The sequence below is a fragment of the Mustela nivalis genome, assembly GCF_964662115.1.
Source record: "Mustela nivalis genome assembly, chromosome: 19".
Classification (NCBI taxonomy): domain Eukaryota; kingdom Metazoa; phylum Chordata; class Mammalia; order Carnivora; family Mustelidae; genus Mustela; species Mustela nivalis.
In genome coordinates, this window is record NC_139038.1 from 477,597 (window position 1) to 546,449 (window position 68,853).

At 56.9% G+C, this 68,853-nt stretch overlaps 3 protein-coding genes and 1 long non-coding RNA gene across 15 annotated transcripts in view; 2 read left to right on the plus strand and 2 right to left on the minus strand.

Annotated features, from left to right (window-relative positions):
• Positions 1 to 12,756: 12,756 nt before the first annotated feature.
• On the minus strand, positions 12,757 to 18,629 carry COX19 (cytochrome c oxidase assembly factor COX19). Its single transcript, XM_082714076.1, has 3 exons — positions 18,416 to 18,629; positions 17,895 to 18,010; positions 12,757 to 13,030 (listed from the first exon to the last, which is right to left on the minus strand). The coding sequence occupies exons 1-3, from the start codon at positions 18,495 to 18,497 to the stop codon at positions 12,950 to 12,952; spliced, it is 279 nt and encodes a 92-aa protein (XP_082570202.1). The 5' UTR covers positions 18,498 to 18,629; the 3' UTR covers positions 12,757 to 12,949.
• A 6,696-nt stretch (positions 18,630 to 25,325) lies between these two features.
• Positions 25,326 to 31,332, plus strand: CYP2W1 (cytochrome P450 family 2 subfamily W member 1). Of its 6 annotated transcripts, none has more exons than XM_082713021.1 (9): positions 25,326 to 25,540; positions 26,960 to 27,122; positions 27,432 to 27,581; positions 27,653 to 27,810; positions 29,007 to 29,180; positions 29,532 to 29,670; positions 29,768 to 29,952; positions 30,154 to 30,295; positions 30,591 to 30,879. In XM_082713021.1, exons 1-9 carry the CDS (start codon positions 25,364 to 25,366, stop codon positions 30,803 to 30,805), a joined length of 1,503 nt encoding a protein of 500 aa, XP_082569147.1. In that variant the 5' UTR covers positions 25,326 to 25,363; the 3' UTR covers positions 30,806 to 30,879. The 6 variants fall into 6 exon arrangements, with proteins under 6 accessions (XP_082569147.1, XP_082569146.1, XP_082569144.1 ...); XM_082713017.1 differs by lacking the exon at positions 25,326 to 25,540 and adding an exon at positions 25,886 to 26,818; XM_082713020.1 differs by lacking the exon at positions 30,154 to 30,295 and having other exon boundaries at positions 30,591 to 31,332.
• A 4,467-nt stretch (positions 31,333 to 35,799) lies between these two features.
• CHLSN (cholesin) overlaps positions 35,800 to 68,853 on the minus strand; it is a 123,225-nt gene continuing 90,171 nt past the window's right edge. For 3 of the 5 annotated variants that reach the window (XM_082713996.1, XM_082713997.1, XM_082713998.1), the window contains exons 3-5: positions 44,149 to 44,348; positions 41,244 to 41,325; positions 35,800 to 36,535 (exon numbers count right to left, since the gene is read on the minus strand). In XM_082713996.1, the coding sequence (XP_082570122.1) occupies positions 36,353 to 36,535; positions 41,244 to 41,325; positions 44,149 to 44,348 (465 nt within the window). In that variant the 3' untranslated portion in view covers positions 35,800 to 36,352. Of the gene's footprint in view, positions 36,536 to 41,243; positions 41,326 to 44,148; positions 44,349 to 58,331; positions 58,491 to 58,651; positions 58,756 to 68,853 lie in introns of those variants that run through there. The other 2 variants (XM_082713999.1, XM_082714000.1) reach the window with 2 other exon arrangements.
• The window catches only part of LOC309854641, a 12,213-nt gene continuing 847 nt past the window's right edge, over positions 57,488 to 68,853 (plus strand). The window contains exons 1-3 of one of the 3 annotated variants that reach the window (XR_014306325.1): positions 57,488 to 57,871; positions 61,650 to 61,704; positions 66,953 to 67,385. This is a non-coding gene — a long non-coding RNA (uncharacterized lncRNA). Of the gene's footprint in view, positions 57,872 to 61,649; positions 61,705 to 62,168; positions 62,543 to 66,952; positions 67,386 to 68,853 lie in introns of those variants that run through there. The other 2 variants (XR_014306326.1, XR_014306324.1) reach the window with 2 other exon arrangements.

Sequence of the window (68,853 nt, forward strand, 5' to 3'; positions counted from 1 at the left end):
GGGAAGTGCTGGAGGGTCTCAAAGCCAGACACAGTTCAGGGGGGCTGACCCCTGTGCCGAGGGTGTGGGGAGTAGGGAGAGCAACTCTATGTCTGCCCTTGGGGATCCATGGGAAGGTCTGAGAAAGGCAGGCCTGAGACCGACGACCCCAGGGAGACAGCTGTGCTCATCTGCGTGTGGAGGATATGCACGTGGGGAAAGGTGGACTCAGGACTCTGTGGCCCATGGGAGGCCCTGGGGATGGTGGCATCACCAAAGCTCACGGACCATCAGGGGGATCGTGGGCACAGAAGCAGAGGGCTGGAGACAGGGACTGGAGCCCCCAGAGTGTGGAGGGACTGAGCTGGGGAAAGGAGCCCAAGTGACCCGGCCACAGGGAGGGCCATGCAGAAGGCAGGGGAGAGCTCTCAGGAAAGGTGTGAGGCAGGACAGTGGGGAAGCTGTGGAGTAGACAGCAGGTGGAGAGGAGCAAGCTCAGACAAGGAAGCAGCAAGAAGCCTGGGTACTTCCGGTGTCCACTGTCCCCAAGAAGTGGCCCCTTTCCTTGGACACCAGAAGCCCCGAGAGGTGCTGGCCACCAGCCGCCTGTGTCTGCTAACCCTTCTTCTGCCCAGACACCTACTGTCTCCGGATTCTGGAGGAAATTCTGTAAAGCAGGTGGGGTTGGCACACCTGCCCAGGACAGGGGAGGGGACACACCCAGGCTGAGGGAGGTGGCCAGCATGAAGGCCAATCCCAGCCATCCCTGGCCCCACCTGGCCCCAGGCACACAGGAGGAACTGGGCAAGTGTATGTGGTCTTTGGTTGACATGGCACCATCTTTCTGGGCACCTGGGCCCTTCCTTCTCCAGGACCAGGTGGTAGCCTCAGCCCTTCAAAACTATTCACTGAGCACCTGCTCCATGCACAGCCCTCAGCAGTTTGGAGAGGCCGGCCAGCCAGCAGGGCAGGAAACAGGAACCCCCGGCTGCCAGCACAGACATGTCTACACCATGCTAGCATCCACCTGGCACACCTGGTACAGGCCCTGCAGGTATAGGCCCTCTTAGCCTTGACCCTGGCATGATAGGCGGGTAGACCCCAGTCTCTGTCCCCCTGCAGACACAGCACCTCGGAGCTCAGAGGCTGGGCAGCCAGCAGCTCCCAGACTGGCACCGGGAGAGCTGTGAGCAGAGCAGGAACCAGGACCAGGCCGGGAACCCTCCCAGGGCCTTACACCACCCACCTCTGGCCCTCTCCAGGCATGGCGGCCACATCCTAGTGCCTTCACCCTCTGTCCTCCATGGGCCTGCTCCATGCCAGACCCCTGGGGGACCCTTGCTTCAGCGGTGGGCCTGAGGGTCAGCTGTGGGGAAAGCCCCCAATAGAACCCCCAGGATGGGGAGGCCCAGGGACTTATGCATGATGCCCAGTGAGCCAGTCCCCGAGGGTGGAGGCTGCAAGCAGACCACTGAATGTACACAGCCACATGCCTGACCACGAGGGACAGCTTCCTGGTGTGGCTGGGGACAGTTCCTATTCTGAAGCCCGCCTTGCCCCAAGCAACTCCTGCAGCCCCACCCTCAGGAGAAAGGCTCACTGGTTTCCTTACCCAGAGAAACACAAAAAAAACAGAAGAAAGATGACCTGAGCGGCTTGGAACTTCTCGCAGGAGAAGGGCTGAGATGCGGGGCACCCTGCTGCCCTACAGCCAGAGGCGTAGTGGTCACAGCCCCGCAAGGCTGGGGGAGCAGGTCCCGGCCACTGATGCTCTCCACGTCCCTGTTGGGAATGGCACTGGCCCAGAAACCCCCTTGGAAGCTGGAGGGTCCACAGGGGAGCCCCTCAGATGATGTGGGGTGGGAACTGTGGTTTGCTTCACCAGCGTTGGGGCAACTGAACACATGTTTTGCTTGGTCTTTCAAAGAGCAATGGCATAAGGAAGGGGCAGAGGGGCAGGAGGCTCTCCGGCCAGGAGAGTGCTGGCAAGGGTGTGGGCCCCGCGCTGTGCCCAAGGCCTCTCTGGCAGCCACCCCGATAGGGCCAGGGCAGGCCCAGCATGCAAGGTCCTCTGGGGCTGGTGGCCTCATGCAGCCATTTCAGCACGCAGTGTGGGGAGAAGGGTGAGACCCACTAGAGGCCACAGGGCTTGCTCACGTCCCCCGACGCTGTCCCCCTCCAGCAACAACACTCAACAGTGCATCTTAAGTTCCTGTGCAAAGTGATGCAAAAGAACTCCACAAATCCACTTAGAACGCTTACAAGTCAATAATAAACCAGGCAAGTGACCGAGCGAAGCCACAAGAAAGGGATCTGAGCAGACATTTCTCAAAGGAAGACTACGAAGGCCAGGGTGCACGGGAGACGGTCGGTACCACCAGCACTCGGAGAGCTGCAAATTGAACCGCTACCGTCCGACTCCCCCTGAAACACACATGCGCGCACGCACACATGCACACATTTCACACGCATGCATATACATGCTCACACGTACGCACGTGGACAGCTGCAGCTCGGTACCAGGAAAAAGAGCGGCGGGGTTGTGGGGCCTTGAACTCTCATCCTCTGGGGATAGGGGATGGAAAACGCACAGCCGCTGTGTGAACATTCCGCTGGGTCCCCCGGCAGCTCAACACAGTGTTCCCAAGTGATCTGGAAAGTGCCCCATCAGGTACAGACCCCACCAAAATGCAAACACACTGACACAGTAACTTGCATGTGGATGTTCACATTGTTCACAGCAGCCAAAGGTGGACGCAGTCCCAGTGTCGCCCACACAGCAGAGCAGCCCTGAGCCACAGAGAAGCAAGGCACCAACACACACCACAGTCTGGTGATCCCTGAAAGGTGATCCTCAGGGCGCCTGGGAGGCTCAGTCAGTTGAGCATCTGACCCCTGGTTTCAGTTCAGGTTATGACCTCAGGGTTGTGGGATCGGGCCCCACTTCCGGCTCCACGCTGAGCATAGGGTCTCCTTGATAATAGTCTCTCTCCCTTTCCCTCTGCCCCTCTCCTGGCTCGTGCACCCTCTCTAAATAAATAGATGCTTTAAAAAACACTCAATACTCAGTGAAATAAACCGGTCACAAAAGGACACATGTATGATTCTACTTATGTGACACCTATCTATAGCTCTCAAACATGAAGGGGTTTTCTCTTGTGTTCCAGTGAGAACAGAACGGCTCTCCATGTTTCTTGTGTCTGACATTGTGGCCCCTGCGCTGAGTGGGCTGAATGAAGGGGTCCTGCCTCCCACCCCTCAGCAGCCCCACACAAGACTAATATCACACCCCTTAGAGGATGGGGAGACTGAGGTGGGAGGCACGGGGTCATGCACCTTAAAGGCTTCTCTCCAGGACCAGATCACAGGCCTAAGGACAGGGTCGAGCACAAGGGATATCCAACAAGAAGCCTTGCAGCCTCACGAAGCACAGGAAGGAAGGTGTGAAAGTACGTCACAGTTTATCAGTGCCACACACTGAGCCCATCTGCCATGAACAGAGTCTATGAACCTATATACATCATGACAGGCCTCAGACCAGGCATTTGAGAGAGGACTTGCATTTCTCAAAGGAGGTCCCTGGCCTATCCCCCATCCGTCCATCCATTCTTCCATCTACCCATCCACTCATCTGTACACTGGATCTATCATCCATCTATCATCTATCTCTAACATCTATTCATCCATGCACCCACCTATCCAACCATTACCTATCATCCATCCATCGTCCATCTTCAGTCTATCATCTACCTATCCATCCACCTATCCCGCCATTATCTATCTGCCCATCCACTCACCTATTCATCTACCCATCCATTCACCCACCCTCCCATTATCTATCCATCCGTCATCTATATACTATCCATCCATCCACCCGTCCACCTATTCATCTATCCCTCTACCCATCCGTCCACCTACCCATACATTATCCATCCATCATCTATCATCCATCTTTCCATTGTCTATCCATTATTTAGTTATCTACCCATCCATCCACCCACCTATCCATTATTTATCCATCCATCATTTATTCATCCATCTACCTTCTATCCATTCATCCACCCACCTATCCATTCATCCACCCACCTATCCATTATCAATCAACCCATCCATCCACCCACCCACCCATCCATCCATCCTCTACCCATCCATCCACCCATCCATCCATCATCTAACCACCCAACCATCTATTCATCCACCCATCCATCGATCGTCTATCTACCCATCATCAATCTATCATCTATCCATCCACCCACCTATCCATCATCTACTTATCCATTACCTATCTACCCATAATCAATCATCTACCCATCCATCATCTATTTATCCACCCATCTATCCTCTCCCCATTCATTCATCTATCCATCCATCTATCCACCCACCCTTCTATCTAACTCCTATCATTCACCCATCTATCCAACTACCAAGTCATCATCTGTCTTTCATCTACCCACCCATTCCTTCAAATCTACCTATCCATCCATCCATCGCCTATCCATCATCTACCTATCCACCCATGCATCAGTATCTACCCATCATCTACCCATCATCTATCTACCCATCATCTATTTGTCCATCCTTCTATCCTCTAGCCACCCACCCATCCACCTATCCATCCACTATCTATCCATCCATCATTTATCATCTATCTGCCTATCCATTCATCCATCCATCTATCTATTCAGCCAACATCTATCCATCCTTCTGTCATCCATCCATGTCTTCCCTCCTACAAGGTAATCTATAATGTGATTGACATTGCTCCCACTTTCCACTGAGATGTGGGATCTATATTTTCACCTTAAATCTCAGTGGGGGTTGAGGCGCCGGGGTGGCTCAGTCAGGTGAGCTTCCAACTCTTGGTCTGGGCTCAGGTCATGACCTCAGGGCTGTAAGATGGACCCCCATGGCAGGCTCCATGCTCAGCATGGAGTCTGCTTGAGATTCTTCCCCCCCCGCCCCGCTTCTCCCTCTGCTCCTCCCTCAGGTGCTCACTCTCTCTTTCTCCCCCTCCCTCTCTAAATAAATATTTTTTAAAGATTTTATTTATTTGACAGATCACAAATAGGCAGAAAGAGAGGGGGAAGTAGGCTCCCTGCTGAGCAGAGAGCCCCATGTGGGGCTTGATCCCAGGACCCTGGGATCATGATCTGAGCTGAAGGCAGAGGCTTAACCCACTGAGTCACCCAGGTGCCTCAATGAATAAAATCTTTAAAAAGTCTCAGTGGGGGTTGTGATTGCTCCAACCAGTGAAGGACGGCTGCAGACTTCTTAGGCTGGATCATAAAAGGATGTGACTTACATTTGGTGCACACTCTGTGTTGCTCTCTTTCTACCCCGATCCCTAGGTCTCTCCTTGGGAGCCTGAGCTGCCAGGTACGAAGCCTGGCTCCCAGCCACCCCACTGCAGAGACCATGCAGAGAGAGCTCAGAGAGACGGTGTTGCCCCTTCCCATCCCTGATGACCTCCCTCATGTCCCAAGCTGAGGCCTCACAGCTCAAGTCCCAGCCATGCCCATGCAGTGAGTACCCTCAGATGCAGCAACCAGTCCCATATAATGCTGCAGTTTGAAGCTAAGTTTGGGGTGGCCTGCAGCCCAGAAAAGGCTAACTGGCACAGCGGTGGGAGAGAGGGAGAGACAGAGAGGAGCCTGGAGGAGCAGGGCCCACAAGGCTACGTACTTTGGCACCCCACAGCCCTGGGCAGACACCCACATCTAAGCACTCGGTCCCAGGGGCCGGGAGGCTCCTTGTTCATAGTGACCCTCTTGTCACCAGTGGCATCTTCTCTTGGGAGGGGGGGGCGGCTCCTGCCACCCCCAGATCTCATTTCTACCCCTTGTAGCCTCTACCCTTAGGCACAGTTTGTGGGTGCAGGCAGTGAACCCCTTGCCACCCATCACTGACTCCCTGTGGTGCCAGGCCCACAGCACACACCAGCTCTGTGCTGCCCTGACACAAACGGGGAAGTTGGCACAGGGGCGGTGGCAGCAGCTGAAGCCCCCCTTATTTCTAAGCCCCCAACCCCCCAGCCTGGCCACTAAGTCAGGAAGACCTGGGGCCTGAGAGATACCCAGCCCTGGTCCTATCTGCAGTTCCTGGAGAACCTGGCAGAGTCCCCTCTAGGGAACCCTTGTCAAGCACTGCGGTGCCAGCACTGTCCAGCAGGGGCCGCCATGCCACCATATTCAGTCACGGAGATGCCACTGACCATTGCAAGTTAATGGGAAGGGAGAGTTGGCTTCCTCAGAGTGGTTGGCCCTCACCCCTGTCCCAAACTACTGGGCTTTTGTAATAAGGGTGGGGGGACATAGCCCCCGGACCCCACGGACCAACCCTAAAAGCCCCAAAGTGGAAACCACACTAGCACCTTCAGAAAAGTCCATCCCTCAGCTCCAGGACATGCCTGGAGAAAAGATGCTCCCCTGGGGGTGTCCCCCACACCTGTCCAGGACCCGTTGTCCTTCCAACACTACCTGCCCACCACGAACCTCCTGGATCCCACACCTACAGTCCCCACTTCCATCCCTAGGTCTTGCTCCACCCCCAGCGCCCAAGAGAACCGTTTCCCCTTGCACCTTGGGGTACAGAGAAGCCGAGTGTCCCCCAGGCAGGGCTCTCCTCTGCTATTCAGCAGAACAGCAGGTAAAACCTACACCAGTAACGCAGCAGAGTCTAGGCCTGGGAGCTCCTGCTCCCCCATGTCATGGCCAGGGAAGCCCACCCTGCCGGAACACAATGGTTAGGGTGCCAGGGTCAGCTCTGCAGGCACATCCCCTGCCTCGCACTCCCTGTGCAACCGGGTAACTTCCTCTCCTACCTCCTTCCCCTCCAATGACCTAGGCTGGATCTGGCTTGCTGTTCAGCGCTCCCGTGTCAGCGTTCGCCATGGGCACTGTGGTCTAGACACCCTCTGTCCGCCCAGGACTCCAAGTGCAGCTATAGCGGGGGGTGGGGGCTGCAGGCATGCGTCCCTCCTCTTGCTCCCCACCCTCTTAATGTGGGATCCCCAAGGGGACTCACTTGGAGTTCCTCAGAGCTCAGCGGCCTCTAACCCCAAACTCAGGTGAGGGAACAGAGGCCCACCCTAAGCGAAGAAGGTGCAGGATGTGTACAAAGGCTTTGAAACGGTCATATGACTCTGGGATTTCATCGGAATGTGGGGAAGAGGCCGGCCCAAACCTCGAGACAGCCCAGAATTGGGGGGCAGCCTCACAAACAAGGTGCTCTCCCGCTCTCACCCCTGCACCTCCTCCCGGCCAGGGCTCAGCGGTAAATCCACAGCTTTCCGGAGATTCTGTTGGCTACCTTCTGAGTTGAAGAAGATAAAGGGAAAATGATTAGAAACCGAGCAGACAGTGGGGCGCCTGCCTGACTCAGTCAGTGGAGCGTGCAACTCTCGATCTCAGGGTCGTGAGTTCAAACCCCACACTGGGGGTGGAGTTTACTTAAAAATCTAGAGATGTTTGCACAACTCTGTGAACTGTACTCTTTCCAAAGTGAATTTATGGCATGTGAATTATATCCCAATAAAAAGTCTAAAAAAAAGAAACTGGGCGCCTGGGTGGCTCCGTTGTTAAGCGTCTGCCTTTCGCTCAGGTCATGATTCTGGGGTCCTGGGATCCAGCCCCATATGAGGCTCCATGCTCAGCGGGGAGCCTGCTTCTCCCTGTGCCCCTCCCCCCAGCTCATGCTCCCTCTTTTCTCAAATAAATAGTATCTTTAAAAAAAGAGCTAATAAGCATGCACAAGCACTATTTCAGAGATAGGTCATTCTCCCGGTTTCTCCTGGTCTCGCAGATACCCTCAGCCCTGCTGGTGTGGCCTCGGGCTGTGTCCACACACCCAACTGCTCCCACGAAGACAGGCGCCTCCCACCCCCTCCCTGTGGGCTGCTCCCGGAGGGGACACAGGCCTGGCCTGGAAGAATCAGGGGAGTCCACCAGGAGGAGGAGGGAAGGCTCCACAGGAAGTGAGTAAGTAAGGGCCCGAGCCATTCCAGCAGGGCTCCTAAGAAGTGGCTGGGCACGGCTCCCCGGCCCCCAGCCCACCCTGGGACTGGATGCCCCTGGTGACGAGCAGTCAGAGCCAGGAGGCCGGAGGCCAGGCTGTGATCCTATCCCTCTAGTCTGTCTCTAGCCTGGGTCGCATCTGAGTCTGTCTCTAGCCTGGGTCGCATCTGAATCTGCATGGCCTCTCTGCAGACGGAGCTGCTGTTGGGTTCCAGGCCAGAACGGATGGCCAGCCAGGCACCAACCATGACCTGCTCATCCTCTGCGCATAGGCCACTGTGAATCTGATTCCACTCCTGCCAACTGGAGGCTGGTAATTTTACTCACGTCCACACAGTCATTTCTATGGCCTGATAAAAAGTTCTCTGACGTCTCTTGCAATAATAAAATCTCTGCTTTCTCGCCCATAAATTATCTTGCTGAAAGACTGAATCCAAACGGCTGGTGGCTGGAATGACAGGCACAGACAGCTCATTCTTTCCCAGTAAGACCGGCATGAAGCGAGCAGCACAGAGAGTAGCCCTCATTCAGAGAGGCTTGAGGGTCCCTGCCTCCAAAGGGAAGACCCAAGCAGACTGCCACAACCCTCCCTCAAAGAGCCCGCAAAGCCACCGTGAGCAGCTAACGGCCCCCGCCCCCAGCCGCCCTCAGTGCTTTGCAGAACTGCATGCAGCCACAAAACTGGTAAGGTTCCACCAGGAAAAACCAACCAAGCTACTTACGGACAATGTAAAATCACAGTCACAGTGACTTACAGGTGATACAAAATAACCACAAACAGTGAGTTCTTAAACGAACAATTTGTTTCTATAGAAATGATACACACGACTCTCTCAACCGTACGTGAATCGAGAACGTTTACTGCCCTGGATCCCAGACCGTTTACTACCCGGGATCCCAGACACGGCTCTCATATCCATAACATTACGAACTGTCTAGAGAGGAACACGTGGCGGGAATGGGATCACGTCCTACTTGCAGTGGCTGGCTCCAACCGAATGCTGTTTACCAAGCACATATCCATTCTCCGTTGTCTGCCAAAGATTTCAGAAGAATATGGCCTTTAAACCCAGCCCTGAGAAAACTCAGTCTGTGGCAGGTTGCTGCGGTTCACGAGGCAAAGCCTCACAGCCGTATGACAGCACGTCTTCTGGGCACGGGCACGCAGGAGCTGCTCCCGGTCCAGAGCTCGGACCCGAGCCCCATCCAGGCCCGATGCTTCTCTGTCCCCCTCACACCACGGCTAGTGTGGTTGGCAGAGTCCACATCAGTGTCCCTGGCTGACCCTGTGAATCGGACTTGCCAGGGGGTGATCAGGTTAAGGATGTGGGGCTGGCAGGGGACCCCGGATTATCTGGGTAGGCAGTGTCATCAGGAGGGTTCTGGTGAGGAGGCAGAGCATCAGAGTCAGGGACGAGATGGGAGGGACAGGTCAGGACAGAGAGGACGCTGTCCTGGACGATGGGTCCCGGGCTGAGGAAAACGGAGTGCCTCCAGAAGCTGGAAAGACAAGGAAGACGACTCCGGCCAGAGCCCCCGCAGAAATGCAGCCTCGTGGGTCTGTTTATGACATAAGATCGTAAATCTGTCCTGTTTACGCCACTGGCTCTGAGATGACCTAAGTGAGCACAGGACACTTCACGGAGAGGAGAGGCCGTCTTGCTCTTGACAGTGGGATAGCTGGCCAAAGGGAATCTGGGCGCTGCATCCGGAGCACGCCCCACCCCCCAGGGGCTGGAGGGAAGCAGACTAAGGGACTCCTCTGAGGGACGCCCAGGTTCCCTGGCCTATCTCCCGCGTGAGAACACTTGGAAAGCATTCTGGAAGGTGTCTCTGGGCCACTGAATACCGCTATTGACTTCCTGCGACAAGTGTGCGGGCGCTTTACAGGAGCAGGGCCGAAGGAGCAGGCGCTTGGGTATGAACAGGACATCTGTGCCCTACATGCCGTACGGCCAGCAACTCAGATGTGGAAAATTAAAGGTCACACTGGGAAGCCACTGCCCCTTTGTAAAGAGCTCAGCTGTCTGCCACAACTGGGGCTGCTTTCGGACCTCTCCTCCCACGCTTCCTCCCCCACTTGCCGAAACCACTTGTCACATCACCTGCCTCGAAGTCCACGGGATACACCTGACAACGAGAATTTACTCAACCACACACGCACGAAGTTCAACCACACAGTTTAATGCAAATAATTTTAGATTTCCAAAAATTTGCAAAAATAGGAGAGTTCATATCCAGCTTCCCCAAATGCCACCATAACATAATCATAGAAGAATCCCAGCATTCTGGTAACCGGGCTGCAGACTGCCTCGCCCCAGCAGCTGCCCGTCACTGTGCTTCCCGGCCCGGGACTTGTGTGGCAGTGCGTCCATCTCTCCGGAGCCCTCCTTTCTCTGGACCCTGATACCCATGAAGAGCACCAGTCTTCACTCTACAGAATGTGTCTAGTCTGGCATCTGCTCACTAGTGAAGTAGGAACACCGAGGAGAGCATCAGAGGGGGGCGCTAGCCATGGGTAGGCCACCGAGTGTGCACTGTCCTCTCTACCACACCCTGAGGGGAGGCCCCAGGACAGTCCCCAGGTTTGACACCACACTTGGCCCGACTCCGAGCTCCCAGCCGGTTCTCGTCTCTACCCCTGCCACTGTGCTGTGACTTTTGTCCCCAACCTGTCACTTCTGTGCTGGGCACCACCACCCACTGTCCCTCCCCTGCCCACAGCTTAACCCCATTAGTGATTTATATCAGCATGGACTTGTGCAGAGTCACTGATTCTGAAGACTATAACCCAAAACAATATTCTGTTGTTCCAACTGACCCGGATGTAGCTCCCTGGGGGGGGCCTATATTCTTCCAACAAGCCCCCATCCTATTTCCAGCAATTCCTTGCTTTCTGCCACAAATGGTTAAGGCTCAGGTTGGATTTCCCACTCTGGCCCGGGCACAAGCTTTTCCTCTGGGAGCCTGCTTCCAGCAATCAGGAGGAGCCCTCCAGCCCGGGACAGGGAAAGGGTGAGCACCTGCTGCAGGGGTCACCACTCCAGGCCCCCAGGCACTCAGGGCTGGCAGGTGCACACAGATACACGCACACATTAAAGTACGTCTCTCTGTGCAGTCACCTTATCTGTGACACAAAAGGGACCCCTGAGGCCCCGGCTTTCCGTGCTCCCTAATTCTCTAGTCCTAAAACATTGGCTTTCAGAGCAGGCCAGACAACATAACAGTCTTGTTGTCCCCACCCCACCGCAGCTGATGCTGGGTGCCCCACAGCCATGTCATCTCTGAGCAAAAAGAACAGAAATTTGGCTCAGAGTCAGGGCTTCACGACACACCGGCCACCATCCTCCTTAGCGTCTGCTCTGTCCTTCCTCAATTTTGTGTTTGCACAAATGTGCAGATACTTCTAGCTTCCTTTCTTCCTTGTTAATGTCACTACAGATGCTTCTAGAGTCTGCCTTTCTTATATACAGTGTGCCTGTGGTAGGAGGCCAGCCCGTGTCAGTTCAGACTCCCTGCACGGCCCCCCAAAAGAGTCATGGTTCACCAAAAGATCGTACTTGTGGGCACCTGGGTCACTTCAGCATTCCATAATTATAAACAATACCACATAAACGACCTTGTGCGTATGTAATTCTGGATGGTTAGCAAACACAAACTAGTTTCATGGCTCAGTTTGGCGTTAATAGGCAAGGCACCTTAGCAACTGGACGCTAACATAAAAAAGTCTGTAGCACGATGACGGCGTAAGACAGAGCCCAAATACACAACGGTTACAAACAGCGGACAGGAGCAGGAGGAGCTAACCACTCATGGGTACACGGGGTGGAGTCGGAACCGTGGCAACGGTACCAAGGAAGAGTCTAAGCCAAGAGGCACCCACCGCAGATGGGCTGAAATCAGAAGGACCTGAAGGCAGAGACTGGGACACGGCCACACCTCTACCACGCATGGCTGAGGAGGGGAATTTCGGGAGCCCAGGCATGGGTCATGGCTGGCAGTCCCTCTCAGGGCCACTGTCCAAGAGGGGATGTCTCCACCGTCTTCCATTAGCCACACTGGGACCAAAGCTGGCTGGCCAGGAGGCAGTGAGGGCAGCGCTGGGCCCAGACCCACACACGCAGCATTCTGCAGGGGAACAGAACCCTGGCCACGTAGCGAAGCTGCCTGGAAACCCTGGATGGGTTAGGGCACACATGAGGTTTAAGTGACTGCAGGCAATTCTGGGGGTAGCCCTGGAGAAGGTGACACCGCAGGACCATACGGGTGTGCTTTCAAAGGGAGACGCTGGAGACCACATGCATGTGGCGAGCTACGAGTGTCCCGACACTTCATTTCTCAGTTACAATACACGGTCACTGTTTTTAGTTTTATAAACACAATCTGTATAGGTCATAAATGAGCCTTTGGTTAAAAGGTACTTGGTATTCAGGCACGACTAGAAACATCACTAAGTCAAATATGTCAAAGGCCAGACGCGCTCTCCTTCCCAGGTTCATGTTTTGTTTAGAAAAACAGGAAGTGAACTGGTGCCCAAAAGCACAAGGAAACCCTTTCTGCCTGGGAGTGGTTTCTGACAGCACCTCTATCTCCGTGGAGCCCGAAGCTGCGAGCACTCAGCACGCTAGCACCATGGAGTCACTGTGTCCCCCAGGCCACGTGTCCCCTTGCCAGGTGGGCATGACTCCACACTCCAACCTCCCACCTGTCACGGGTCTTCTTAGGAACTCTGCCACATGCAATGTAAAGATAAAACCTAACACTCTTGGGGGAAAATGAGATTTAAAAGTAATAGTTAAGTTTTCAAAACAACCTGGGAAACATTGGGATGAGCTCTTTATGTCAAGGAGGGCATTCTGGAACCTCTCCATCACAGGACCTGACCCTAGGCTGTCAGCTGACAAGGTCGCACAATGTGCTCCATCCCAGAAGGCCGGGCAGCCAGTGGTCTTTTTCCATCACGAGTTAGTTTTTGCTTCTGGTTTTCCATCAATCAAATCTCCAAATCCCAGCTTTTCCAGGGGCTCCTGTGCCATCAGCTGCCTACGAGAAGGGAAGAAAACGAAGAACACTGTCTGCACGGGCCTGTGCTTTCACTCCCATCCCGCCCAACCGGTGTCTGGGGGGCTGCCTGCAGGCAGGGACACTGCTGCATCTGGGTCACCGTCTGCGCCCTCCTCCTCCAGGCTGATTGATGCCTGCGCCTCTGGACCCCAGAGGGACAGCCGCTGGCAACCAGTGCGCAGAGCTCCCCACGCACAGGGTGCAGCCAGGACCCAAAGGAAGTGGGCAGACCACTGTGAGGCTCCCCAAGGGAACAATAGGAGCAGACGCCTGACCTCCAGGTCCCTGTGAAGACACCCTGGACAAAGTGCGGACAGGCCAGGACAGACTTTTTTATCTGGTACAACTGACCCTGTACAACGCAGGAGTGAGGGGCACCAACCACCCGTGCAGTCAAGGATCCATCCACAACTCTTGACTCCCCAAAAGCTTAAGGACTGACAACCTACTGCTAACCAGAAACCTTAGCTATAATGTAAGTGTATCCTAGCAAGACATAACCCAGAAAAAACAAAAGCGCTAATAAGAAAAACACAAGGAAGAAACATATTTCCAGGACTCTACTGCATTTATCGAAGAGTCTGCATGTAAGGAAAACTGCGCTGTCCATGGTCACCATGTGTTAGCTTTACTCATAGCTCAGGAACACCCAGATGCGTGGTGCATAAGCTCTGCCATCCTCTTGCTCCTGCCCCAGGCCCTGCATGGCCCCATAGCTGGCCAGCAGCCATGCCCTGCTCCCACCCCCTCCCTATGACCAGCCATTTGCTAGCCTCCCACCACGTCCACAGAAGTCAGGGCCATGAAGACGGAGATGCCCGGCACAGAGCCCCTGCTGAACTCAGTAGTCTCCCCAAGTCTGGCTTCCTGCCACCCATGCTCCAGGCAAAGGGAGGCCTAGCTTTCATTCTGTTTTGTTTTGGGGGTCACGGGTGGTGGGTCGACCCCAACTCTCAGAGGCATCTGTCCTGCCCGCTGGGGGTGGAAAGGGGGCAGCAGCATGTCCCCACAGGAACAACCGGGCTCAGCCAGCACAAACCCACCATCACTTCACACACTATGACCCGGCCCCCACCGCAGAGCCTGTGCACCCAGCCTCGTGCTCAGCCAGCATGCTGGGCACTACGGCCCGTCCAAGTCACCTGCTCAGACGACCCGCTTTCTGCAGGTTCTGCGGCGCCCCAGGGAGAGCAGGCCACGCTTCTGCAGAAACACAACGCCTTGCAGAGAGATGATCTCTAGCCAAACTTCACAAGGAGTGTCACTTATCCCTCAGGAAAATGTGCCCAGAACTGCAAACCTCAGTCCATAGAATTTAATCTAGAGCACACTAAATCTTAGCATGGAATGCATGTGCCACTCCTAAACCCAAATGGGGAAAACAATGATAAATTTTCACCACATCTTATCAAAATAGGGCATCTGGCCAATAGTTCTTAAAACTGAGGTCTCTCGCACTGTGATCAGCAGAGCAACGACCCCCCAGATGACACCCTTATTGCCGAAGCCTGTGTCACCCTCGGGCTCAGGCCACAGGTGGAAGTACAGTCACTAACTGGCTGATTCTGAAGTGAGGTGACCCAGGACTCAAACTCATCACATGAACCCTTAAAATGACAGACAAGAAGCGAGGAAGGGTCAGAGATACCCCATGCCGGCTTCGAGAGTGCAGAGGGCTATAAGCCAAGGAGCATGGCCACGGGAACTCTGCCCTGGAGCCTCCAGAAGGAATGCAGCCTGTCCATGCCCTGACCGAGCCTGGCGACACCCATGTCCAACTACCCGCTACAGAAGGTGAGGTGGGCTGGTGGCACACGGGGGCGAGTGGTGCTCCTCCCGACATGCCGTCGGGACAGGAAGGACCTGCGAGTTTAGCAGCACAAAGAAGTAATCAGGAAGGAAAACAACAGAAACCAAGTAAGACACAGATCAAGATATTCTTTCTACAAATCTAAATCTTCACAAAATCCAGCTCCTTGAAAAGGTCCTTAAAAACAACAAATAGAACATTTAGCAAGTTCTAAATCCCAAAGGATGACTTCAATGCCTCCTTTTAGCATAAGGGAAGAGACTGAAGACAACATCCCACTTCCAGTCCAATCCTTTAGAGACTGAGGCAGCATTAAGCGCGTGATTTAGGGCAGCTGGATTTCTGGGAGGCCTGGCCTTCACGCCAACCTGCACTCTGGGAAGCGGCTGCGTGATCCCAGAGGCCCACCCCACGGCACAGCAATCAAACTGAAATAATTACAGAGCCTTGAGATCACAGATCATTCGTGTATTTGTTGTTGGTAACCCCAGACAGTTCTTCCCGTGAGAAAATATGGCCTGCAGCTACAACAGCTCACATACTTCCACATCTGGCTACAATAGGACGAGGTCTCAAGAGACAACTTTACTTACTTATTTTTTTAAAAGATTTATTTATCTGTTTGCCAGAGAGAGAGAGACAAAGGCAGACAGAGGGAGAAGCAGGCTCCCCGCTGAGCAAGGAGCCTGATGTGGGACTCAATCCCAGGACCCTGGGATCATGACCTGACCCAAAGGCAGCCACTTAACCCCCTGAGCCGCCCAGGCGTCCCAAGAGGCAGCTTTAACAACTTGTTGTGGTGCTGTTTTTTTATAAAGATGCATAGAGAGACAAGAACAGGTAAGATTTCAGCACAAAAGGGAAAAAGGGTGCCTGGGTGGCTCAGTGGGTTAAGCCTCTGCCTTTGGCTCGGGTCATGATCTCAGGGTCCTGGGATCGAGCCCCATATCAGGCTCCCTGCTCAGTGGGGAGCCTACTTCTCCCCCTCTTTCTGCCTGCCTCTCTGCCTACTTGTGATATCTCTCTCTCTGTCAAATAATAAATAAAATCTTTAAAAAGAAAAAAGGAAAAGGAAAAAAAGAGGTTTGTAAAATGCAAGAGAAGCAAATGTGCAGAATCTCAATACTGAATCTGGGTGGCCATAGACTTTCATTAAAAACCATGTGAGGCGTGCCTGGGTGGCTCAGGTGGTTAAGCCTCTGCCTTCGGCTCAGGTCATGGTCTCAGGGTCCTGGGATCGAGCTCCCTGCTGAGCAGGGAGCCTGCATCCCTCTCTCACTCCATCTGCCTCTCTGTCTACTTGTGATTTCTGTCTCTGTATTAAATAAATAAAATCTTTAAAAAACAACAAAAAAAAACATCTGAAAGTCTTAGGCCGAAATCACTGACCAAGTCAGAAACACACATGCACTCTTTACATTTAATGTTGCCTGACCAGCCAAGGAAGCCACCTGAAATAATGGAACCCACAGAGTAGCCAGCTGCCTCCCTCCGTCCCCAACAACCTCAGCAGGCCTCAGGGGAGGCCAGTCTCCAGCTGTGTTGAGCAAGGCATGGACACATGGAGAGCAGGCAGCTCACTTCCTGGGTCAGATTCAGAGAGAAGACAGGGCCCTTCTGCTGGTCCTTCACCTGGCAAACCAGGAGCTTCTCTGGGGACCCAGGCAGCCCAACTCCGGAACAGCTCCCAGCAGGGGCAGCAACCTGTGTGTGCTGGGTCCTCTGGCCCGAACAGAGATGATTAATGCAAGCCTCAGAGAGGTGGATTACCTGCTCACACCCTCACGCTGACAGAGACCAACTTCAGACTGTCTTCAAATGTAGTAGCTCCAAGAAAAAATTTACTTAGTTCCCATCTTTAAAAGATGTGTTAATTTAAAAGACAGTAATGTGAACACATGATCCCAGGATTGTGCTACTTAAAGATGGTAAGAACTGGACTCAGGGGGATCTGCTGTCAAATCTAAGCCCTTGTGAGCCTGAACGACTCCAGAGACAGAGTGAGGGCCTTACATGTCTACAGAAAGCCCTCCACAAACCTGTGGGCCTGAGAAACAAGAGATTTTGCCCTGAGGCCAATGTCTGAGTTTGTTATGGGAAAGTGGAAATGGGGCTCCAACTGAATTGGTTTATGTCAACCTATCTTCACACAAAGCTGAGTGAATGAAGGGCTAACGAAGGGCTTAAAAATCACAAATAAAAGTTCCCACTCCCACATAATTATATGTTACCTGCCTTTCCCCACTAAGGAGTAGAACAGTTCTTAAATAAAATCTTTTTTTTTTGTTTGTTTGTTTTTGTTTTTTGTTTTTTTTAAAGATTTTTTATTTATTTATTTGACAGAGAGAAATCACAAGTAGATGGAGAGGCAGGCAGAGAGAGAGAGAGGGAAGCAGGCTCTCTGCTGAGCAGAGAGCCCGATGCGGGACTCGATCCCAGGACTCTGAGATCATGACCTGAACCGAAGGCAGCGGCTTAAACCACTGAGCCACCCAGGCGCCCAAATCTTAACAGATCATAGTTACAAACCTTTGTTTTATTTAAAAGTGAGCTCTGGTGAATTCTGATCAAGACAGAACAAATCCTTCATCTTTCATCATTTCTGAAATGGCCTATTGTCTCCCCTGTCACATTTTAAGCACAGCTGAGACTACACTGAACAACATTTTTATGATCTGAGAATGTGAAAGAAAAAACTGTGTACCCACAACCTTCAAATCTTTTGGCTCGGTCAGCATTTTCATGAGGGACGGTTCTGAAACCTTAACGACAGGTCAGCAGCTCCCAAATCTGTAAAGAAAATACTCTGAGGAATGCTGTCAGGTATGACGCTGTCACTCACGGAAATGTACCCAGGGCTGCTGCACAACTTCTGGGACCATTTAATCTGGCGGGCCTCAATCCCAGGGACAAGCAATTCTACCATTGTGAAAGGCCCGAGCCTCAATGAGCCCTGCTGCAATGAGCTGCCAGGGAAGAAATGCTCCGGGAGCCGAGGAAGCTTCCAGAAGTCACACGTCACCAGGTACTTGCCTCTCCATTCTGCATTCTAAATAGGCTTTTGACTCCTTTCTGCACAAAGCGTTTTCGAATTTATTGTCGCGGAGACACTTCATGAACTTCTCTTTGAAGCTTCTGCATTCACCTGGAACGAGAAGGAAAACAGCATCTCCTCTTCAAGCAAAACTGTCAGGCCACGCGGGACACGCCGGGAGGCGGCCACCGGGAGCTCCCGCGGAGCGGTTTCCCCCTCGGGGCGTGTCTGGAACGTTCCACAGGAAAACGTGGGTGTCGACAACACAGTGCGTCACCCGCTCTCTGCGCTCCGGCCTCCACCGAGGGACCCCGCGAGCCCGGACGCCGGCCCCACACCGGAGGCGCTCAACAGTGCGCGCCCGGACGCGGAGGGTCTGCCCCACGCCCCCTCCCACTAGCCGCTCGGCGCCGGCCCGTCCCGCCCGCGCGGGGCTCGGTTTCCCCACCTGCGCCGTGGGGCTGCGCGGCGCCACCGGACACTCAGGACCCACGGCCCGCCGCGCCCGCCGCTCACCGAAGTGATCTAGAGGGAAGCTGCCCTTGTCCGGGGGCCGCGGCTGGAAGCTCTTGGACCCAAAATTCATCGCCGTCGACATGTTGGCGAGCCTCAGAGTGCGACGCGCTCGGTACGCAGGACGGCGGGCCGAGCGCCGAGCAGGCCCCGCGGGAGAGCCGAGCAAGTCGAGCTGAGAGCGGGCGCGGGCGGCAGGCCCCACCCCCGTGTCCCGCCCCTACGCCTCAAGCCACGCCCCCGCCTCAAAGGCCCCTCCCCGCCGCTGGGACCAGTCCCCGGGCCGCGACAGGCCCCGCCCCGCCTCGCAGGCCCCACCCCTTACAGATCGGGCTCCACCTATAAGGAACTCTAAGAGCATCAGGAATAGTTAGGGTTCTGACGGTCACTTATTACTATTATCACAGCAACAAGAACAACAACAACAAAAGGGCTCCGTGGAGACCCCAGCTTTTCATGCAGAGCCTCCTCCCAGCCCTGTTCCCCGGGCAACCACCCCTCCTTCCCAAAATGGGACTCTGGATTTCATCTGGGGGGAGGAAGAGAATCACTGCCCTCCCAGCGCACCTGTGCTCTGTGAACCTGCATCCCTGCCACCCCAATGCCAACCACGTACTGGGCCCTAGAGCTGGGCTCACCAGCTCCCTGCCTCCCCCCACCCCCAGTTCCTGACATGGTCCAGCACTGTGCCTCCTTCTACTGTCAGGACTAGGAGCACTTTCTGTAACTCAGGGGTCTTGCAGAATAGTGCCTGCCCCCTCCTCAAAGTCTCCGGAAGGCCTCCAGCTCCCTCCCAGCATGCCTGCCCCTCTGCGGTGTCCACCACTGGGTCTCTGTGCCTGAGGCTGCATTCAGCTGTGTGTCCAGGGCCGGCATGGAGCTGCCCCTGATGCTGCCAGGGCTGGTGGGGGTCCACAGGGAAAGCCCATTGCCATTGTTGAGGACTTGGTCAGCCTAGTGTTCTGGGGCCACTAAAAACTACAAAAGGAAAACTGCACCTTGATCTTGTCAAATAAATGACCGTTTTAGGCAGCTGGAACCAGGGGCCACATACTGGGTTATTCATTAATATGTTTCCAGAGCAGTGAACAAAAGACACTTTTATTACCCAGCAAATAGCACTTTTCCACTTGACTAGATCATACCACTCAGCAGTAAAGAGGACAGCCCTGCCCCCCAAGGTTGCCTGCAGCCTCTCTGTCCAGCAGCCCTGAGGGACCAATGAAGCATTGGAGGCCTGCTGACCCAGAAGTGACAGACAGCTTTTAATAGACACGTCTGTACCTGGCAAATGATTACTGCTTTATATGAGATGTTTGGCTGGGAGAGGACAGGATTTCCATCTGTGGTGCTCAGATACAAGAAGTGGGGGAAGAACTGATGTTTCTGGAAACCCTCTTCAGTGCCAAGCTGTTGGCATGAGGCCTCTGGAACAGTGCTGGGCATACAGCAGAATTCAGTTAGTTCAGCATTTGGAGGATAAACCCGGTTAGGCAGGGGTACTTAGCCCTCACCTCTCATGGAGAGAACCATGTCCAAAGGGACGCAGCCAGTGTACAAGCTACCCAGCACCGTGTAACAAACATCCCCAGCTCAGTGGTGTAAAACAGAGACCACTGGCTCTGCCAAGAACTTGCAGCGTGGGCCAGCCTTGGTGGAGATGACCTGACCGGCATCAGTTGGGGGCACTCAACCTCAGGCTGAGATACTCCGGCTTGAAGACAGCCCCTAGATCGAATCTTGCCTGAAACGAGACATCACAGATCTTTCCACTTTGATAATTCTGCTGCAAAAGTCTATTTTTCAAAAGGTTGAAAACGTGGTTCTCAGAGAAATAGAAGCTGCACATGTGTTAGTTTCATTTAACGCTCAAGGATGGAGGAGTTTGGCCAGATGGCAAAGCTGGTTCTGTGAGGGGTGCCCAACCCCGACACAGCCACAGCTGGTCGGAGGAACAGTAAGGCTGCCGGAGTCGCGTTGCTAAACTGGACCTACAACAGGTTAATAGCTCACAGGGCAATAAACCGTGACCTTTGGTATTATCTTTTCTGCCAGACAGAAATGATTTGCGTTTTTACAGGAAAAACAATCATTTGCAGCTTTTCTGTTTCCTACATGTGAACGTCTGGCTTGAGGGCAGGAACATGTTCTCTCCCACCAGCGAGGCCAGAGGGCTGAACCTGGGGCAGGCAGGGTCATGCTCTCTCTGGGGGCACTTGGGGAGGGGCGTCCTTCCTGCCTCGTCCAGCTCCTGGTGGCCCCACCTTCCTTGCTTGGGGCCATACTCTCCCTCTCGAACTCCAAGTTCCCCTGAATTTCTCTGTGTCTGTGTCCTCTACTTTGCTACCTTTTATAAGGACATCCGTCACTGGACTTAGGGCTACCCTAATCCTAATCTAAACTTGATTACCTCTCCAAAGACTCCATTTCCAAATATGGGCCCATTCTGGTGTTCTAGGGAGACATGAATTGGGGAGGAGGGAGGCCATTCCACCCAGTACAACACTCCAGCCACTTTGGGGTTATTGTCCCCCTACAAAGAGTCCCACATGGCACAGAAAGGTTGGGTGCGGAAGCCATGAGACATGAAAGAAAGTCCCCATAGGTGGTTGGAGCCCAGAAGGTGTGGGCAGGGCCCCGATGTTCAGGAGTCTCAAGTTTGTAAGATGATCTTTATGCCGAGAAAATCGTTGAGCTGCCCTTGACTGGAGGGGTGAGCAGAGACGAGAGGGGGCAGAGTGGAAGCCCAGCGGACCCTGACCCAGCATCAGCATGGGGAGGGGTGGGGAGGCAAGGGCCCTTCAGATGCCCTTCACGGGGGTGGTGGTAGGGAGATCCAGGCTGCCCATGGGACAATAGTATGACGCCCCACCAGGCCCGGAGGGAACATTGGCCAGCATCTAATGAGGGGCAGCCCCGTGGCTCAGGGATTCTGGTGCTGGGAACCTATATTACCCAGTGTATCCCTTGCAACTGGGCACGCAGGTATTTTGAGTGGAATGTTTTCAACTGAGACAGAATGGCAGAGAGGAGATGAGGCACCCGTCCGGGGTCTGATCCGGCCACATGGTCACTGAAAGAATAAAAGGCAATTGAACAAAGGGAGGGAGACAAGGGAGGAGGAGACTCAGGGCGGACGGGATGCTCACGGTCTGGTATGTGGCAAAGGCCCTGTGGCTGCGTGCGTGTACGAGAACTCGTCCAACGGCGCCCTTGGACACCAGCTGTGTGAATAGAGTTACAAACACAGCAAAAGCAGGCACACGCAGATGCCAAGAGCCTCTGGGAGGACGCACGAGTGGGGCGGGGGCGCCTAGCGGGGAGGGGGCTCACTTCACAGACGACCCCTGGTGGACTCTGGAGCCCCAGCGGGGTGTGTGTCCGTTGTCTGTCTGAACGGATGAACAGCCACACAAATGCCTCCAGCTGAGAAAGCCTGTTGGGTGCTGTGGGGCGTGGACAGGTGGCACCCATGGAAGATGCGCTCAGCGGTCTGTGCACGCAAGGCAAGGGTCTCCAGGTGAGACCACTGTGGGCCATGGTGGGCGAGGCCAGAGCGGCAGGCCGGGTCCTCCCCGAGAGCCCGCAGGGAGCCAGCCTGCCCACACCTCCGTGCAGACTTCTGGTCCCACCCATGGGTGTATTTCTGGAGTTTCAGAGGCGCAGCTGTGGTTCTTGGTTTGGCTGCAGCCTCAGGACTCACACTGGGGTGAGGGGTGGGGCCGCCAGGGACCTGCGCAGGACCCCTCCCCAGTGCTGGGGGGCAGGGTCCAGCCAGGGGGGCAGCAGTCCTTTCTAGAAGGGACTTCTAGAAGGGAGGGACACTTGTTGTTGCTTCAGTTTTGGGCCCAGGAGGGGAAGGGCCCTGGATGAGCAGCTGGAGGAGAGGTGGCCTGGGGGTGGTGGGAAGGGGGCTTCCCAAGGCCTGGCCAGCACCATCAGTGTCAATGAGGTCTATGGCATCGAGACCCCAGGACCAGAGACACACAGAAGAGGCCATACTCTTGGGGAGGAGGGACCCTGAGCCCGTCCCCAGGGTACAAGGGCCAAATCTGAGGGCAGATGGGACAGGTGCTCCCTGCCTCTGTCTTCCACAGACTCTTCTAGAACCTGCCCCTCTTGTGTACAGTTCCCCTCCCCTTGGGCCTGGGGCAGCCTCAGGGCCCCTCTGAGGTGACTCAAAAGCTAGGTCACAGGTCATAGGTTACAGGCTGTGGCCTCTAACCCTTTAATGAGGGTTTCTTGAAGCTTGAAAACCCAAGTTCATCAAATTCGTTCCCGAGGTCAGAGTCCAGTACGGCTCTCCCTGCCACCCTGGGGCAGCCCGGCCAGCCCCCGGGACCCCCCACAAGGCCCTCGCTCTGGCTCACCTCCACGGCCTCCTTCCCTTCTGGGTCTGTGATTCCACTGGGCCCCACCAACAATCCAAGACAGTCCCAACTTTAGGGTCAGCTGATGAGCAAATTCAGTTTCACCTTCTATCTAAAGTTTCCAGGAATCATTACTCCTGGTTCCCAAGCGGGAATCGGTGGGGGGGGATGGGACTGTTTCTATATTGGTCGTGGGGGTGGTCACATGACTGCAGGAGTTGGTGAGAACTTGCAGAACCGTACCTTGAAAGGGCTGGACTTGAACAAGCATAAACTCTACCTGCATTTACAGGAAAGGACTCCTGCCAGGTGGGTTCCCTGAGGCCCCAAGCTGAGGCCCGTCTGCAGAGAGGTGGGGCAGCGTGGCTCCGCAGAACCACCAGCTAGGGAGGTGGGGACAACCCGCTGGGTCTCCCTGCTTCATCTTTCTAGGACCTGGATGTGGAAGAACCCTCCCCACTCATGATACCTGGAGAGATTCTTGGCCAAGCTGCTAGTTCTCCATTCAGGATTGGCAGCTGCAGCCCTGAGAAGCTCCAGGTGCCTGGTTGGCCTCACCTGGGCCTGGCCCATGGGACAGAGCTCTCCTGGCACATGGGGTGGGGGTGGCATGTTCCCGTGGTCACACACAGCTGGCTCCATCCACATGAAATCCCAGGAAATACCAGGAGGGTCGGGAAGCCCAGAGGGTAGGGTCGGGAACCTAATCCGATGACTCTGGTTCTCAAGTCTGCGCCCCTCACTACCACACTCCTACCCCGTGGGGTGGGATGCCCACAGAGCGCGTGCTGGGTGCTGTGGGGGGGCCCCACCCTGATCCCTCTCACCGCCAGTGCACCCAGAGGCTGGGGGGTGCTGTGAGCCACTCAAACCCGGGTCCCACTTCCTCTCTTGAGAAATGGGGGCGACCCCCCGCCTCCCAGCAGTTGGGAGTACCTCAAGGGTCTTGCAGGTAAAAACACCAGGAACTGGCTGAGCCCAACCAGTTCTGGAAAAATCCCCTCCACCCATGCAGCTGCACCCTGCAGGGACCCACCTGTTCTGCAGCCACCCAGGCCGGGGCACTGAGATGTGGGCCTCACGCCCAGTGTGGCTCACAGGCACCCAGGCCTCACCGACCTGAAGGGGGAGGAAGAACTGACCCTCAAACCTCACCCCAGGGACCCCGAGTCCCTCCCCATAGCGTGCTGGGCCACACTGCACCGGCCCTCCTCTCACGGCTGTCCACCCAGCACCTCACTTGCTGCTGCTCTGGGCTCTGCACAGCCTGTTCGCTTGGCCGAAACGCCCTTCCACCTTGTGACTCGAATGCTCAGCAGCAATGCCCAAGGTGTTTTCAGTGGCAAAGCCCCTGCCACGTGGGTCTCTGTCACGGGGCTGGGGGGCCCTTTCTGGACCCCAGACCACCCATTTCTGCAGCCCTAGCTACGGGCGGAGCCTAGCACACACAGGAGCTAAATAAATGCTGGCAGAATTAATTCAGTGGACTGTCCTGGGCCGCAAGGATCCACAGCCCACACACCTCGTAGCGGCCTTGGTACCTGGCACTCAGCCCAAATGACCTGGAGACACAGCTGTTAGAGAGCCGTCCTCTCTCGTCACGGCCGCCGGCCATGCAACGGGACAGTCTGCCCGCAAGACAGTGAGCACCCCGTCACAGGAGGTGTGCAAGTAGAGGCTGGAAAGGGGTGGCGGCCGTCAGGCTGCTTTGGCTCTGAGCTTTGTGGAGGGGCACGGACGGCATACCCAGGAGATGGGCCCCACAGCGAGGGGCCCCACGTGGGGACAGGGTTCCCACTACCTCATGTCAGGGCAGGTGGCGCAGAGCAGGCCTAGCCACTTCTGATGCCAGCAGCCCTCCCGCCCCTCACAGCTCCTTTCCACGGGGCGCCTCCTCCCCTCCCAGTCGGGGCACCGGGGGTGAGGAGACTGGAGTGTGACACAGACAGACGGGGGGCTCGTAAACCCAGCCGCCACCCCCTGCCTCGCCCTGCACTGGCCAGGGCCTTCCACTCCAGGTGACCACACTCACAAAGCCATCAGGGAGCAGGCTGTCACTCAGGGCAAGCTCGCCGTCAGACGCTGCAGGCGACGCTGAGGGCCCTGTGATAGGAGGCATTTGCTGTGCGGAACCTCTTGGCCCACCCCCCCCCCCAGGGTCTCCACGGACCTTCTACCCCACAGGCCCTTCTGAGGGAGGCTCGGAACTCCCCTCAGAGCTGGGCCTGTATCCCAAGGCCCCATGAGCTCCGGTTCTCATGGGGAGACTGAGGCAGAGGCAGAGGCCTGCAGGAGGGGCACACTGGACCCTGTGGTGTGTTCTCTCCAGCAGGCAAGGGACAAAGACGCCCCCAGGGCAAGGTCTAGATGCCCACCCCCCAGATAGCTCCTGGCCCTCTGGCCCCCTGCCACAGATGCGACCCCACATTCCACGCACGTCTGTCACTTTAAGCTGCCTGACTGTCCCCTGTAAACTGCTCGGTCCACATTCTCAGGGTGGGGGGGTGAGGCGCTGGCACGCCCTCCCAGCAGCCTATAAGGCACAGGGTGGGGAGCTGGGGCCCCGCCGCCTGCCGTCCTCATGGCCCTGCTGCTCCTGGGGATCCTGCTGCTGCTTCTGGGGCTCTGGGGGCTGCTGCGAACCTGCACCCGCACCCCCTCCCCAGCCCCTCGATGGCCCCCTGGGCCACGCCCACTCCCACTCATTGGAAACCTGCACTTGCTGCGTATGTCACAGCAGGACCGGTCACTGATGGAGGTAGGGCACGCGGGTCCTGGGTAGCCCAGCCCCATCTCAGGGGAAGCTGAGCATGTGCTCCAGGACCCCTTTGGGGGTAGTTCTGTGTCCCAGCCTGGTGCTCACCTGGCAGGGACACAAGAGGCCCAAGTGCCCACCCTGCCTTGTAGAAGAGAAAGACATCCCACCCTACGGGGAAGCAGATGGGCCATTTAAGGAGCAGGGCGTCAGGAGTGTCAGGTCAGGTGGGCTTCCTGGAGGAGGAAGCACTTGATGAGCACCTACAGAAGAGCCCAGATTGGGGGCAGGGGAGGGGAGGAGGCAGGTGCTCCCTGGAGTAGTACCATGCAGCAGAGGGCCCTCGTGGAAAGGAACCTGGATGAGCGCACAGGTGTGCCTGGGGCGTAGGGAGCGCCTGTTCGGTGTGGCTGCTCCCAGCCTGGGCTGGAGGCTAGACTGTGGGCAGGCTGCCTTGCCCTGCAGCCAGGAACCGCTGGCCCAGCAGGTAAAGCAGAGGTACAGGCCTGGCCCCCCACCGCAACCATGGCTCCCACCACCACTCCACCCTCCTTCCCCAGAAGCACTGCTGATTCCTGGTGCCCCCCCCCCACCCCCAGCCCTGCATGTGGGTGGAGAGGAAAGGATTGCAGCCTTGGCCCCTCAGGGGAGCTGCTGCAGGAAGCACCGGGGGCATCAGGGTTCTTAGGCTGTGCCTGGTGTCTGGCCTGGGGCTGCATGTGGGGAGTGGAGTGCATGTGGACAGGAAGGGCAGGTCTGGCTCTGTCCCTCGCTGCATGTGATGGACAGCAGTTCACTTCGTGCCTCCGGGCCTCGGTGTCCCCATGTGTAAAGGCACAGAAGGGGAATGGGCACACACGGAGGCATCAGATGTCAGACTACGTGTTGCCACGTAGTCTGGTTCTGTGCCTCCAGACTGGGCGGGAGGGCTCGCAGGAGGTCTGGACACCCCTTGCTCCTGTCTGTCTGGGCTTCAATGCTGGGGGGTGTTGGAGTGGGGACAGGCCCTCTGCTCCCTGTGAGGACCCCTGGGCTTCTAGCACAGACCACCCTGCAGACAGCTGCTCTCACTGCCTGCTTTCTCGTCTTTGGGTTCCAAGGAGACCTCTCTGCTGTTTCCCTGGAAAAGAAAACTATGATGGAGGCACCCAGCACCAGCGGCAGCACTCCCTGTCTTCCAGGAATGGATGGGGAGGGGGCTCAGTGGGGTCCAGCAGGCTACTGCCCCCGGGGACCAGCTCCTGCTTTTGGCTCCCAGGCCTTTGCTTGTGCACACCTGCGGTGGGTCCAGTTTCTACAGACCCTGCCTGTGCCAGCCCTGCCTCCAAGTCTGCCGTGTTCACCCTGCGTGGGCACAGCCTGGGGATGCTCATGGGGGCCTGGGGGCAGGGCTGCTGGCTCATTCCTGCCTGTCCCCACCAGCTCTCCGAACGGTACGGGCCAGTGTTCACTGTCCACTTGGGGCGCCAGAAGACGGTGGTGCTGGCTGGCTACGAGGCTGTGAGGGAGGCCCTGGTGGGCACCGGGCCGCAGCTGGCTGATCGGCCGCCCATCGCCATCTTCCAGCTCATCCAGGGTGGTGGGGGTAGGTGTGCGGCGCGGGCAGGGAATGGGCAGAGGACTGCTGAGCATAGGAGTCCCTGGACCCCAGCATTGGGCCGGGGGGTCTGCCTCTCCAAGCAGCAGGAGAGTGTGCCCAGCATGGCTCCTGGGGAGGGACACAGTGTCCCTATGGCCGGGGACCATGACACACCATGAGTGGGCGTGGCTCACCAAGGCCAGCTCCTGGGGGAAGAGGCTCAGGTGTGGGGCTGAGGCCCCAGCCAGGCCCCCCGACCTTGCTCCCTGCCTGCCTCACCCGGGGTTGCTCACGGGCGACTTGTCTGGCCTGCAGGCATCTTCTTCTCATCCGGGGCACGCTGGAGGGCCGCCCGCCAGTTCACTGTGCGCACCCTCCACAGCCTGGGTGTGGGGAGGGGGCCCGTAGCCAGCAAGGTCCTGCAGGAGCTGAGGTGCCTCATGGGGGAGCTGGACGGCTACAGAGGTGAGTGGGGGCCAGGGAACCCCCCTCTGGGGGTCCCCTCACCCCTGAGGCCCGTCTCCCTCCCACTCCAGGCCAGCCCTTTCCCCTGGCTCTGCTGGGCTGGGCCCCCTCCAACATCACGTTCGCGCTGCTCTTTGGCCGGCGGTTTGAATACCAGGATCCTGTGTTCGTGTCCCTGTTGAGCCTTATCGATGAGGTCATGGTCCTCCTGGGGACCCCCAGCCTGCAGGTGAGAGGTGGCTGCTCCTGGTCTCAGGGTAGGGGGTGGTCTCTGCCCGAGAGAGGGGAGCTGCCACCTTGCCAAAACAGCACCTTATCCTGTTTCTGACACCCACTGGTCATGTGACCCCAGGCCAGTCCTCTGTGCCCTCTGGGCAATGAGGGTGTAGAGCAGGAGTCCCCATCTGCCCCCTCCCACACCTGACCATTGGCCCAGATGCACCTGCTCTGAGGTAGGGATGGGGACTGAGTGTCTCTTCCCTGGATATGGGGCTCGATGTCCCCCTGCCCCCCAGCCCTCGAACCCAGGGACACTCCACCCAACGTGGGTCCTTCACAGTGTCACAGGAATGATGCAAACAGGCCCTGCCCATTTTCAGAACCCCTGGGAGCAGGCATATTTCTTTTTCAAAGTGTGAAACGTTGGCCTTCGTGACCGTTTCCGCGATAGGTTACTGAGCACATGTCTCTGGTCGCGGTGCGTGTATTTATAGACCCGCGGTCATGTGCGTGAGGCAGGGGCTGGCCAGAGTCTCCAGTCCTCACTCTCCTGTCCTAGGGGCCTCTGACAGCCTCTGGACGGGAGGACCTGACCTCCTTGTCTGGACGGCCAGTCCCAGGAGAACGGAGCCGAGGGCTCGGAGTAGAATGTTCCTCATCACAGAGGTGCCCTGTGTAATCCATCCAGGGATCACTAATGAATGCTCTGGGGGACATCCAGCGGTCACAGTGCACCAGGAGAGCCACGGACATCTGCGTGCCGGGCATGTGCTGGTCCCTCAGACAACCTGGTCACAGCGGGGTCTGCTGAAGCCCTTCAGTTTGCCAATTCTTCTTTGTTTTAATGACTTCAATGAGCGGCACCCCCCGCCCCCACAATCCTGTTGGCTCTGGTGGACAGAGACGGGCATGGTCATAGCTGCCTGCAGGCGCGAAACCAGCACCTGTCCTGCGGCACCCCCGTCCTGACCTGGGAGGGTTTTTTGGAAGCCTCTGGGCTGCTAATCCCACCAGGAAGGCCAGGCTCCTACCCTACCCCCCAACCCCACACAGAGCCAGCGACCTCTTGTGGCCACTGGCAGCACCTATCTAGCACTTCTGCCTGGAGTCTGGGGCAGCACCTGGTGACCTGGACAGGTGAACACACCTGCGGGGGTGTGGGGCCCGCACCCTGACCCCACCTGCTTTCTTGCTCTCTGCCTTCAGCTATTCAACATCTACCCCTGGCTCGGGGCCCTCCTCCGGCTGCACCGGCCTGTCCTGCAGAAGATAGAGGAGGTCCGCTCTATCCTGAGGACCCTGCTGGAGGGGCGGCAGCCCCCCAAGTCCAGGGGAGGCCCTGTGAAGAGCTACATGGACGCCTTGATTCAGCAGGGCCAGGTGTGGGCAGACCCACCCTACCGCCTAAGAGGCCTGGGGCATCTGGGAGGCCTCCCGGAGAAGTGGGATTGGGGAGGGGGTCCATGCTGGTTCTGCACCACCTCCTCCATCTCCAAGCTGAGGGCCCCTCGGTCTCCCCATCTGTGAAATGGGGCATTTGTAGTGCCTGCCTCCAGGTACGGCTGCAAGGATGTAGGGAGCCCAGAACGTGGCAGGTGCTCAGCAGACTCGGCTCTGCTTTCCTGCCAAGGTTCTGTTTTATGCTCCTTTCTTGAGCCCAGAGCTGGGTCCGGGGTGGATGGTCCATGGAGCCCAGCCTCCAGCTGAGTCCCATCCAACTCACCTCTGCAGGGGAAAGAGCCCCAAGGCCTGTTTGCCGAGGCCAACATGGTGGCCTGTGCCCTGGACATGGTCATGGCCGGTACAGAGACCACGTCAGCCACGCTGCAGTGGGCTGCCCTCCTGATGGGCAAGCACCCGAGTGTGCAAGGTGAGCTCCCAGCCTGTCTTCCCAGGACACGGCCACCTGCGGGGTGGGTGGGGGTCCGTCAAGGCCCAGAGATGCTGGCCCTACCTCTCACCCGCAGGCCGGGTGCAGGCAGAGCTGGACCGTGTGCTGGGGCCCGGGCGGCTTCCCCGGCTGGAGGACCAGCGGTCCCTGCCCTATACCAATGCTGTGCTGCACGAGGTCCAGCGGTTTATCACCCTCTTGCCCCATGTGCCGCGGTGCACGGTGGCTGACACCCAGCTGGGCAGCTACCTGCTCCCCAAGGTGGGCACACCCCTCCCAGACCCTGATGGGTGGGCAGGGCCCTCCCGCCCCCTTCCTTCCCTCCTCCTTTCTACTCTGGGTCAGGGTGGGCCCAGCTGGGAATCTCGAGGACCAGGCTGGCCTCCTGGGGGGACCGTCTCCCTCGGTGCACACCCCTGTGGGGAGGAGTGTGGGCCCCGTCCACCTGCTGCCTGCCCACAGGGCACGCCTGTGATCCCCCTGCTGAGCTCGGTGCTCCTGGATGAGACGCAGTGGGAGACACCCCGCCAGTTCAACCCAGGCCATTTCCTGGATGCTAAGGGGCGCTTTGTGAAGCGGGCCGCTTTCCTGCCTTTCTCTGCAGGTACCCACAGCCCTCACAGGTGGGGACAGCACAGGGCCCCTCAACCCCAGGAAACTCGGAAGGTCAGGGTCAAGCCTGCTGGGCCTCCTGCTGCCCACAGCCTCTCTGCCCCCCCGAGCTGGCCATGTCCCAATTACTGCAGACCTTGCTCTCAGATCGCCCCCGCTCCAGCCCTCCCTTGCCCTCCCAGAGCTTCCCCTCTCCCTCTGCTCCAGGAAACTGGCCAGGCTCCCTGGCACAGCCCTGTGAAGAGCAGGCCTGGAGCCCATACCCTGTACCTTGGTTTCCTCTGCAGGCCGCCGCGTCTGCGTGGGGGAGAGCCTGGCCAGGTCGGAGCTGTTCCTGCTCTTTGCCGGCCTCCTCCACAGATACCGCCTGCTGCCCCCGCCCGGCCTCAGCCCCACTGCCCTGGACACCACGCCTGCCCCGGCCTTCACCATGCGGCCGCCAGCCCAGGCCCTCTGTGTGGTGCCCAGGTCCGGAGGCTCTTACCCAGGAGACCAGCTCTGACCCAGGTCCCAGCCTGGGGTGCTCTGTGGAGGATGGATGCAGGACAAATAAAGGGATGGACAGGCAGAAAGCCCCTCCTGGGCTGATCCTCTTCTTTCGGGGGCTCGGCCCCCTTCCAGCTCCCCTTGCCCAGAGGCATCTCTAGCCCTTCTCCAGTCTTCCCGGGCAGCTGGGGCCCCCTCCCTGCCCTGAGCTCCCCGCTCTCCGCCCTCTGCCCCCAGACCCCTTGGGCATCAGCATTGCCTCTATCTGCACCCAGGCCCCCACCCGTACTTCAGGGTGCCCTCACAACCCAGGGGTGAAGCACCCCCTCTCGACACACCAATGCATGCCTCCTTGGGTTCCCTGTGTCCTCCTCTCCCCACGCCCCCTCCATGCTGCCCCCGTCCAGTTCTCCACAGGGCCAGCATTGGCCAGGCACCCACCAGGCACAGGGGTGCCCCTGGCAGCTGGGGTGCGAGAGACATCCACCCAGAGGCCAGCCTGAGCCCCGTGCTCCCAGCACACTCAGTCTGTGCTGTGCCAGGCCCTGGGCCGCTGGGTCCCCTGCAGACCCCACCCTGTTCCTGCAGCTCCTGGGGGGCCACGTCCAGGAGGTGTTCTGTCCGTGGTGCCAGGACCAAGCGAGGGACAGCTGCCACCAGAGGATCAGGGACCCTGCAGGGGTGACAGCAGAGCCTGAGCAGGAAGGATGAGCAGGAGTTTGCAGGGAGGACACTGGGGGCCCCTCATGTTGGACTCCATCAACCTCACATGACCCTGAAGCAAGTGGGGACACAGATCCCAAGGCCCAGCTTCTGTTCTTCCCCACGCCCAAGATGTACCAAGCCCCCCAGGAGAGGACCTCTGGGCAGGGGGCTGTTGCTGACTGGGCCCAGAGACGCCAGGTCGGGGTGCATTGCAGGGTCCTCCCCAGCATGGGCCGCCATAGGCCACCCCAGCACCAACACACTTCCCGTTATCTGGTATCCTGTCCTGTATCTGGCAACCCGTTGGTGGCCTAGGAGCCTGGAGGGGTAGGGTTGGCCCTGTCCTGGCTGCATGGTGGCTCTGGGCCACCCAGTTACCCTTCCCTACCTAGGCTCTGAGCGGGGGGCACAGAGGGTGGACAGAAGTGCCATGCCCCAGGGCCTTTTCCCTGGTTCCTTCTGATCCCCCATATCCCTCGTCTGCCCCTCAACCCTTCCCAACAGGGAAGCCTTAGCTTTCTAAATTCAAAGGTTTTTCTTTGTGGGAGGACGAACACCTTGAGAGGGAGCTGGTGGATAGGCGGAGGGCGGGGCTGAGGACATGGACGGTGGGACATCATGGCAAACCAGGAATGAGGACAATCCCTGGAGCAGCTGCAGAAGGGGGTCCCCGAGGCTGTGTGCACGCAGAGTGCTCCCCACGGGAGAAAGGATAAGGATCGGGTTGTGTCCCCACGGGGGAACAGTGTCCGGGGTGGGCAGTGGGGGCGAGTCTCTTCGTGACGGATGCTTTTCATGATGGGCCCCTGCGGGGGAAGGGAAGGGGTTATTCTGGGGAGGGGTCTGTGTACTTTGCTTCTGGGAAAAGCTGGGTAGTGGGTGAGGAGTGTGTTCTGTGGTCGCATTCCTTCTGTCTGTCTGCCACCTCTGACACTGATGGAGGGTCTGGGAGCACCTCTGCAGGGTTGGGCCACTTTACTCTCCGCAGTCACGCGGGGCAAACAGAATGGCTCTGACCGAAGTTCACCCCCGTGAAAGAACTGAAAACATCCTTCAGAGCATCACAGAACATTTCAGAATGGCTGTGGAAACCCTTCCAAAAAGCTGTGGGTGGAGGAGACTCGGCTGCTCCAGGAGGGCTTGCTGGGGGAGGCTGTAGAAGACCAGAACAGGGGAGACACTAGCGTTTGAGGGTCTCCTGTCTCTGTGGGAGATCTGGTGCTGCTGCAACACTGTTTCCAGAAGCTGCTCCCCGTGTAGGAGAGGGACCCGCGGCACCTCCCAGGTGGGTGGGCTTCAGGCGGGGGCGGGATACAGAACCCAAGCCGCACGTCTCCTGACTTACAAGAACAGGCGTCAAAATGAACCACTTTCCTGGGTGACTTAAGTTTTCTCCAAAGCAGCCAATAGGGTTCGTTGATTAATTTGCCAAGAACAAACCTGAGAAGCTTTTCTGCCAGGTGGAAGCTGTGGATCCTGGTGGGAGCTCTCCACAGACACGTTGCTCGAGGCTCCTCCCCGGGGCGGGAGGCTCTAGGTGGGCATCAGGCAGGAGATCCCCACAGTGACCTCAGTGCCCTCCTGGGCCGTGACGGGAACCTGAGGTTCCCAGGGTCCCAATGGCAGGTGCCCCCGGCTTGGCTCCCTCAGGCCTGTGGGCTGGTATGTGCGGGACCCTCACTCAGCCCGGTCCAGGGCTCGGGATGCGAGCAGGGCCTCGGACAGCCCTCCAGCCTCTGCAGGGGAACCCTGGGCCCCCCAATCTCAGGGTCCCCTCACAATCCCCCCACCTGGAACTCGCCAGATGTGCCAAGGCCACGGTTTGGGGAATATCTGGGGAATATTGTTCCCTTCTCCTCGCTTTATGGAGCTGACAAGCCACCTTGGCGCCCGAGTGCCCGCCTGGCCCCTGCCCCGGGGGTTCCGTCACCGCAGATGAGCTGGCCCGCTGTCTCTAGGATATTGTTTGAGTGGTGTCAACGGTGTGCCCTTGTGGTCCATCGTCCCCCACCCAGAGCCATTCTGTGACCTGTATCCAGGCTTCTTCCCTTCTGTGGGTGAGTGGTGCTCACTTCGGTTTCCTGTTCGGCTGCTGATGGGCATCTGGGTTATTTCCAGTGAGGGCGGTGATGGCGGGAAATCAGCAGCCACGGTCAAGTCGTTTCCTGGCCCTGTGGCCCCAGGCCCTCCCATATCACTGTCCTGGGGCCTCATCAGAGGACCATCTCCGACTGGCACCCCCAGCAACCGAGGCTGGACCCACACCAAGTGATGCCTCTCAACAGTTTGTCCAGGTGACATGTCTGTGTCACCTCCCTCTGCCCTTCTGCCTGGGGGACCTTGAGGGAATAGCACTTCAGGCTCAGACAGGAGCTCTTAGGGCAGAAAGTGCTCCAATCTGGTACTGGGGAGCACCCTGCTCTCTCCACCATATCCAGTAACAAACACTGAGGACTTGGGACCAATTGCGTTTCCCTTTTCAACTTGGCTGCCAGGAAACCCAGAGCCATGGCTCTTAATCAGTCAACCCTGATTCTGTAAGAAAAATCTGCCCTTTCTTTGTATCTATGGGTCTTCCTTTGTATGTCCAGTTCTCAGTGCAATTTTCGGGATGCCTCCAAACTCAGGCCTAGTGAGGCTGGCAGTCTGACTGTCCATGTCCCCAGATCATCTGTGGAGCTGTGAAGCCCACACACCGGTCTGCTGACGCACTCACAGACCTACATGGACGTGTGCTTCCAAAGTGCTTCCGTGTTCGAGTTCTCCCCCGATGGATACTACAGAGTTAGGACTTATCTGTCCTCAAGGCCACCTGGGCCAAAGAGGAGTCGGGCCAGTTGCTCCCACCCAGAACTGGACGTATACTCATGTGTGTGACCGGAATTCCAGTTGCATCCATGGGTGGGGGACAGGGCCAAATGCCCCCCAGGGCGTGGTGGATCATGTCCCCTTTCCATGGGGGGTGCCATCAGGTACAGGTGTTGGGTGGGAGGTGGGGCAGGGTGACCCTCAGAGGCCAGGGGTCTGGGTTATGAGTGAGAAGAGGGTCCCCATGGAGCAGCTGAAGCCCCACTGGACGAGTGGGCCTCTCCTGGGTCTGGGCACCCTGACGCCCTACCCCGTCATTCAGCAGCGTCCCTCAGCACAGGTGCTCCACGGAAACTGAAGCTGAAGTCACAGCAGAACCTGAGCTGGGAATGCCACGAGGAGGGGAGCATGGCCGGCCCCAGGCCTCTCCTGGAATAAGGGGTCTCCACACAGGTCTGGGGGTGCCTGGGTGGCTCAGTGGGTTAAGCCTCTGCTTTCAGCTCAGGTCATGATCCCAGGGTCCTGGGATCGAGCCCCACATCGGGCTCTCTGCTCAGCGGGGAGCCTGCTTCTCTTCCTCTCTCTCTGCCTGCCTCTCTGCCTACTTGTGATCTCTATCAAATAAATAAATTTTTAAAAAATTAAAAAAAAAATAAGAAAAGTTTTACACACAGGCCTGGAGCCCGGGACCCTCTCAATGCCATGACGCACACTGTAAGCAGGTCACCGTATGCAGCTTCGTGCTGCTCTGGTTATCTACTGCACGTGTACCAGCAGTAGGGTTTACAAACCTGCAACATGGGCGAGACTTGGTGAGGACAGCTCATTCCTGCTTCACGCGGTGTCTCGTGGGGAGGCCACCCTCTGAAGACTGGCCATCATCTGAGCACCCCTCGTGGCCTCCCTATGTGTCCTCCCCACGTGAGGGGGTCTTCCCACATCATGGAGGCCAAGTCCCAATGGCAAGCGTCTCAAGGGCGCCATATGCCTCCTCCTCCTGCCCTCATCCCAGGGGTCACACGGCATCTCCTCTTCTTCATTTGTGCTGGAAGTTGACCCACGTCGCAGGGCGGGGCGCCAAAACCACGGGAGACAAGTTTTGAAACTACCGCACAAATCTGCCACCCTGTGTGATTCCACGGGACCCAGAAAGCACTGGTCCTCCCCAAGGGCCTGCCAACTTTTCCCACTGGCTGAGGCGGCGTGGGCCGCCATGCCTGAAGTGACTTCCAGGGGGTTCGACATGCGTGCTCTTCTGGGAAGCAGGCTTGCTTCCCGGCGGGGATGGCTGTGCGAGGGCAGCCAGTGATGACGCTGCTGACACCTGCTAATGGCGGGCCCGCAGAGCAAGTGCCTGGCACCACCAGGCAGGAGAGCCACACAGAGGGCTTGCTGAGATGCTGTCCCCGGGGAACTCGGCTCTGGCCCGATGCACGCTCACTCTCACGACAAGTTCTTCGTAGTCAGGATAGGCAAGTAAGAACGGGGTACACAGAATGAGGGCCACGGCCGACACGGGCCAGTTTTATTGAAAATGCAGCCAGGTTTTCCCTGGGACTGGTCAGTGAGGGCCCAGCAGGCCCCAAGAAGGAGGTGACAGATGGGCAAGCATGGCCCGGACCCGCTGGGGAACACAGGCAGGTGACCTGGACGCAGGTGGCCGGCACCAGAGGGATCCCCCCCCCCCCCAGCGGGGATGGACGACAGCTGGAGGGATGGGCTGGCTCTGGTCAATTTCTAAGACATTCTGAGTAGAAAAATAGACCTTTCTCTCAACAAGCAACCACCCTGCAGTCTTGAGGGCCACTGGGAGGCCAGGATAAACCTCTAGATGAGGTCGCAGTGGCCACTTTCTGCTGTAAAAGCACAAAAACGTGTCACTGTCTATAAACAGTCTGGCTAGGCAGAGTCAGTCCCTGCAAGGGTCAGGTGCCAGCAGGCACAGGGACTCAGCGCCTGGAAGTCCCCAGGGCAGTGGGCCAGCGCGTACCCCACCTGCTCCTCGTCGGGGCCTTCTGCTGGGGGGTGGCTGCATCCTGCCGGCCACCCCCTAGGACAGCAGCTGCAGCACCTGCCGGATGCGCTGGGTCTTCCCCTGCGGGAGAGGTTCTGTGCCGCTGGCCTCGTCCTGCTCCCGCATCAGGGCTTCCGCCTTCTGCACCGTCAGCTCCCGGGCACGGCCCCTGAGCCCCTCCAGGTAGGCCAGCAGGGTGGAGAAGAGCTCATCAGGAACCTGGGAGGGGAGACGATGAGTCTGTCAGGGGCCGGGTGGGGTGGCGAGGGACGTGTGGACACTGAGTGGTGGGGAAACCAGGCATTCACAGTGTGGGTCTCAGGCTCCGGGCAGGGCTCCTGGCCCAGCAAATGGCATCTCGGACTGCACCCTTGTGCCGGCGAGAGGACCTCCCCGCCCCATGCCACACACCTGCTCCCACTCTGTCCCCCTCCTGTAGGACCATGGGACTGGGGGAGGTAGGGAGGGAGGTCTGACCTCCTGCAGAGACCCTCTCCCAGTCCTGGGCTGTTCCCTCTACGGGCTTCAGGCTCAGCAGCTCTGGGTTCTCACCCCTCCTGAAATGCCACTAAAGAGACAGATGTGTTTGTGAGGAGAGAGATCTTCTAGGACAAAGAACGGAGGTCTGAGGGAGATGAAGCTGATAAAGCCAAGTTTAACTGCCATCACCCCAGGCTGCCTGACTCCGGGTCCAGCTGGTACCATCCAGAGGCGAGACTGAAGGAATGGCCAGGTCCACTCAAGAAGCAGTCAGTGACTCTCACGTCTTGACCCTGAAGCCAGAGTCCTGAAGGCAGAGGCACTGGCACAGACACCCAGGGCAAGGGCAGAGCTGGGGCCCAGGTGGTGACCTGCCCCCCAACAGTCCCCCACCATGGTCAGCAGGTGGTGACACCCCCCACCCCCCACGGTCAGCCAGTTCTGACAAGGGCACAGAGACCCTTCAGTGGGGAAGAGCCAATGCTCCAACGGACGCTGCTGGGACCACGGGATGTCCCAGTGCAGAAGCAGGAAGCTGGACCCTACCGTACACCGGCTTCGGACATCAGCTTAGAACGGGTCAAATGAGGAGTTAAAACTGTAAACTCTTAGAAGAAAGCACTGCAGAAAATCTTGGTGACCTGGGATTGGGCCACGATTTCTTAGATGGGACACAGAGTGCACGAGCAGCTAAATAAGCCCCAGACACATGAACTTCATCCGAGCTAAAGGCTCCAGCACTAAATGTCACGGTGCATGAGTTAGAGCTCATCTCAGCACAAAGCAGCTCCGCGCTAAGAGCAGCCTGTGGCCACGGACACGGGAGGCACAGGGACTCCCGGGTGGTGGGCTGGGCACAGGGAGGGGGTACAAGAGTTCGCCTGCTGGACAGCAGCCTTCCCCACTCCCTCCCCTCCCCCTGCTGTGCCCCCAACGCTGCCCACTGACAGGCTGCCCACCACCCCCTCCGCATTGCCCCCCACCCTGGGCCTCCTCTGCAGCTGCTTCCCCCACTCACTTCACATTGCCCCCTGCCTCCCTCTGTGGGCTACACCCCTGCCTCCCCTGACAGGCTGTCCTCCCACCCGAGCTTCCCCCACAGCTGCCTCCTGCCTCTACCAATGGGCTCCCCTCACCCTACCTCCCTCTACTTACTGACCTCCACCCAGCCCACCCACTCCCATGCTACGCCCTGCCCCCACAGTTGCCCCCTGCCTCCTCCAATGGGCTGCCCTTCACCAGCTTCCACAGCGTCAGTAGCCAAGCCTGTGTCCTGCAGCAAGACTAGAAGATTCTATTCTGAAATCGGAGGATACAGGAGAGAAAACCCACGATCATGAGTCTAGCACATCAACCCACACAGGAGTGCACGGGCCACTGGGGCATGTGCAGCCTTGGTCACCCCTACAGGGCGCTGTGTTGGAGCTAAGTCTCTGATTCCAAAGTCAGAGGCCAAGCACACAAACCACAACAAACCTGGACAAAATAAAGGTTATATGGAGAGAACAAAATGTGAAGACTGCATTATTGCCGTCCCTGGAGAAATCTGGAGATGCGATCAGACCTAATGTGGGAACAGGGTGCTCCAAGAGGCACAGGGCAGAGAGAAGCTGTGTCCTGCTCAACACGTGCCACCAGCCGCCCTCGCTGGCCTGGCTGCCATGGACTGGTGGGCGTTCCCCCCGGGGGGCCAGCGACGCGGAGCTCTGCTGCAGGGGCTCCCGGCCACCTGGACTGTCTGGTTTGGAGAAGCGTCTGCATGGATCTTCTGTCCACTCTGAAACTGGGCTGTCCTGTCACTGAGCTAGGAAGGCTCTGCCCGGGTAGCAGACTGGCCGCAGGATATGGGGCACATGCGCACTTCCTCCCTCCTGTGGGGGGCTGTCTCATTCCCGTCTGTCCGTCCCTCCATGTCACCGTGCTTGTGGGGCTGTGTTCAAGGCAGCTGTGCCTGACCCGAGGTTATGAAGGGAGAGCGTCAGCCCCGAAGCCTGCAGCTCGGGCTCATTTTCACTTTTGTTAGAGGTCGGCTGAGGTCACTTTCATTCTCTGATGTGTGGCATCCAGCAGGTCCCACGCGGCTTGTTGGGGACAGATTCCTTCCCCATCGACTGGCCTTGGCTCCCTCCTCCTCAGGGCGTCCTGAACGTGTGGGCCACTTCCAGGCTTTCCCTCCAGCTCCCATCAGTCCACCTCACGACTAGATCGGGTTTCCGGATCTGTCTCATCCCCGAAACCCAATTTTATGTCCTGCTCCTGGAAGGAAGTACTCCTGAACACACTGGGGATTGCACACACACCCATGTGCACACACACGTGCATGCACATGAACACACCCTTGTCCTATGCAGCTAGATGGCCACCACAACGTCGGGCTGTGTTTGCCTCTGCCTTGGGGGCTGGAAGCAAGGTTCCCAGGGGAGGAAGATGCTAGTTTGGGTTCTGCTCATCAGTGCGCCAGGAAGACTGGACATGTGTGGGACCGCAGAACCGTTCTGCCTCAGGTCACGGCCTCTGCTGCTCTGGCGGGCAGCGCTGGAGGACTACTGCTGCAAAGGTCCTAACAAGGAGCATCCCTGCACTGTGCTGTGGGGGTCACAGAGAGGCCCAACTATGTGCCACACGGGAGCCGGCAGTTCAGGGCCCGTCCAGGGTGGCAGGCTGCTCTGGAGGGAGACTGAGGGCAGGACAGCATGAGGGCCACAGAGGGAAGCGTGAGGAGTGTGGCTGACTGTGGGATCAGGAGGCAGCTGGATGCAGGCTGGGAGGCAGAGGCACCGCTGTCTACAGAATCTGGGGTTCAGAGCACCAAAGGACCCCCTGGCTTTCACACCAGGCTCCCCCACTGCCCTCCCTGCTGCCCACCCCCAACCCTGCTGAGCCACGCAGGCCCTGGGAGTGTCTGCTGAACTGAGGGCCAGGCCTTGTTATCAGGACCACACCCACCAACAGCCAGCTTGGCCCTCCCCTCCCTTCCCGGAATCCCTAGGCACCTCGGCTATAGTCACCTACTTGTGGCTCAGGGCTCCCCTCTATTGCACTGCCCATGCTAGACCCAGGTGAGCGCTGACCCTGACCTCAGCAGGCTTGCCATCGATCAATCTACCCTTCCATCCACTGGTTACTGCACCCTCTCTGGACAGCCCCCGAAAACCACCAGTACCCCAGCTGGGTTTTCAGATATACACGCCCCTTTTTCCAGGGCAGCTCAGGACACGAGGAAGGGCCAGTGAGGCCGACAAGCCTTGTCCTCTCTGTTCCAACAGGGCAGACATGTAAGAACTGGCAGGACACCAGGAAGCAGCAAGGTGCAGCGTCCCTCCACTCTGGGGAGGACAGTCGGCTCAACGGACAGTACGTGGCCACACACGCAGAAGACCTACATCAGCACAGACGGGGTTCACCCCAATGTGTTAAAGGCCTAAACGTAAAACCAAAAACTAAAAAACCCTTACCAGAAAAGAGCGGTAATTTTCCTGACCTCAGGTTAGGCAGTGATTTCTTAGTTATGATGTGGAAAACACAAACAACAAAAGTAAACATAGAGAAAATGAGGCTTCATCAAAGTGACGACCTATTCCTAGCACAGCTCCCACCACTGGGACAACCAGCAAAGTGACAACCTATTCCTAGCACAGCTCCCACCACTGGGACAACCAGGTCTGAGTGGGATGGGCACGACTGGGAAGCAAGGGCCGGCCACAGCAGTGGTCCCCGGGGTGCCCTGGCCCCGTCTCCCGGGGAGTAGCGTGTCCCCAGAGGTGAGGAGCGGCTCCAGGTCCGGGAGCAGAGGGCACACAGGCCCGGGCAGGGTGGTCGGGGCACCAAAGTCTGTGCGCGTAGCTTCCCACTGGCTGCCCGCGTGTGCTAGCTGCTCTGGGGGGTTCTGGGGACCACGTGTCCCTGGGTCTGGGATCCTGGGCTCAGAAGTCTTCCGAGTGGGGAGCTAGCACGGGGCTGTGCAGGACAGCAGGGTCATGGGGAAGGGGCGTGGTGCTATTGGCCCTGAGGGGGCTCTGCTATAGGCCAGACCGCCTGCAGCCCTGGGCCTTGTGTGGACAGCTGCCCTCCCCACCCCGCCACACCCACAGCCTCACTTCGCTGTGGCTCTCAAGTGGTTCTTTCCTGGAGATCACCCCCATCATGTGCACACAGGCACCCGCGACCTCCCTGCCGCAGAGCCACCACAGTTGTCATGAAAACTGCATGTGTCAAAGTAGATGATGATAGCAAGGGACAATGACCTGTGAGGAAGTCCACACTGACATACAATCCACACCTACCCCCCAGTGTGCACCTACCACCCCTCAGTGCGCACACACCTGCCCGCCCTGTGTGCACACAACCGACTCCCCCAGTGTGCACACACCTGCCCCCCACAGCATGCACACCCACCTAGTCCCTGACCACGTGCGTCCTCTCCCCTCCCTGCCCAGCGTGCACACACCTGGTCGCTGTCGTACATATGCAGCAGCAGCCACGTCTGCCTTGTCTTCTGAAATCTCCAGTTCTCACGCTTCTCGGCCCAGCTAGAAAGCAAGGACAGGAAGTTCAGATGCCGGCAGGAGACGGCGGAAGGGTCTGTGTGGCTCCCCAGTCCCCTGGGCCCCCAACCAGAGGGGAGCCGACAAGGAGCAGAGGGGGATCAGGGGCCTGGTGCTGGGAGGACACCTCACTTCCACATGCCTGGGAGGCCTCGGCCAACTGGGCCTGCTTCCACACCTGCAGCAGATGGCACGGGGCTCTTCCTTCCAGCTCGACAAGGCCACCATTTTATGTATATTTGGAATTTCATGAAATCGGCCATTCTTGCAAAGCCTTTATTGTGTGCTACAGCAGAATCTGCTGACCAGAGTGCGGAAAGCATTTAAACTGAGAGCTGTGGGCACCTGGGTGGCTCAGTGGGTTAAGCCTCTGCTTTCAGCACAGGTGATGATCTCAGGGTCCTGGGATCGAGCCCCGAGTTGGGCTCTCAGCTTAGCAGGGAATCTGCTTCCCTTCCCATCTGCCTGCCTCTCTGCCTACTTGTGATCTCTGTCAAATAAATAAATAAAATCTTAAAAAACAAACAAACAAACAAACAAACAAACAAAAAAACCACAAACCCAAAACCGAGAGCTGTGTGGTGGAGGGTGAGGGACAGCAAGCTGGGAGGAGCCAAGAATCCCGACCCGGAGGGCCATGCTGGTCTGCACTGCTTCGGTGTCAGGGAGACATGGGCACGTTGTGTGGCAGCCACAGAGCAGGACCTGAGCCACACTCCCCCGTCCTCCCGGGGGAGCAGACACCATGGCCACAGTCGGATTCACAGTGTGAATCTACCACGCATCACTGAGGCCAGGAGGCTGACTGACGGTCCCCCTTCGGGCAGCAGCATGCCAGGCCTCTGGAATGGAGCCTGGCCCAGCCTCCCACACCAGCAGGTGCCGCACTCAGTACGGGCCCCGGTAGAAGTGGGAAAGCAGACACCGAAACAGCGGGCATTAGAAGAAGGGATGGAAAGAAGAGAGAAACCCTCTGACTGGTTCCCGAGGGTAATCCCGAGGGGTTCCCTCCCCCACGCTGGTCATCAAGTCATGGCCTCTGCCTCAAACTTTCCTCCATCGCCCGCTCCATAGAAACAGAGGGCTTCCTTTGCCAGTTGGGCCAATGGAAGGAGAAAGTGCTGGAGAGACATATCAGGATAAAAGAGGAAGGCTCTTCTAGCCTGGTTCTGGCGAGCAACCCCCAGGAGCCAATGGTCCACTGTAGACACAGCCAGATAGCCCATGAGCAGCCTTCCTGGCAAGTCCCGTGGGCTCGGCTCCTGTGACTTCTCTGCCATTCTGTGAGCCACGGCTGGGCCTCTTTGCAGCCCTGGGGGAGTGGCTGCCCTTCAGTCTGCTCCTCCTGGGTCTCGGCTTCTTGACTCATAGCAAGCCCTCAGTATGCCTCTTTGTAATAAACTTCCCTGTGCCTCCATCAACCAGCTGCTCCCTGGCCTGTCCCCCCTCCTCGAGGATGGCACATGACCTCGCCGCAGGGCCTGTGGGGTCCCTCCTGGGCTGAGAGAGGTGTGGTGGTTCTGAGCTCCATTGGCTGGGACCTGGACTCCCTGGACCTGGCTCCATCACCCGCATATGGACAGCGTGGACTGGCTGTGAACCCAAAGCCACACCCCCTACCCAACCCCAGGGCTCTGGTCACCTGAGCCCCCAGGGAGTGTCTGAATGGCTTCAGATATGCCGCATGGGACCACAGAAAGTGAGGGGCACCAGCTGGGGGCCCCAAGCACCTCCACGACAGGCAGAGAGGAGGCCCCCAGACGAACAAGGACGATAAGGACAATGACAAGAAAGATGGTGACGATGAATAAGGACGAGCCAGCCCACCCGCTGGGGCTCCCACTCCACCCAGGAGATGCCTTGCTGACAGGCAGCGTGGTGCATGGACCAGAACCCAGGTGTAATGAGGGTTCTCGGCTGTGATGGGGTGCAGCAGCCTCTCACATCTGCAGGCAGGCCCTGGGCTGCTGGAGCTCCATACCCTGCCGGCCTCCACGCCCTGTGGCATCACCGCCCACTCGGGGGCCTCTACCCTGCCTCTACCCTGTCCAGGCGGGTGACCCACTGTAACGGCCTCCACTGGGGGCGGGGCTGTGGGGCCAGGACAGGGCACCTCTGGCCCGGAGGAAGGAGTTGGAGGAGCTGACGGGAGCCGCAGCGCGTGCCACCCCTGAGATGACAGCCAGGGAGCTGGGCCCTCCATACAGCGGAGTGAAGACTGGGTCCCCAGCCCTCCCCCTCGGTCTTGGCTGCTAAGGCTCCCGGCCTGAAGAGTGAGTATGAATTGCAGAAAGTAGGGACCCACTTCATGGGGAGGAGAACCAGGCATAGGGACCGGGCTGGAACACGTGCCTCTACTTCCCAGTAAGTTTCTCGGATAACAGAAGCCAATGGTCTCATAGCAGCCTCACTTTTCCCGGAGCTCCTAGAAAGTCTCCCATGAAGCTGTTAGAATACATTTGGCAGCTGCTGCCTGGGCGTGACGACAGGATGACTGACACAGGGTCGGCAGGCAGTCCCAGGGCTCTGGCGGAGGCTTTGGTGACCATGCCCTGCTCTGCTCCCCCTGCAAGGCAAGCTCCTGAGGCACAGGGTGGCGGCCCTCCCCTCCCTCAGACAGCCCCTGGGGTGGATGACACCCACCAGAATGGCCATAGGGACACCACTGGAGGTGGCGCTACAGACCCTGGGGTCCCAGTGGTCCCAGGAGCCACAGGGGAGCCAGGTCACTGAACGTGGAGCCCGTGTCCCTCCTGGCACAGATGCCCTGGGACACTGGCCGGGCCCCACAGGACAGGGTTGTCTTACCCACGGAGGTAGTCCAGGGCCAGCTGGGACCCAGAGCGCTTGGCCGGCAGGCTCTGGGCTGCTCCCGACTCCCGCAGCCGCTTCCTCTCCTCTTTCCTCCGCTCCTTCTTCAGCTTCCTGTCCCGGACCCTCTTCTCCTCTGGGGTCAGCGCAGGCAGCTCGGGGGCCGTCTCCTGCTTGGTCCCCGACACTGTGTCTCCCTGAAAGGCAAGGGAAAACTGGCCTGTGAGGATGTCCCATGGCATCTTGGACCCCCACTCTTGGGAGCTGAGCCCCTCTGTACCCCGTGCTGGGACCCCCAGTGCCCCTCTCACCCCAAGAGCTGGGGACGGGGCTGCTCAGAGTCCCACTCTCCCAGGGACCCAGGCATGACTATCTCACCCCCCCAGGATGGGTCAAAGTTCACTCACCTCAGCCCTGTTGCCCTGCACCTGCGCCTCTGCGCTGGGGGCTAGGATTTCTGGCTTCGACAGGGCCCCTATCCCCTGAGACCCTAGAGCTGCCTCCACGCTCTCCAACCCTCCCTGTCCCCACCCCCTCCCCACCCACCCAACCCTAAGGAGTTTCTGGTCCCCAGGTTTCACAGAGGCTGTGCTGAGTGCACACGGCTTGCAGGGGATGGGGAGGGGCAGGCTTCCCACCATGAGCATCCACTGAGGCCCTTATGCTTGCCTGAACCTCTCCTGGGAGCAGGTGGCCAAGCAGCTGGGGGGCATGGCGCTAGTGTGGACCCTTGCCTCCTGACACCGCCACTTTCCCAGACACCCACTATAAAACCAGATGGAGGCTGAAGACTCCAGCAGCTGCACACTTCCCCCTTCCTGGAAAACCTGGAACGCCAGCATTGGTCGCTGTGATTCTGGCCAGGGATCAGGCTACTGCCCCCAATGCTTCTAGGAAGGGCAAGCACACTGCCCTGGGCCATCCAGTGTCTGCACAGCACCCCCCTCCCTTCCAGTGTCCCCACAGGCCACACAGGCCCCCTCCTAAAATGCCAGTGCCTCGACAACCTTTGTGTTCCAACTCAATACCAGATCCTTCCGGAATCTTCTAAAACAAGAGAGCAGCTCTCTCCAGCTCCTCTGTCTCCTTTAAAAACAGCTGAATTTACCAGCCATGGGGCTTCAGGCCTGCCCTAGGGAGACTCCAGCAGCCTCGACATGCACACACATTCATGCACAGACACACACACACACACACACACACACACACACAGACATACACACAGACACACGCACATGGGGCTTACAGGCTGCCAGTACAGGAGGGTCCTTGGACCCCCCTCACCTTCTTGGGAAGTCTCCCACACACAGACACAGCCCCAGAGGCCCAGCACCCCTAGCTGCCTGAGAGGCATCTGGTTTTCAGGTGGGGCTTCCTGAGGCCAAGGGCGGAGTGATCTGAGGAGTGTGACGGGGACACCCACTACTCAGACTCATCAGCCCACGGCAGCCAGCACTGCGGACGACACAGAAAGTCTGACTCTCAGAGGAGCAAACAAGCTCTGGGTGCGGGCCAGCCTCTGTCCCCGTGGAAGCCATGTGGGCAGCACGTCAGCAGCCACCTAGGGCTGAAGTCCTGGAGCAAGGTCAGGACCGTAGTAGTGCAGGGCCAAGAGCATGGGGACACTGACCCAGGGGGGCCTGGGAGGGGCAGTGAGAGCAGGAAGTGCCTGCTCCCACAATTAGGGCTGCTGGCATGACTCTGCACCCTTCACGGGGCCAGCCGTCACCAGGATGTGGCCTCTGCTCGAGGCTGGAGGAGCCTGTCGCATGAAAGGTGGACTCCGGGGCATTCTGAGGGCCCTGTCCCCATGGAGGGGCCAGCAGCTGGGCGGCTGGGACCCAAGTGCGGAGTAGCCTGCACAGCCTAGGTATTGCCTGGGGCTTCTGTGACACCCAGCACGAAGGGCCCATGTGTGGTACTAGACACAGAAACCTGGGAAGGGCACACATAGCTTCCTTCTCTTTCTGGTCACCCTGGCATGGCGGTGGCTGGAGTCTGCGCTCCATGTCCTCAGGAAGCTAAGTATGACTCCAGACTTGTTCAAAGGGTCATGACGCCCGCCCTCGATGGCGCCAGGGGCCAGCTAGGAATGCTGAGGGGGTCCAGACCCACCAGATGCCCACAGCCAGCCCATGGCCGACGCCGAAAGGCTTCTCCAAAGAAGCTGGAAACAGAGAGTGAGACAGGTGAAACCTCCTGAATTTTAAACGCTGGCAGTTTCAATGAAACAATGCATAGCCTGTCTAAGCTCAGGCAGCGGGTCCTTTCTGGCTCTCTTCCTTGGAAAGGGGATGACAAGGAAGCAGCCGAAGCCCCTCTCCCATTGTCGCTGCTGGGAAGGGGGATGGAGTGATGGAGCTCTGCCCCTCCCCCAGCTGCGGTCCTTGCCCTGGAGGGGACCACATGGACCCAAGCAACCATTTGGGAAAAACACAAGGGTCCCGGGCATTGCTGGAAGATAAAGAAGTGGGGCCTGGGTGTGCAGGGCTGTGACCCGGCGGGGGCAACAGCTGTGGACCAGCTGTGGGCCTTGCCTGGTCTCTCTGCTCTGCGTGCCCTGACCATTCCTGGCCTGGGTCCGGTGATGCCCCCACTGCTGCCACCATCATGACTGGGGCCCTGTGAGGGTGTCCGGCTGCAGGGGGCAGAGCTGTCTCAGCTGCGGAGGGGCTGGCTGGACCCGGGGACCTCCCAGCACGTCTGAATGAAGGCAGTGGGGGCCTATCTGGACCTTTCTGGCTACCTTCGTCCCGCAGCGTCGCCACTGCAGTGGGAGGCCAGCGCAAGCACCCTGGGAAGCAAAACCATTTCTAACGCACAGCATCTGCCAGCCACCGCCCTCCGGGAGTTCGGTGACCCCACCGTCCCTGGAGGTGGAGCTTAATCTCCTCTGATTGCAAATGAACTTTCTCCAGTTGCCACTGATCTGATAACCCTCTACAGAATTAGATTTTAATTAGCAAATAACACTTGGGACACAGCTGCCACCATCACCATTGTCTCCTGACACTCCTCAGGTTAAAGGTTGCCCAAGGGCTTGGGAACGCCTATATAAACACAAAAAATTCTGAAAAGGAAGGAATGCAGGAGTCCAATAATTGAAGCCTATTGGGGCCCCTTCTGGGGAGGCAACTTTCAGGGGAAGGAGGGGTCTTTAGACAGCGACATGGGGTGGGGAGGGGCGGCAGCCCCAGCCCCCCCGCAGGCCCAGCCCGCTCTCCCAGTCAGCAGCTGTGAATACGACCCTTTTCCAAAATACAGACTTGACCGACCGCGAGGGGGTCAGCTGCCACCACTCACGTCTGCTGCCTGTCTGCTTGTCACAAACACGTGGAGTTGACAGCGTGTGGTCTTGTGCAGACACACAGCTCTACAAAGATGGATTATGGTCTCCGGTGTTCTAGACCAAACGGCATGCACAATTTCCTAATACGGGAAACCCAACTTGCGGCAACACATTCTCTTACAGTTACACAGGTCCTGGGCTGCATTTCAAAAGGCACAGAAACAATTCAACATGCATGGAAAACTTTGGGCAGGACAAACGGACCCACCATGGCCACTGGGGGAGGGGAGAGCAGGGGACAACGGGCGGTGTGGCCGAGAGACGGTGAATTTTGTCTGCGTCACTTCAGTGTGTCTCAATGTAAATGTTTTCATGTACGATAGTTAAGTCATGGAGTGCTTGTGTGATTAGAAATGCATTTAAAAACAATCCTTACTGGCTTTGAGGGCAATGAAAACCCTGAGTACATGCACTAAATGTACTGAAAATGCACAAATCCAAAAGCCCCACAGACTGGAGCGAGAGTCAATTAGCCCAAGGAAATCCAGAGGCACCACTGACAGAAAAGCTGACTGTATCTGAGAAAATATAATGCATGAAATAAACGTTTTCTTTTACCCTGGTAACTCTTGGCAAGAGACGCAGGCAGAAATGGCATTACTTTGATCTAGAAAGGCTACCACGTGTTCTGGCCAGGCAGAAACACCCTCAGACCAGACCTGCAGGAAGGAGGTTCTAGGGAGAGCAGGCTCGACATTGTTTTAGATCCACAAGGGCACCTCTCCAGGCACCTGCCTCAGTCAGGGAGCACGGGTGCCCCTGCAGATGCCCAAGGCCCGGAACAGGAGAGCCGTGGAAGCGAATGCCCAGAGGCGTGCTCCAGGAAGGGGACACTGTGGGGGAGGCCAGAGGGAGGACTGGCAGGTTCAAGCTGCAGTGTGAGCGTGGGATGGGGCGGATACCCATCGTGGTCCTTCTCTCCTTTTGGTGAGTATCTGACCTCACGAAGGGAGGGTCACATGAGCTGTTGGCCCTGGACCCGGCTCCCTTCACCCCGTGGCTTTGCTGCGAGAACCACACAAATGGGACTCCTGAGGGGCGGCCATGCCAACATTGGCCATTGGCCCCGTAGCCTTGGCTCATCTCTGTGATGGGAACCTGCCTAAAGCTCTGGAGGGCACTGGGGCCAGGCCTATGGGTGGGAGGGGTGCTTCACCTTTCCTCCAGGGCTGTGCTGAGGCTCCTGGGGCTATGGCTCCAAATCAGCATCCTGTGCCTGATCTGTCTGCCTCTCTGCTTTTTGGAGGATCCAGTCTAAGCCTCTGATGGGAAAGGGTGGCTGCGTATACCTGCTTCTCGGTCCTGCGTCCTTGGCTTAAGGCCACACTTAGCAGCTAGCACCTCAGGCTGGGCGGGGACTCACCCTGTCCCAGCCCCTCAGAACCCCCAATCTGTCCCAGGCCAGCCCATCTCCTTTGCAGTACAGCAGCCCAGCAATGCAGTGTGGTCCCGGGGCCTGGGGACCAGGCGGCCTTTGGAGTGGGGGCAGCTCTGGGGCCCTGAGAAATGGTCTGCAAGGACAGCGGTGCCCACTGTGTGTCCCTAGCCCCAGACACAGTCTGGCCAGAGCCCTTGTCCAAGGCTGCCTTGGCCTCACAGCAGGCAGGGAAGTGGCCACTGAGGCTCCCCCAGGCCCCCTCAGCCTTAAAAGAGGTACAAATAGGGCACTGAAGGCATGGAAGCCGCCAGCATGTGTGTGGTCCCTGCAGGCACTACAGTGGGGTGACATCACCTCTGGGGCATGATCAACTCCAAGATTTAGGAACAGATGCCAGTTTCGGTTTCAGGACTGGGAGTTCAGGGCCACCAGGAAGAAGAACAGGGGTTCAGGGACAGATGCCAGTCTCGGTTCCAGGACCCGAGTTCAGGGCCACCAGGAAGCACAGGGTTTCAGGGACATGCCAGAGTCTCTGTTCCAGGACTGGGAGTTCAGGATAACCAGAAAGCACAGGGGTTCAGGGACAGATGCCAGAGTCTCAGTTCCGGGACCGGGGGATGTACCTGCGTAGGGTGTCCCAGAAGGCTCATGGAAGCCAGTACCCCCAGAGGGGACGGGCAGGTGCAGGGGGACTCCTTGGTCTCTCTGCCTGCTCTAGGGCTGCCACACTGGGGCAGAGCTACAAAGTAACCCCCCAAAGTACCCAAGGACCTCAAATGTGCAGCTGAAATCCTGCCACATTTCTGGTTCTCCCAGGAGACAGCACAGACCTGTCTCCAGAGGGGGCCCAGCTTCAGCTAGGAGCCAGGACTCCTGCTGGCCCTGTCTCACTTGTGTTCTTAGGGCCACCTGGAGACACTGGAGGCTGTGTCTGCTTTGCTGTCGCCTTCTGGCGGCACCTGTGCTGGCTGACGTGGGCTTAGGGGCATCTCGAGCCACAGAACAAGTGGTCTCACTGTGGGCTCAGGCGACGGCTGTCCTCTGCCGTGTGGGTAAGGGCTTCCAGCACACAAGACAGCAAGCTTGCAGGAGGCCCGTTTCGCCCTTCTGTTGCTCATTCTGGTGAAACCACAGCGGGAACATGTGTTTACGAGGTGCCAAGCCCACCAAAGTCTGCTCAATGTGCCACTTTGCCTTTTCTGGGGCCCTCTCTGTATCCTGTGGTGTCGGGCCCTTCGGGGTGAGGCTTTCCGATGGGTCTGTGTGGCTTTATGGCTGGCCTGCCCTGTGGACCCTTCTGCTTGGGCGCCGGAGACGTTGGGTGACGGGCTATCATGGTGTGAGTGGAGACTACCCATTCTAGACTGAGCTGACCACAAGAAACCGGGCCATACAGACCTGCCACCCCCAAAAGCAGCGGACCCCTGGCATTGTCCCCCACCCCTTCTCTGGAAACTGGGGTTGTCCAGCAGTGGTGCCAGTGGTTGGCTGATGTGCCCCTTCAGCTCCCTCCCCCGGATCTCGCACAAGTGTCCAGGTTGAGCCAGACTATCCAGTGTGGGCTTTCTGCCAAATGAGAGACTCAGGGGAGGGGTCTCACACACATACAGGCAGTGCACGCTAGGGTGATGTGGGTGCTGACCACACACTGCTGGGTGCCTCATCACTTGTCTGCACCTGCTCCCAAGCACAGAAGCTGCCCTGGTTGAAATGTGGATGGCTCTGAGCCTCAGGGCCCCAGGAGAGACAGTTTACCCCAGGCCCAGGCGTGCAGCTACAGCCTCTGGCCCTGGCTCAGGCCCCAGGAGGGTGGACAGCAGCTCTCTGTGTCCCAGAGAAAGGCCCCTTGTCTTTCCCAGAGCATCCAGGAGCAGAGATCAAGTGCTCCTCTTCACACAGAGAGCTGGGCAGGGAATGTCGCCTGGGCAGAAGACGGAGCAGCTGGCCCAGCCATGGCATGACGGCAGCCAGAGCCCAGGATGGGCCCAGAGCTGCTGAAGTCCAGCGACGTGGCAAAGACCGAGGGTGATGGAGAATGCTCCTCACAGGCTGGCATGGTCCTGCCACCTGCTACAGAGGAGAGTGGGGGACAAACCAGCCATCCTCCAGATTTTCCCACTTGGAATTCTAAAAGGAGACGCTAGACTCAATGCTTATGAGGTTTCATAAAGCAAGGGAAACTGTTTTTCCTCCCTGAGATCGTGTGTGGAAACCCAAAATTCGATCAGCATTGGAGCAGCTTTGGGGGAGGGGATAAAGGTTTCTCCCCGGGCTCTGGAACCCTCTCTCCGCCTGTCTACGTGGTGGAGTAATGCCTCCTGACATCTGGTGGCCACGTTTTATTTTTCAAAACGTGGTAAACGCAAAGTAACTCCAGCAGGAGAAATAGAATCTAGAATGTAGCCAAATTTAGATGAAAACCCCCAACTCTTTGCTACCGGCTGTCCTCAATGGCCCCCCAGGCCAGACAAAGAAATGTGCGCACACCCCTTTGCTGTGGGGAGCTCTGCTCACCACAAAGCTCTACCACGCAGGGGGCTCGGGCCCCTGGGACTCACAGCTCGGGCCTGGGCAGGTGCCATCCAAGGCAGAAAGTGGGAGCCCAGGCCTGTAGCAGCCCAACGCAGCCACAACACAACGTCCTCGCTACAGCGCAGAAACAACAGAAGTTGGAATTCTGCATCCTCCTTTTTCATGCTAAGTGTTTGCAATGGCTGCGGGCTGCACACTCAGAGCACATCTGTCAGGACAGGGCCCCACCTCTATGGCTCCCACATGGCCACCCCAGGGTCTGGCCCAGGGCAGCCAGGATGGGTCTTTGCAGGCTCCTGATGCCCGTACCTGCCTCCCACCGCATTCGCTATTATTTTAACTTTGGACATTTGCCGAAAGCTCTGGGGTTTGACAGAGCTCATCTCCACCAGCCCGTTCACAGAGGTCCTTACAGATGGGGACTAGCACACAGCGCTCTGGAGATGCCCTGCCACCTGGAGGCCAGTCTGTGGCAGGTCTGGATGAGGGTCGTGAAGGGTAGAGATGTCCGCCCAGCAGGCTGTGTGCTGGCTCCTGACCCACCAGGACCGGTTCTCAGAGGTGGACAGGGGCCGCACCAAGAACTGGGAAGGGCTGGGCCTTCCAGAAGGTTGGGCTTAAGACTGCACTCCAGATCCTCTTGGGTTCAACTTTTATGAACTGTCGACTTTACCCAGGGCATCTAAAACCCCAGGACTTGCCCCAGGCATGCATACAAGTCTCCACCTGGCCCATGTCTGCTGTCAGCCCCAACAGAGGAGCTGAGCCCAGAGCCTGGTCCTGGATGAGCTTGGTCTGTTGGCTCCAGGCAAGTCCAGGGCAGCAGTCGCTCATGAAGAGCCAGGGAGGGACTGGGGGACAGGGGACAGAGATTGAGGCTCAGAGGCTGCCCCACTGGGGTCCAACCAGGCCTGGGGGAGGCTCTTGCTCCCTACAAAATAGAAAATGTGCCTTGTGCTGCCAGGTTTTATCTCACAGGACCTCTCGCCACAGCTGACGGCAGGAGGGGCAAGGCTAACCCTGGGCCCAGAGCAGAGCCCAGACTGGCTCCCTCCAGACAAGAACAGTGCTTGCCACACAACTGAGGCTCTGAGGACCAGAAAGCAGGCTGAGAGTGAAGGCAACCTTCCAGCCAGACCTCAGGAAGGCAGGGGGCTGCTGGCACCCGTGCCCTGGGCCCGCAGAGGACAGCCCCCACTCCCACCATGGGGTCTGCAGCCTGGCTGGAGGCACCAGGGCAGGGAGGGGGTTTGGGGGTAAGCTGGAGGCAGGGCTCCTCTGCCACATGCAGGACACAAGCCAACCCAGCACATGGCAGGGGAGGTACGTGGTACCTGCTGCATGAATCCGGAGGGTCTGCCTCCCCGGAGGGGTGGGGGAAGCAGCATCCCCCAGATGGTGTCCATGACGGGCATGAGCCATCTCCCCAGTGACAGGTGTGCAGGAAAGGCCTGGGGAGGAGGTGGGAAGGGCCAGAGCTCATCCAGCAGGCCAGTGACAGACCCAGGCTGAGTCCTGCCCACTCTCCCTGACATGAGGCCACCGCATGGTGCAGAAAGAGCACTCACCTGCTCTGTCACAGCCAGAGCAGCTCCGGGAGTGCTGGTTCTCGCCTCTGGGCGATCTTCAACCATAGCTGTCCGTCCATAAACCGCCCAGAATGCTCCAGGCGCAGTTTCAGCACAGGGGGGCCCCCAGTGCCACAGTGGGGTCTGCTGACCCTTTGAGTCTCGGAACCCCAAAACCAACTGTTCCAGAGCCCAGAGTTCAGGGGACAGAAGGGTCTCTGGAGTTGGGGGTCGAGGGATCAGTAGGAAAAAAGGAAGTTGGCTCCAGCTTGCAGTCTTCCCCACAATGAAGCCCCTCTTCCTTCTGCTTCTGAACCCAGGTAGTCCAGGGCAGGCAGGAAGCCCACGGCTCCATCTGTGGTACCACTGGAAATTTTGTTCCAGTTCAAAGACTGAACCTTCATCAGACTCATGACCCTAGTTATGAAAATTCAGAAAGATAACTTACGGTAACAAACTACCTTTTCCTTTTCTAGAAACAATGAAGAACAAAAAAGGGAGTGTTTCCTCTGATTTTTCAATGAGTTTTATTTTGAAATGAGCCGACACACATGCAGCTGTTAGAGGCAAGAGACCCCCCCCCCGCACACCCCCTCCACAGGTTCCTTGGTGACACAGCTTGCGGGACTAGTGCCAAGGCTGCAACCAGAACAGGCCTTTTCAGCAACCAGAAACTCACAGCAACACCCAGCAGACTCCAGATAGAGCCAGTGATGTAAAAGGTGTAGGGACCAACCATGACATCCGCCCAAGTTAACCCACACAGTGATGCCTCTGCTACCGCACGGATGGGATAATTTCCCCGTTTCATTTTGTTTGCAGCACCGGATTCAAACAGGAACTTCAGAAAATGTGCACAGTGACAACTCGGGAAGCTGCTTTGATAAACCATGGAAGCTGCCATGAACCGGAGCCGCGTGGCCCTGTGTGCGTGCTGGGGGTGTCGCGCTGGTGCTGAGCGGAGGCAGACGCGGGCTCTGGCCTCGAGGAGCTCACGGCCGGATGTAAGTGAGCTCCTGGAGGACAGGGAGAGCGGCGGCCAGAGCAGCTGTTCAGGGCGGCGGAGGCTCCTCGCAGAGCACAGCTCCTGGATCCAGATGCCTATGCACGTGGTGGGGCCTGTGCACCCCTCAGAAGGCTTTCAAATGCAAGACACAACACATGCGACATGCAGGGACAGGGACAGAGACCGAGACCATTACCAGGAGAGATCCCATTTGTGCTTCGCTAAGCGACGGCCACAGGCGTGACAGCCAATGTAACTGGGAGGTGCCGGAGAGCACAGGGGGGTCGGTCTCCACCCACCACCTGCCAGGACACACCCACGCCCTCCACAGGTCCCGCCAATGCCACTGTGGTCTGCCGCCCACACTCACAGTGGGAGAAAATGCTAAATGTCAACAGAGACAGCAAGAGGTTATTTATAATTCCAGGCTCCAACTCTCTGAGAGCCGGGGTTAAGAATGTAACCCCAACCTAAGCCCAGCTCCTCAAGCCTGCAGGTCCGCCACCACATGCACCCCAGAAAAGCCAGGATCCTTCCCCTCCTACCTCTCCCCATCAAAATCCACTGGCCTCGGAGAATAGGATGGAAGCCCCTAGATGCTCTTCCCAGAAACACACACGCAGAACACACCTCAAAGAACAGACTCCAGGACCCCAATGGAGCTCACCTCCTCGGTTTTCAGGGAGTTGTCGTCCAAGGGGTGAAGTCTTGTCCATCACTCCAGAGAGGGTGTCCCACACCAATGTTCTTCAAACCCCAGGGGCTAGACTGTCAGTGGGCCCTGCCTCCCAATTTTAGATTCCCAGCCACAGGGCTACCTCCAGCACCACACAGCATCACTTTGTGCAGGGCAGGCTGTGAGCACCAGACAGCCCAGAGCCAGGAGACCAGCATGGCTCAGAAGCGCCAGGCGGCTCGGCTTCTGTTGCTGCTTCTTGTAACCCCAGGGCGGAAACAGAGTTTGCGGTGTGAGGGTGAACTTTGTCAGAGACCCATATGCACTAAAAAGCCCAAAGACTCCCAGGTACAAAGACGTGGGTACAGGAGCTGGGCAAGATGACCAGTCCCACAAAACCCTGTGAACAGTCCCACAGAGCTTCAGCCCGAGATGGGCGTCAGGACGCCACTGCTCTCCCACGCTGTGCTGGGACCAGCTTACTGGGTCCTTGGGGGACAGGCTGGCCCTGAGCCAGCAGAGAGAGCTCTGCCCAGCCCCACTCCTGAGGTGTGACGCCACAAGTATCTGCAGACAGAAGTGACCTCCAGCCCTGAGATGCCATCTTTACAAAGGTCAGGTTAGCTCTCTGGATACAAAGTCCTCCGATATTGCAAGTCATTCCTTTTATTTAGGACACATCTACCATTTCACAGCTGGTCTATCCATTGATCTCTAGTCCGCATGTCCAGCCCTGTCCCTGGAGGGCCCTCTCTCTAGAGGAAGCAGACACGGATGGACACCAGGAGCAGATGGGCTAGGGTTTTGGGGGAAATGGGGGCGACAAATCTCCACTTTCCTGTTTGAGAGGGAAGGAGGTGTTCAAGTGCTCCCCACAGGGACTGGGGACCAATGGGGAGAGCCACCTGAAGACCTTGGTGACACCTTCCTTCTTCTCCTTCATTGGCCAGAGGGAACCATCTGCAGCCAGCCCCGTCTCTGCCATAGAGTCCTGACTGGTAGAGATTCCAGCAAGCCGCCCCTCCTGGCAGGAGTGGTGGGCAGGCCCTGACAGGGCACTGCTAAGTCAGCACCGTCACTGGAGGCTGGTTCAACGTGGAACGTGGTCCATCTTGGCACTGCTTTTCCCAGAGCACCACGTGGGGTGGACGTCCATGGCAAAGCACAAGTCAGGTGAAGTGAAAAGCAACCCTAGCTGGGGACAGAGGGCCAACGTGGGAACAGGCTGAGCTGTGGTTCTGCCTCCAAGCCTCTGGACATGGCTGCACAGACAGGAAAGGGCATGGGGGAAGAGAATGGTGATGTGAACCAGGAAAATAGCAACTGTGGCAGCTGAGGAGGGAGGACAGGAGGGGGGCAGCTCACAGGACACATGCTCACATGTCAACCTGAGTGTCCCCACAGGCTGGGAGAAGGCACCAGGGTGTGGCTGAAGTCTGCACAGGCTGTGGAGAGGCCCGGGGATGTCTTCAGGGTCATGAGATCACAGAACCCATGGCAAAGGAGAGCACGAGGACAGGGAAGGCTCCATGCTCTTCATCAGAAGAACATCTACTCCACAGAGAAGGAAGCTGGTAAGTGGGCCCGCCCCACCCAGTTGAGGGGTCAGCATTTCTTACCAGGTATTTACGGCAGACAGCATTTGTCTGCTCCAGCACTGTCTCAGGGCCTTATGAGAGCAGGCCAAGTCCCCAAAGAGGCTGTGAGGGACTCTCCTTGCTAAGCCTCCCAGAAGGCAGGCATAGGACCGGGCCAGGCAGACCACCAACCCTTCATGGCCACCCAGAGAAGGTGTGGATACCACCCCTCTAAAGGAAAAGGCTAACCTCTCATTGGAGGCAAGGAGCTCACTGGGTTTTCCTGGACCTCCAGGCCCTGAGGGCCATGCCACCTGTCCCCCCTGGTGCCAGCACATGCTGCCTTGGGTTGATGATTCCTCTTGCTATGAGCTTTGTCATCCACAAGTAGGACTGGCCAACTGGGCCCTCATTTGATTTTAGGTAACTCATGATCTGGACTCAGCACAGGCGTGGAGCCCAGCTCCACCAGGCATGGTCAACAGTGTCAGGCAGAGTGTCAGTTACACCTTCTAGGCCTGAAAGCTAGCTCGGAAGGCAAAGGTCACACGCTAGGCCCTGCCCTGTGCTCACAGCAGGCCCCCCTGCCACGCCCACCTCCTTCCTAGTAAACTCTGAATCTGCCTTCCTTTCATTTCTGGGAACGTGGAACTGGCCAGGAACTGAAGGCTGCATGCACATTGTGTTTAATCTGGAAACACCAAACAGGGCAGAGCCAGGCAGAGTATTAAGTATGACTCATAAATGAGTCTAGAAATAACATGTAATATACAAAAAAATACACTTTTCAACGACTTCCAAAAAATCTGCTGACACTCATTCTTAATCTGGCAGTGCTGACCTTACCACACATTAACAAAAATCAGGTTCTTCATGCTTGAAAGCATACTACAAAACTGTGAAACACCTAACCCCACCTCAGTCAAGGCAGGCCCAGGGCTCTGGGAGCAGGCACAGAGCGCCAGCTCTCGTGGAGGCAACGTGGGAAGAAGCACTGACAGGGCTTCTCTCCCCCAAAATAGCCAACAGTTCTGCACAAGACTCTCCAACATGTTTTCATGCTGCTCCAACTGAACAGTCTTTGGACTGTTTTCTCTCTCGGCGGCTTTTGGGCCCTGAGGAAGAGGAGACAGCTGAGCCTCTGGATACAAACTGAACAGGACACCTCAATCCAAATCCTCATCTCAGGGGCCCCACTGCCTTCTGGGCCCTGTGGGCTGGTCAGAACCCCCAAAAGGTCTGAGCTATGGGGAAAAAACCAAAACGTGTTACTGGCTCCATGATGAAACAGCAAAATCCAAACAAAGGCTTCACTGAATGTCTACAGTGTCTCATTAAGTCAACTGTTAAATATAATTTCATCACATTTGGAAACCAAGGGTTAGATTTTTCTCACTTTGCAAGACCTCTTGAATGTACAGTGAAAAAATCACATGCCCAAATTGTGAGTTACAGCCACATAATTTCACAAGCAGTACAGTAATACCCTTGTCAAGTTTTACTCCCCCAAACAAGGTTGTGCCATGTGTGGGTGGGCCTTGCAAAGTAAAGGCAGCCCTGGGCTATGAAAGCTTTGAAGACCCGTCCCAGCCAGAGGACAACACCCATCCCAGGAGAGGCAAGGGTAAGGACAGGTGAGTCCCAGGGTGCAGAGCAGGGACACGGTTTAGACCCCTCCCTGCTTTTACAGAGAAGAGCAGGAGAGCCAGGGGACTCCGGTGGGGCCACATGGCCTGGGTCTGAGACTAAAACCCAGCCCTCTGAAGCAGCAAGCAAGGGTCAGTCTCAGAGGCCTTCCCCAGGCAGGAGCTGCAAAGGGTACAGCTCGGAGCCTCCCACCCCAGGGCAGGACGCAGCTCAGTCTCTCCCCCATGCACCCCATTTCCCCCCCATCCCCGGACCAGGACACAGCTCGGAGTCCCTCCCCTCTGATGCAGGATACTGGTCCAATCCCGCCCAGTCCCTCCGCTATCCACCCAGTACAGGACCAAGTTCGGAGTCCCCCAACTCCCCCCGGTGTAGGACCCAGCTCGGAGCTCCCCAGGCCTACCCCTACCTCCCGGTGTAGGACACAGCTTGGGGCCCCCTCCTCACCGCGCAGACCGTGGAGGTGGTGAGCAGGGCACTCCAGGGCCCCAGGAGGCGGGGGAAGGTGGACCCGGGTCGCTGGGCGAGGCTCCCAGAACGATGTGACCCCGGCAGCGGCGTGGGCCCACCCGCACCCGACCCCAAGAGGGAAGGGCACCCCGCCCTCACAGCGAGCCGTCTTACGGGAACCCGTCTTACCCAGGCCAGGCCCCCCCGCAGCACCCCCTACCCCGACGCGCCCCGCCCTCCGCGCGCTCGGCCAGGGCGGAATTCCGCTGCCCCCCGCCCCCTCAACTGGGCCCGGCTCCCGGGCTCGGCATACTGACCTCCGCGTACCGGGCCGTCAGTGTGCCCAGCGCCCGCCCGGCCGCAGAGCCCGCGCACTGCGCATGTCAGGCCGGCCTGGCTCGGCTGGAACCGGATCCAGCCGGCCGGGCGGTGACGCAAGCACGTGCGCGCTCGGCGTGTGAGGTCCCAGCGTGCGGGCGTGGCTCCGGGCGGTAGGATGGACCCGGCGGGCAGGCGCCGCGTGTGGGCGTGTCTCCAAGCAGAGGGCGGGGACTGTCGCCGCAGGTGGGCGCGGACCCCTTCCCCTCAGCCGAGCCCTGCTCTCCAAAGGAGGCAGGAGAGGTGCGGCGCCAGGTTCCTTATTCAAAAAGTTTGTTCAGAAGAGGAACGGCGATTCGGGACAGCTTCTCGGTCCACAGCTGGGCCACCAAGAGCCCACGCGCAGAGGTCTGCATATTTCCAGGCCCTGCTTCCGGGCTGCTCCCGACAGGAGAGTCAGGAAAACCAGTGCTGCAGTGCCCCCAGTCGCTCCCCATTTTTCTGCCCACAACATGGACCCCCATCTGACTGTCAGGCTTTGGTCCCGCGCTCTGGCCCCACTCCCACATCTCCACCACTTGAGCACCCTTGGGTTCATTGAAACTTGTTCTGCTCTCTCCTCCCCAGGATCTTTGCACAAGCTCTTCCCTTTGCCTGGAGCCTCACGACCAGTCTGCCTCAGTTTCTGAGAAAACTCTGCTTCATCTTCTGAGCACCCTCCCAATCACAGCCCTTCTCTAAGTGGATACCCACTGGAACCCACTGATTAACATCTAGTACCCCCCAACTGGGGGCTCTGCAGGGTAGGGCTCTAAGACACTGCCCAGCCAAACCTAAGTGTTCAACAGAGACCCACTGAATAAATCAGTCACAAAGATTTTCCCTCACCATGTGAACACCTCAATCTCTTCTGGAGGATGTGTTCCCTCCTGAAAGACAGCAGGTGAATCTTAGGACCCAAGGAAAAAAAAACACACTTAGGCAGCCAGGAGATTTCCAAATCCACTCAGGGGCCTACTGAAGGCTCCAGTGGCAGGGTTGGTTGGGGACAGGTGCAGAGGGCATCTCAACCACCTCTCTGGCAGCAATCAGAAGCCAGGCATCCCAGGACACTGTACTCTGGCTGCTGGGACAGCTCAAGAAGCCATTTCTTCATTTGCCCACTGTGTGCTGGCTGGCGGGTGTGGGTGTCCCATCTTCCCAGTCTGATAAGGATCTCCAAGGTGCAGGAGCCAGAACAAACTCACTCTTCTTCTTCTTTTTTTCCTTTTTCCTTAAGATTTTATTTATTTATTTGATACAAGATACAGTGAGAGAGGGAACACAAGCAGGGGGAGTGGGAGAGGGAGAAGCAGGCCTCCTGCAGAGCAGGGAGCAGGATGGATCCCAGGATGCTGGGATCATGACCTGAGCCGAAGGCAGATGCCTAACGACTAAGCCACCCAAGCGCCCTCGGGATAGACTTTTTCTGTGCTTTTCCTCTGGGTCATTTCACCCCTACCCACGGGCTGATCCACACAGAGGCTTGCTCAACGGTGATGATGAGGGTAGGCACACAGGGACTGCAGAGGCCTGTGCCAGAGCCAGATGGATGAAGGGGAAGGCAGGGGGCAGGGTGGGGACAGCCTCTGTGCCCCGTGTTCTCACCTGTGCTGTCTTGCTTAATCCCTGGAATGCGGGCATCAGCATTCCCACTTTACAGATAAGGAAATTGAGACTCAGAACAGTTCTTTTTTTTTTTTTTAAGTTTCCAAGACTGCCAGTTTCCTGGAAAGGACTCCATTCTGGGACTTCTGAGTCCGAGAAGATCTACGTGCTGATTTTCTAGTGCATTCCATTGTCACTACTCAGCTTTAAGAGCCCTCTGATTGATTGCTTTCTTCACAACCCTTGTCTGGTTCGGTGACTCAGAAGCAGCCCTGGGAGAGGGAGCGGGAAGGGGAGGGAGCTGGCCTGACACACCACACGCAGGAACAGGACACATGGCTCTGAGTGCACTCTCAGGCCCTTCGCCATGTACCCACACTTCACAGAGGAAAGGCCTGGGACTCAGTGAGGGCCCCAAATGTGCTAGACCTGGCTACGTTGGATCCACTGTCCCTTCCAGTCCCTGGGGCACATGCAAAGGCCCGGGCACTGGGCAGGTGGGGCTCTCCCCCACACCAGGCACTGCCAGGCCATGCTTCCCAGCAGCTGTCTGAGCCTGGGCCTCACCAGAGAGCAGCAGGCACAGGGCTACTCACTGAACCTGTGGGGTTCAGGGTGGGGCCCCAAGAGAAATGGTACCTACTACAGCCTGAGAGCCTTTGTGGACAAGGTCCAGTTGGTAGAAATGATCAAGAGCCCTGCCTGCCATGTGGGCCTGGCAGCAGTACCTGCGTCTGCCCTAGTGACCCTCAGAACCCCACCCTTTCCAGGCAACTTAGCTCAGCAGCTCCTGGTCTGGAAGAGCCAGGATCGAGTACTAGTACTCATTTCACATGTATTTGTTTAGCAATGTTTTCACACTAAATACTCCTCTGAATGGTGATTATACTGTGGGGTAAAAAACAGACAAAAACGCCTGCATCCACAGTCCGAATGTGTGTTTCCCCCAAACTCATATGCTCGAACCTAATCCCTGGTGTGATGTTATTCAGAGGTGAGGCCCTGGGGGAAATGCACAGGTCATGAGGGCTGAGACCCAGGGAGCTCCCTTGCCCCTTCCACCATGTGAGGACACATCCTGAAGATGGCCCTCCATGAACTGGGGGAGGCCTTCCCCAGAACCCGGACATGCCACCACCTTGATCTTGAACGTCCAGCCTCCTGAACTGTGGGAAATCACTGTCTCTTTGTAAACCACGCCAGTTGTGGCTTTCTGCTACTGGGGCCTGAAGTCACAGGGACACTTGCCCACAGTGAGATTCCATGAGAAGACTAAAATACTCAGGGGACAATTAGGGAGCATAGTTGGAGAGTAAGTTGATTTTAATGTATTGTGATTGAAACGTCTAGGGGAGGATGAAGGTCAAGAAAAACAGTGATGGGAATGCAGCACCTGAGACCCAAGGTAAGAGAATGGCCTGTGGTATGTGGGAGAAAGGGGTACAGTAAGCACACAAGTCCTGGGGAGGGGGCATGGAGGCCCACATGAGGCAGACGAGAAGCTGTGTGGCTGGGGCCACGGGAGGAATGTAGAGCTACCCCATGAGGCTGGGGGTTCTAGAACCATGAAATACCAGACCTACCCCCAGAGGCAATACAAACGAGCCTTCAAAACCAGGGTGCCAGGCCTCCAAGATCATGTTGATCATTCTGAGTCATGAAAGAAAGAATAACTATGTTGGACATAGACATTACTAACTAGAATGTTTGGTCCATCCACATGCCCAATTTTCTGGGCATGCGGCCTCCCAGAGGACCAATCATTAGTGAAATCCATAGGATATGCTGTAGAGGGGTTGGAATCCCCACCTAGATATGGATAGGCACACCCTACAAAGCTCCGGGACACAGCACTTTCCTCCCTCTAAGCCTCCAGGCAGAGGCCCTGCCGGGCGTGATGATGTCTGATGAACAAAAGCCGTGCGAGGCACAAGGGAGCTAAGCGGTAAAGTTGCAGGTGAGCAGGGTCTGCTGTCAGCCACGAGCAAGAGGAAGCCAAGCCAAGCACAGCTGCAGGCCTTCCCAGCTCTGGTCTCCGGGCCACATCTGCCCCTCCCCTCCCCGGCAGGCCAGGGCCCCCATCACTCCAGCCGTGGGATGTCTCCTAGAGAGCCTCTCGCCCAGGCCCAAGTGGTCTCCCTGGAGTTTTGTCAACTGCTGACAGGAGGATGCGTGGCAGCCCCACACAAGCTCTGGCCTGGCACAGGCCAGGAGGGGCCACTTCCCAGCTCCCATGGCTCCCATGAAGCCAGTACCAGCCTGACAGCATGAAACAGAGAAAACCACAGACCGATATCCCTCATGAATATAAACGCAACGATACTAATCAGCAACACATACAAAGAACCGCAGACCACAACTGGTTACCCAGGGACACAGGGCTGATTCAGTCCTGAAGAATCAATCTGTATAATCCACTTTATCAACTGGCTAAAGAAGGGAGAACACACCATCCTATCAACTGAGGCAGAAAAAGCACTGGACAAAATTCAAATCCCATTCATGACATACCTCAGAAACTGGCTAATTGCGGGAAACTTCCTCAACTTGAGAAATAACATCCACACCCCTACCTGCTCCACCAGTCCAGGAGCAAGACAGGAAGATCCTCTTACCACTACTAGCCCACTGCTAGCAGAGTCCTAAGCCTGCATGACCAGGCAGCAAAAGGGAACCAAAAACATTCAGATTGGAAGAGAAGAAATACAACATCTATTTATAGATGGTATGGCGGTCAATACACAAAATCCCAAGGAACCTACAAAACAACTCCGAGAACTCACAAATCCAGCAAGATCACAGGACAGAGGATCAGCATGCAAAAATTGATCGTATTTCTAGGACTTAGTGATAAATGTACAGAAAACCAAATAAAATACAATGCCACCTACAATTGCTCAAAACAAAACAAAACAAAACAAAACTTAGTGTTAATCCAATAAAACATATTCAAAAGCTGTATGCTGAAAACCAAAAAGAAAGCAGATGAAAGAAATCCATCTAAGGAAATGGGAGATGCGCTGTGTTCTCGAACTGGAACCCAACCTGGTAAAGCCATTTCCTCCCAAGAGGAGATCCGACCGCTTTCATGCAAAACCACAGCCAGACTTTTCACACATATATACAAAATGATTCTAGGATTTATATGGCAGATTGGAGGAACTAGAATACTTAGGGTAATTCTGAAAAAGGAAATCAAAGTAGGAAGGATCACTCTATTTCATTTTAAGACTTACTGTATAGCTACCGCAGTCAAGACAGGGTGCTACTGATGGAGGAAGACACATGCACGAACAGAAAGGGATAGAGAGCCCAAAACTGTCTCATCCACATGTTGAATTTTGACAAAAGTGTAAAAGTAATTCATTGGAGGAAAGACAGTCTTTTCAACAAATGATCCTGGAGCAATAGGACATCCATAGGTGAGAAAGGAACCTTGAACCAAAGAAGATGTACAGATGACAAACAAACGTACAAAAAATTCTCAACGTCATGTATCACACACACCCATGAGAACGGCCAAAACCCGCAACACCGTCCCCAGAAGGTGCTGGCGAGGACGCGGAGCCGCCGGGTACTGGTGGCGATGCGAGACGGGGCGGCCACTCTGGAGGACGGTTGGGAAGTTCCTTACAAAACTAAGCATATTCTCACCACACGATCCAAACAGTCTTCCTTCTTGGTATTTACCCGAAGGAACTGAAAACTTAGATCTATGCCAAAACCTGCACACAGATGTTGACAACAGCTGTATTCTTAACTGCCAAAATTTGGAAACAGCCAGCATGTTCTTCAGCAGGTGAAGGATAAACAAACTATGGTCCACGCAGACAGTGGGATATTGTGCAGCACTAAAAAGAAGTGAGCTCTGAAGCCAGGGAAGGCACGGAGGAGGAGCTGTAAATGTGCGTTCCTAAGTGAAGGAAGCCGGTGTGAGAAGGCTTCCACTGAACGATTCCAACTGTATGACGTTCTGGAAAAGGTGGCACTGCAGAGATCAGGGGGTGCCAGGGGTTATGTGGGTGGAGGGTGGGGAGGAATCGGCAGAGCCCAGAGGCTCTTCCAGCGGCGAGTCTCCTCTGTATGATGCTGTAGGGCAGACGTCTGTCCTCCACATGTGTCACAGCCGCAGAATGTACGCCACCCAGACTGCACGCTAACGGGGAGCCGTGGACTCTGGGTGATGACGAGTCGCTGTAGGTTCATCGACCATGAGAAATGCACCATGCAGGGTGGGGGGAGGCAGATAATGGGGGGAGGCTGTGCATGCGTGGGGACAGGGGAATATGGGAAATCTCTGTACCCTTTGCTCAGCTTTGTTGTGAACCTAAAACTGGCATTAAAACAATCTATTCAAAAAAAGAAAAAAAAAGGGTGCCTGGCTGGCTCAGACAGAGGAGCGTGCCACTTGATCTCCGAGTCGTGAGTCTGAGCCCTACACTGGGTATAGAGAGTATACAAAACAAAAACCTGACCTAATCCTCACAAATATTAACATACAAAAATGAACTCAGATGGATCATAGACTTATCTATCAAATATAAAACTTTTAGAAGAAAACACAAGAGCAAGTCTTTGGGACGTAGGAATTAGTGAAGAACTTCTTAACCATGACACTAAATGCAGATCCATTAAAAAAAATAATAAAGGAGCTTTTCTCTTTTCTTTGAAAGACCTTGCTGAGGGGGCAGAAAGACAAGCCACAGGCCAGGCCAAAGGATTTACAAACTCCACGGGTAACACAAGTCTCATATCTAGAACACACAGAGAACTCTTGCAACTTGACAGGAAGAAAACAAACAACCCAACTAGAAAATGGGAGAGACAGTCATGTCCCCAAAGAAGATACAGGGATGGCAAACAAGCACAACAGAGAGACGTGTGCTATCACGGCGCATCAGCAAACCAAGAACATGAGGGACCACGCCACACCTGTCGAAGCAGCTGAGAGCTGTGGGGACAACCGCCAGGGCCGACAAGGCCACACTCGGCCGCTGAGAGGGCACAAATACTGCGGCCGCCCTGGAAAACCATCTGGCTGGTTCTTCAAACACTGAACATGCACCTGCCCTATGACCCAGCAACTGAGAAATGAAAATTTATGTCCACGCAAAAAACCTGTCACAACTGTTGGGCTGCTTGGTCTGTAGTAGCTCCGAGCTGGACGTAGCTTGAGCTCTGAGTGGTGAGTGAACACTAACCCGGCCCTCTGTCCCCTGACTGCTGCTGGGAAGTAAAAAGGAGTGGTCCAATGGTACACGACAAGAACTTGGACCTCTCAGGACATCAGGATGAGTGAAAACAGCCCATCCCCAAAGGACACACACCAGATGGCTCCATTTATGTAACATCCTCATGAGGACACAACCACAGAGGGGATGGGTGGCTGCCAGGAAGGGGCAGAGAGAGAGAGAGAGAGAGTGTGTGTGTGTGTGTGACTGTAAGGGGTAGCATGGCCGTGGAGGAGACTTTGTGTGTGTTGTCGTTGGTGGTCATGGGGGGACACATGAGCACTGTGTCACGGTGCCCACAGCAGCTTCCTGGTTTTGGTATTATTCTAGAGTCATGCAGAATATAACCATCAGGGAAAAGTGGGGGAAAGGTACAAGGACCGCTCTCTGCTATTTTTGCAACTTCCTGGGAATCTATAATTATTTAAAAATAAAAAGCCAGGAAAAAAAAAAAAGAGAGAGCGAGCTCCAGAACAGAAACACAACCAAAAAAGCAACTTCTGTGCCCCCAGTATGGGGGGGCTGGGCGTGGCTCAGACAAGCTGTCCCCACATAAGCTGCATATGTTGGTGACAGCCCGACCGACTTTCAAGCCAGGAGTAAGGCCACTGCAGGACCCTGCCTCGCTCTGTCCTCACTGGTCTCCAGGACTGGCCAAAGGCCCAGCAGCCAGCAAACCTGCCCTCCCCTCCCTCCCAGCCCCAAGCCCACATTTTTCCAGAATGTGGAGCCTGGGCCCCTCCTGCCTTTGCCGGATAGGCTGTGCTGGGGGTACCAAGCAGAACTATCTCCCACTGTCTCCCAAAGCCCCCCGCCCAGTAGAATACTGGCACATTGGCCAGACTTAGGGGCTGGGGTCTTTTGCTGTTGTGGAAATGGTAGCCCTTCTGGCCTCACCACTCCTGAGCTTCTCGGGCAGAAGACAACAGGTGCAGCCTACCAGGCAGGTGGCTGCACTCCGGGACCAAGCCGGCTGTCACAGGCCCACTTGGGCGCCAGCTCCTCCACGCCCACTCCCACTCTGTTCAGGAAATGCTCCTGAGCACGCTATTTTTAACAGCGATGAAAGCTTCAGAAGAGGAAAAGCAAACAGCCAGCCTCCAGATTCCAGTTCTTCCTGCTAAGTCCCACGGGGACTCAGTGCCCGAAATCTGTGTGCCCACGAGGCCCCACCCAGGCCGAGGCTTAGGCGGGGACAGGGGCCCGTGAGGCCACCAAGCTGAGCCCGGGCCCTGCGGGGAGCCCAGGCCCTGCGGAGCCCAGGGCCCAGGCCTGGTATAATCTGCCCCTATGCCGGGAGCAGCGGTGCGCAGTCTCTGTCTTTGACCCCCTCTTTTGGACAGGAGATCCCAAAGATACATAAAATTATGTTGAATCCTCCTGGGTTCAGCAGTATGACTCGTCTTTCCACTCCTGCCCTAGCTTTGGATGACTCTGAAGCAAAGCCCAGACATCATGTCTACCTTCACTATACACCACACTCAACTGTGTTCATGGGAAAGGAGGTGAGGAGCCTGTGCTCCCAGGCCCAGGATCCAGAGGAAGAAGGTTTCTACTCACCCAGCAAAAGCCCAGCCAATGGGAAGCCCTCACTCCGGCCTCCTCCAGTGGGCTCCCGTCCCAAGCAGCATCGCCATGCCCCGTTCGTCTGTTCTAAGACTGGCCTGTGGGTCACCTCGCTCTACCCGCACTAATTGCGATTCCTTTGCCATTCTGGAAGAAGGAGCTACTTTTCTGATAAAGTAACTGGCTGTTCTATTTGTAGGGTTAACATTATTACATAATTTGTGTGTATGTGTATAGTATAAAATCCAGACATAAGATTATATAAATAAAAGTATATAACTACAAAGAACAGCCTTCTCTAAGAAACAGAGTATCTTTATAAACTGTGTTATGTGGGAGCTGGACGGTGAGTTCTTCCTGGCTAAAACTGGGGCAGAAAAGTTTGATCAGAGGAGTCCGATAACATGCCAAGTTGTTCTCTGCTTTTGTGGACGTGTATGCCTGTGAAGACAACAGAGAAACAACAGGCCCAGCTCTGAACCAACAGCTAGACATCAGTCATACGTTTCCCATCTAGCCCACTGGCTTTCCTACGACGGGACACCAAGCCCTCCACGCTGCCTTATCAAAGTCTACTATACTTTACTGGAGCCCTGAAGAACATTTACTTGCATCAATGAAACCACACAAAAGTCACCATACAGAACCTACTCTAAAACCAGACTCATAAGAAAAAACAAATTAACTTTGACCATTCATTGTCCCTGATCAACACGTCACTTAGGATCAAATGTACAGTTTAAGTATATCATGGCTGAAAGAAGGTTCCCCTTTCAAAAAGAAGATGACCCTGCCGTTCTGTCCAGGTTAGGGCAGCTGGAACCCTCCACACCCCGGTCTCCAGCCCCCAAGAGAATGACTCTGTGTAGCAGGTTACTCTCAGGTACCCAGCCAGTCGTCCAGAGTCCCCTCAAAGTGGAATGCAGCCTTTCTTATCAACTGCCACTCCAAAATCACCAGGAAGACTTGCCAAGTCTTCAGACTAAGCTAAGCAAAGGGCCATTGTGATGTTTCTGTAATCCAGGGAGCGGCAGCTCCGTGATCTCAGCAGAAAACTGGGCCGGAGTCTCCCTTTTCACTGCAGAGTGCAGTGCACAATTAGGGCACCAGCCTTGTGACGGCCGCAGTGAATGCAGCTACAAAGGCTCAGCCCTGGGGCCCTGGGGCCCAGGGGCACCCGACTCCTACTCCTCAGAAACCCTTACCAGCAATCCAGGGGAGGCCAACTGCACATGGTTTTTACAAAGTGACATCTGAGTGTGATGCAGTCAGAAACCCAGGATGCACGTCTGTTGCACGGCTCTTACACCCCTGGCCACATCTGCCCAGGATGGTGCTGCTGTCCCCACAGACGCCAGGCTCATCCATGGGAACTGGCCTGAATGGTTGGGGAGCAGCTAGCAGCATGATATGAAGCTGTAACCCTCTGGCGCCTATTTACAGTCCCTAGCTATAAAACGCTGATCTTGGCTCAGCTAGAGGGTGGGCTTACATTGAAGATCTCCCACCCCGCCTCCTCCCTACACATAGACTATCTGCCATTCTTCCGACCCTGTTTGCCTGCTTGACAGAGTAAGTCTTTCTTTGCAGACAAGACAGTGCAGGTGACCTGAGTGCTGTTCAGCTCACCCCAGTTACAAGCAGCTGTTCTTCTGGCCACCAAACACCCTGTGGGCAGACCTCAGTGGACCTGGCATTCCAGGGGCTCTGAACAGAACTCTGCTAAGGCGACTCAGACAGCAGAGTGCTTTACTTGG

Excerpts from the sequence above, each read along its gene's own strand:
- COX19 (XM_082714076.1), bottom strand. The coding sequence starts at position 18,497 with ATGTCGACGGCGATGAATTTTGGGTCCAAGAGCTTCCAGCCGCGGCCC. Across the intron at positions 18,011-18,415 it reads CTTCCCTCTAGATCACTTCG|GTGAATGCAGAAGCTTCAAA; the intron begins GTGAGCGGCGGG and ends TTCTCGTTCCAG. Across the intron at positions 13,031-17,894 it reads AATGCAGAATGGAGAGGCAA|CTGATGGCACAGGAGCCCCT; the intron begins GTACCTGGTGAC and ends TCTCGTAGGCAG.
- CYP2W1 (XM_082713016.1), top strand. The coding sequence starts at position 26,063 with ATGGCTCCCACCACCACTCCACCCTCCTTCCCCAGAAGCACTGCTGAT. Across the intron at positions 29,181-29,531 it reads CCTTGATTCAGCAGGGCCAG|GGGAAAGAGCCCCAAGGCCT; the intron begins GTGTGGGCAGAC and ends TCACCTCTGCAG. Across the intron at positions 29,671-29,767 it reads CAAGCACCCGAGTGTGCAAG|GCCGGGTGCAGGCAGAGCTG; the intron begins GTGAGCTCCCAG and ends TCTCACCCGCAG.